The sequence below is a fragment of the Athene noctua genome, chromosome 17 (genome assembly GCF_965140245.1).
Source record: "Athene noctua chromosome 17, bAthNoc1.hap1.1, whole genome shotgun sequence".
Taxonomy (NCBI): Eukaryota; Metazoa; Chordata; class Aves; order Strigiformes; family Strigidae; genus Athene; species Athene noctua.
This window is the reverse complement of record NC_134053.1, coordinates 16,980,287-17,050,358: the sequence shown is the minus strand read 5'-3', so window position 1 is coordinate 17,050,358 and position 70,072 is coordinate 16,980,287. Positions and strand designations below refer to the sequence as shown.

The following is a 70,072-nucleotide window of genomic DNA, read 5'->3' as shown; positions in this document are numbered from 1 at the left end:
GGGATAAATAAATGATAAGAGATTGAAGCATGAATGGATGCTAATGGGGCAGGGAACAAGAAGAAAAGAAAATTAATTATTTGCTAGTTTTCCAGCTCGCTCATGGATTTTGTGAAGTGTATGAACAATTTCAGCACTGCAGAATATTGAAGATTCAAATTTAAAGAGTATTTCAAAAGGAAGCAGATAATCCTTGTCTGTGATCCTTGCCATATTGGACATCGTCCCCAAGAAAATGAAATAAGAACATGGATTTATGTTTAACTTGAAGTACTTCCATGCTGGGTAATAAAAATCTACAGCATCAGCATCATTATCAGGGTTTCAAACACTTTCTTATTAAACACACTTGGACCCAAGATCAAACTTTCTTGAGAAAAATAATTCTTGAATTAAGATGAGACAAAAGTAATATTTTCACCAAATCTGGAAATGTTTTTTACTGATTTTTTTTGCAAACCATCGAGAATTCTTTCTGCAAAATTGTCGGTCCAAAAGCAACCAGACATCTTTACTTACCTCTATGCAGGTATGTGCATGCGTACGTTTGGGGGTGTTGTGTCTGCAGACAACTGAAGTCAGTACCAATGAAGAAAGCAATTCTAAGCAATTCTTCTGACTTGACTTACATATCCTCTGTACAGGGTGAGTCAAGATACTTAATTCAAGTTCACACACTGAGTGAATAACAAGTGCTTTAGTTAAACGGGATAAAATCCCTGTGTGAAAGCTGTAATGAAAATGGAGCAGGGTTTAATACAGAGAGTGTAAACCACTTCCAAAGGAAATGAAACCAAAGCAAATTAAGGTCATGACAATTTTCTGTGAGACTGTCCAATCAGGGGCTCAACCCAGATTAAACACATCACTTCAATAATTGGATTCTAATCCAGAATGAATTTCCAAGTGTCCTTCCTTGTCCACACCAGCCCTTCGACTCAGTCAGTGACGCCGACCTCTGAGGGTGCCCAGGCCGGCAACCTGCCTGCACAGGCAGAACCGTCTCTGCCTGCCAGGGGCCCGTCACAGAGGGGGACGCACAGGAGGCAACGCTGTGCCGGCACCGTAACAAAGTTCCCTTAGGATGATGAAGGATAATTAGTGTGAGCCCTAGCATCCCAAGTTCACCTAGAGATCCCTCTCCAAACCCAGAGATCGCCTGCATAAAGACCTAAAAATTAAGCTAGAGAAGGCAGAAATGCCTTTATAATAGCGGAATTCTTTGAAATTCAGGTGTTCTGTTGGGAGGATTTTTCTGTGAATGAAAAAGTAATTGAGAAGCACTTCCACTGCGCTAAGACATGAACATTTATTTATTTATTTATTTATTAATGTCATGCTGGTTTATCCCTGCCTAAACGATGTTAAAAAGAAGAGAAGTTGCTGCCGTGGGAAAAAGGCCTTTTTTTTTTTTTTTTTTTTTTTTGACACACATTACATTTCTTCCTTGCTAGACAGTGGGAATACGGCCACTAACAGACGCACATTCATCACTCTCGCTGGGTAAAAAACTGTCTGGATAGTCGGGCCCAAAGAGTGGTGGTGAACAGAGTTAAACCCAGCTGGCGGCCGGTCACGAGTGGTGTCCCCCAGGGCTGGGTGTTGGGGCCGCTCCTGTTTAACATCTTTATTGATGATCTAGACGAGGGGATCGAGTGCCCCCTCAGTCAGTTTGCAGATGACACCCAGTTGGGTGGGAGTGTGGATCTGCTCGAGGGTGGGGAGGCTCTGCAGAGAGACCTGGCCAGGCTGGAGCCATGCGCTGAGCCCAGCTGGGGGAGTTTCACTAAGGGCAAATGCCGGGGGCTGCCCTTGGGCCACAACAACCCCCAGCAGGGCTACAGGCCTGGGGAGGAGTGGCTGGAGAGCTGCCAGTCAGAGAGGGACCTGGGGGGTGATTGACAGCCAGCTGAACAGGAGCCAGCAGTGTGCCCAGGGGGCCAAGAAGGCCAGTGGCATCCTGGCTTGTGTCAGCACTGGCGTGGCCAGCAGGGACAGGGAAGGGATCTGAGCCCTGGGCTCGGCACTGGTGAGGCCGCCCCTCGATGAGTGGGTTCAGTTTTGGGCCCCTCACCCCAAAAAGGCCATTGAATGACTCGAGCGTGGCCAGAGAAGGGCAACGGAGCTGGGGCAGGGTCTGGAGCACAGGTCTGCTGGGGAGCAGCTGGGGGAACTGGGGGGGTTCAGTCTGGAGAAGAGGAGGCTGAGGGGAGACCTCCTGGCCCTCTGCAACTCCCTGCCAGGAGGGTACAGAGAAGGGGGACAAGCCTCTTTAAGCAAATAGTAAGTGGTAGGACAAGAGGTACTGGCCTCAAATTGTGCCAGGGCAGGTTTAGACTAGATCTGAGGAAGGATTTCTTTGCAGAAGGGGTTGTTGGGCTTTGGAATGGGCTACCCAGTGCAGGGGGGGGAGTCCCCATCCCTGGAGGGGTTGAAGAGTCGGGTCAACACAGTGCTGAGGGATCTGGTGTCGTTGGGAACTGTCAATGATAGGTCAAGGTTTGGAGGACTGGATGATCTTCAAGGTCTTTTGCAACCTAGACGATTCTGTGTGATTCTGTGACCAGGGGGTGTCTGATTTCCTGACAGGCCAGGCAGTCAGAAGTCTCTGGGTGCAATGCAGGTCTATATCAATCCAACAGAGGTTGGAGTATCCGGGAGCCCAGCCCTGGGGCTCAGGCGGGGCCGTGGAGCTCCCGGTGCAAGCCAGGGCCGCCCTCGTGCTGTCCCGCTGCTCTGTCTGGGGCAGTTTAGGGGCCCCGGGAGCTCTGTCCTGCCAGGGGATTTGTGCTGTGCCCGCTGCAGGGGCTGCAGAGCCTGGGGCAGCGGCCGTGGCCCAAGGGGCGGGTGTCCCCGTGGGGCTCTGGCGCCTGTGACATCACAGAGGAGAAGTCCCCGAGGGTGTCACCAGGGTGCCAGGCAGCAGCACCCGCTGCAGTCCGGCTCGAGCCAGCGGTGAGTGAGGGTGGCGGGGGGAAGGCTGGGCCGGCCGAGGGCCGGGGCAGAAGCTCTGGCCCCCGAGGGGGGTTTCTCCAGCGGGTGCGTGGGCACAGCCGCTGCGGGGAGCGCCTGGGGCAGGGCAGGTGCCGCCCTCGGGGCTGGGCGCAGGGGTGCCGGGGCTGCCAGCCACGGCCAGTGCCCGGGGGCTGTGGGGAGATGTCCCCGTCCCTGCAGCACTCACCACCCTCCCCCTTACTGCCTCCCAGCTCCCTCTGGCCCTCTCCCACCCGTCCCCAGGCCCCTGCATGTTCTCCCCTGCTGCTCCAGCCGCCATCTCTCTCCCACCCACTACCACTGAGCCCCTTCTCTCCCTCCTCCTCCAGACCATGGCTGTGGGCATCACCCGCGTCCTGATGGTGCTGACCGTCCTGCATCACGTGCTGAGAATGGATGACCAGAGTGACCCGGCCACACAAGACCTCCTGCAGCAGCGTGAGAAGCAGCAGCAGCAGGAGATGACCTGGCTGATGGAGCAGATGGATCAGATGGAGCAGAGGAGCCAGAAGCTGTTTGGCCTCATTCCGGTAGGCGTGCTGCACGCTGTCTACCAGTACTGGTGCTTTTGGACCTCTGCCGAAACCCTGCTCCTGCTCCTTGAGCTCTACCAGCTGCGCAGGCGGAGGAGAGCTGTCTCTGACAGCGGCAGCCAGCAGGGAAGCTGCAAGCTGTGCCAAGAAGCAGAGAGAGGAGGGGGACTGGGAGGGCAAAGCAGAGCCCTGTGACTCCCTGGGTCGAGAAAAGCCTTCGCTGCATCTGCCAAGCCCTTCCCAAGAACTCGTCTCTGATGGGGCCGCATCCAGCCTTGGGATGGGACAGCGCCTGTGAACACCTGAGCACCTCCAAGAACAACATCACCAACCGCCTGCTGCTCGTGCCCCTGAGATCACCCCTCGGGCACGTCTTCCACCAGAGCTGGGCACTGTGGGGGACCTGCCGGCGAGGCGCTGCTGCATCCCCGTGGAGCACCTGATGAACTACGCGCTGTGCTTCCTCCTCTGCCCTGTGACGAGCTGAACACAAGCTGGGTCCCCGCTTCCCACGCAGCCTCTACGTCTGCTCCCTGTTGTGATGCTCCTCCCGCTTGGAGGCGCAGGAGGGATTTACCCGATGTAAATATCCAATAAACAGGCTTGTTTTAAGAAATCCTTGATTGTCTGGGCAAGTTCGTGGTGGAATGTTATCCCTTAAAGAGGTGAAGTTTGTTCTTGAATTTACGTTTGCAGTGGTTACACTTAAGAAGTTTAGTGTCTCCTTCTTCTTCTGGTGTTGTCCAGAGCCCCTCCTCCCCGCCTCTTTTCCCACGGCCTGGACCAGCTCTGGACTTGCTTCAGAGGCTTCCGCTGAAATCAGCTGTTCCATCCCTGGGTCTGGCTTTTTCTGGCTGCCGGGCATCTGGCCGAGATCAACCCACCACAAGTGGTTCCCTTCTTTTCCTCGGGGAAAGAGCACCGAAGGTACAAACAAAAGCAATCCTATTAGTAAGGAGCAGAGTACCAGTAGGCAAGGAACTCTGAAGTTCAGTGGTGTGCTGAAAATCTAGAAGATGTCTCTTTGTCCCCAAAATGCAAATTAATGCGTTGTGTGTGGTGATTCATGTACGTGTAGTGACTGGTGAGAAGATTTTGCCATCTCTTGGGTGCCCGCTTAAGCTCCATCTTAAGTAAGGGGAGGGTGCCCTGCAGGTCCCGAGCATCCGGGGGGAGGAGGGGGTGGCAAAGAGGGGGATTTGGAAAACACGCCCCTCCCCAAATTGCCAAATCCCCAGTCCCCCAGCTACTTACTGAGGCCAAGGCAGGAGCAGACCCCTTTGCACCCTGGCACTTGAGAGGAGCAGCTCCAGCTCTGCCGGACATGCAGCATCAGGGCTCTCCTGTGGTACTTCGGTGCTTGAGAACAGAGACGCTCCGGCCACCTGGGGCCAGGCAGGATCCGACATTGCGCACGATTGGAGCACAAAAACCATACAGCCGGCCCGGAGAACGCTGCTGACCGGTCATGCACCAGCCCCAAGGGCTGGCCCCTGTCGCCAGCACAGTGAAGTTGGTTGTTCACCCCATCTGCACCGGGAGATCCCACATTAAATGTCTTGGCACATGTCAGATCAGCTCTGAGAGCATCCGCTGCCTTCTGGTGATAGGTCACAATCTTTAGTCTCGTGCTAGGTTTCCACCTGCCAACGCTTCCGTGTACTTCTTGTCCTTACAAAACCGACAGCCGGTCTCTGGGTCTTGTGCTTTGTAGTCAATGATACTGTTTTGTAGTTCAGGTCATCTGCACGTCTCTCTTTCTCTCGGTCCCTCTCTGGTTTGAATAGCTGAATAATGTAACAACCTGTTCAAGACTAACCGTGTGCCTATTCCTGTACTAAAGAAGACAACGTAGGAGAGAAAGGCCGAAGCGTCTCATCAGGACACACGTAAAAATGCAGCGGGGTTGGCAGTTTCAGCTGTGTTTGGCTGTGGTGGTTGCTCTAGCCCTGGGCTAGCTCAGTGCTTCCGGCTCCAACACGCTGCACAGGTTGAGTTTCTTGCCGGGTTCCGTCCATGTGTGGCTGGCTGCAGTGTGGCTCCGCTCCTTACCCGATTCATCTGCTTTGGGAAGATTTTGAGCTGTTGCACAGGTGGGACTGAGCAGGGAAGGTGTCTGGCTTTGGGCTCTAGCATGATTTCATTAATGCAACAACACTGACTACTCTTTGGCTTATCCCTGTTGTTCAGTCCAGGCACATCAGCCTCCGAGAAGGCTTAGCCTACCTTGGCACCCTTTTGTTTTTACAGAACTGTTATGCAAGCTATTGAACGTGCTTGAATGTCCAGAAATGCACTTCTTCATGTTTCAGCTCTGGACTGAGGCCACAGACAGAGTTCTTAGCTATTTTAATGGGAAGGAAATCCTTGAGTTCTTAGTTCTATGCAGGACAGTTTCTTCTTGTCAGAGAAGAGAGGACCAGCTGGCAGGAGGCTGACCTGAGGCTGTTCCCAAGGTGGCCATGTTGCCTGAGAGCACACTCCACTTGAAGAAGGGACAGCTCGACTTTGCAAGGAAGATCAGTTTGCTTCCAGTAGTGGTTCTCCAGAGAAATCCTGATTCGTGGTGATGAGTTTTTCTCCACATTAAAGCCTGTTCATGAGTAACTGGGTATCTTACAAGGCCTTGCAGAAATTATTTCTAAAAAACGCTGCAAAACCCCTCCCAAATCTGCCCTCATCCAGAACTCAGTTTCCTGGGGGAGGATAAGGCCATTGTTTTAGTGATCAGAGCTCAGGTGTTGGAAGAACTATCAGATGCTGCCTTTTCTTGTCTTTGTAAAGCCGTTTAGCTGTGTCCTGGAAGTAACCGGCTTTTAGTGTTCTGGCTTCTTGGTTTACCCTGAACTAATTAACTCTCATCTCTTCAAACTATTCCCAGTGCAGCTGATTACCTGAAGGCCTCTCATGCCTGTGCAGCAATGGCTGCCCATCACTGATAAGGGGAAGCATTCTCCATCACGAGACGTCTGCCCAAACACAACTAGACCAAACTGCTAAGCAGTGCCGGCATATCGTACCCAATATTCTACCTTTTCTCTAGCTGCTTTTTCTTCCTTTCCGGGGGACACTGACTACAGCTCTGAATGCTGTTTTTCTATTGTATGGGCTGCAACATCTTCCCGAGAAACAAGACTCCGTGCAGGTGGCACAGCTCGGCTTGATGGCGCCCCTTTGCCCTTCAGTGGCTGATGATCCATGAGTGGCAGAAGATGACAGCCCTGCGTGGGTTCTAGGGTACAGAACACAACATCATTTTCCAAGCACGAACGGCGCCCCGGAGTTACACGTCACTGCGCTCCTCTGCACCTCTTAAGCAATGGCTTGGATGCAAAGAATGGTGAAATGAGGTGGGGTCGTAAGAGGAAGCCAAAGCCACACCCCACTATTACAGCACAGCATTTGTTGGTTCTGAGACCTTGAGAAATGCGAGGCACAAGCAAACACCAGTTACTTATTGCTAAAAGATGTAATGAAGTGGGATGTTCTTTAGAAACGAGAGAGCTGAGACCATCAAAGGAGTCTGAGTGCAGCGTGCTTACGAACACCATTCCCAGGGGTTACGTGTCTCCAGTGTCCTAGCCATGAATGTATCATCACCAGCAATTCCCCCCAAACATTCAAAAGAGTCACAGAGGAGCTATAGAAGTTCATTGTCCAGGAAGCTTTTGCTAATCTTTCTCTCTCTGATGCTAAAAGAGAAGCTGTCACCTGCCTGTGTGATGACTGGTGCCGGAATTCCAAGCCTGAGGCTCAACTTCATGTAAGAGAAGATGTTTGGCAAACACTGGCTGAAGCTGTTTGCTTGTCAGAGCAGCCTTGGGTGGTGTCCATCCAGGAGACTCAGTTCCTCTCTCCACCCAGATGGCCACAGAGAATCCCTTGCTAATCCTCTCACATTGCCCTTGGTTATTACCTGCGTGTCCAGCATTAGAGTTGTCAACACAGGCGTCTCCAGCAGCGGAATCGGTCCCTGCTAAAGCCTTGAGACGGAACCCCCAACTTGCAGAAGGGGCCCTTTCTCTGTGAACCATCCCAAAATGCAGATCTGGACAGCTGCTGCCACCAGAAGCGTGTGAAATTCATCTTTGGAGCTGAGTATTGCAGCACGGCCTGCGAATCTGCCCGTTGTTAACCTTCCACACAGCAAGCTGAGGAGACGTCCTCCAAAACGGGGGCGTACAGTGAAATTTGCGTTAAGATTCAGTGACCTTTAGGAGCAACACATCGCCATCTGTGTACTATGTCAGACATCACAGAGATCTTTGGAAACTGCTGGAGTGTTGGAAAATACTTTTTCTGAGGTGGGACATTTTTCTAATTAGATTTCGGCAATCTACTTCAGATTTGCAGTGTTGTTTACCTGCTTTGTTCTCAAGGATCTTAAACACCTCCTCAGACCTTCAGCAGACCACATCAGGGTGCTTGGGTGGTTCCCCGATGTGCATGGATCCGAGGCTCCAAACCTGTCCTCTAGCCTTACAGGACACCCATAAGAAGTCAATCGACTAATGAAGATTACACAGAGAGGAATCTGAGGGGAGAGACAAGCGGGAGGAAGTTTTTAATCTTACCTCTTCTTGCTCACATCCCGCCCTTTTGTGTCATCCAAAATTTCTGTCACAAAAGTTACTCCTCCTCTGCACTGAGCTGCGTGAAGCCGTTAGGTCTGAATGATGATCTCGCCAATACTCGACTGTTTCTGTATGCCTGTGTATCTTGGGTATGAGCACCAAATCCCTTTGCAGACAAAGTTAGTAAGCGACACCTTCGGCTCCTCTCCTGAAGATGTTTGTATCATTTTGTCACGATCTCTTGCCATTACCTGTCCAACGGAGGAGCAGTTCTGGGCTGCTTCTTGAGTCAGACTCCTAGTGACAGCCCAGGTGCCCAGGAAACTGCCACTGGTGTCTGTGCTAAATAAGTGGGTTGGCTCAAGGTCCTTGTTCAGCGGGGTTTAGCATTTTCATCCCGCTTGATGTGACCGGAGTGCGTCTCCTTGTTCTTGTGTGGGTGGGCATGAGATAGCTCGTCTGGTGTTCAGACCTGATTTTCCACGTGCATATTACCAGTTTCTTTGTAACTGAAAATATTTCTCTTTATTCCAAACAGGGAGCTGACCATACTCTAAAAGAAAGGAAGAGCATGGTGTTCCTCTGTGTACCCCTGAAGAGAATCACAGAACAGTGTTTCAACAACTTCACACTTCAGAGACAAGCAAAGCTTGTTATCCTATGTCAGGTAATGTCTGTAGTGTAACTGAAAGAAACAGTGACAGCAAAATGTTCTTTCACTCCAATTTTCCATCATACTTGTCTATAGATAAACTTCTGTGCTTAGGGTCTTCCTGATCCCACGTAAACTTCCTCTATAATTATGCACCCCGATCTACTTACACATTCCTGGATTTTCTGTAGGCAGATGAACTGCTTTGTCTGTTTCTAACCCCTGGGACAGATCATCTGGCAGGGATATCCCTGATTCCTGCGTTCCTTGCCGCATAAACAGATTCCTGAGCTGCGGGAGCTGCAGGCTTCCTACAACGACAGAGTGCGACGGTTCCTCTCCTCTTCCTGAGTGGAAGTGGCAGGGCCAGAAAATCCTGAACAACCTTCACCAGTGTGGCTGCAGATGTACAGCGTGGTGAGCTGGAAGAGCTGGGCACCATGAAGTCTTGTCTGTCAGATGGAACCTGAGGTCCTGGCACAAATACCCTTGAAGCCAAAGAGAAAGTTGCCTCGAAATATATGTGTTTGTCTCATGCAGTTTTAATTAGCAAGGATAACTATAACAGGTTACTAGGCGGTGGTTGGTTGCTTTTTAATGTTAAACCTTTGCTGTCAGCAGCCCATCAGAGATGTGCAAGATGGTCCTTATTAAGGAAGGGTGCACCTGTCAGGGGGAGGGGAGTGACCCATTGTGCCAGCTTCCCTGCATTTTTCCACCAAGCGGTTGTTAAGTCCTCTCTGCTTTATGGATTTGGAGGTCTCCTGCATCAGATTCAGAATTTCACGGAACTGCAGAAGCATCAGAGCGATAGCCAGGAGTTGTACAATGCCAGTGCTTTGCTTAGAGGCTTGGTCAGCAGCACCTCACAACAGCCGTTCCATGCGGTTTCTTCAGGCAGTCTCACACGTGCTCTCAGCACCAACAATTTTGCCATCATCAAAAGCCTTCATTAAATGAAGAGAAATAAACAAGCCAACCAAATGACAACAAGGACGTGGGTTTAAAACTGCTCCTTTGTAAACATGAGCTGACAATGCGTATAATGACTTGAAAAGAAAACATGATTTCTGGGAAATGTATGTCCATAACACAGAATATTCCAGCAGAGGGTGTAATAATCCTGTCCTGCCAATGTTTAGAGATTTAGGCACGTGTAGGCGTGCGCACGCGCGCACGCGCACGCACCACACCACACCCACCCCCAACAGCAAGTCTCTGGGAGAAAAGTGGGAATAGACTAAATGAGGACAGGAGAGTGAAGAATCCGGAAGGAGAAGAGAGCACGACATTGAGCCGTGAAAAGAATAAACGGCAGGAGAGCTTCCAGAAAGGGATAAATAAATGATAAGAGATTGAAGCATGAATGGATGCTAATGGGGCAGGGAACAAGAAGAAAAGAAAATTAATTATTTGCTAGTTTTCCAGCTCGCTCATGGATTTTGTGAAGTGTATGAACAATTTCAGCACTGCAGAATATTGAAGATTCAAATTTAAAGAGTATTTCAAAAGGAAGCAGATAATCCTTGTCTGTGATCCTTGCCATATTGGACATCGTCCCCAAGAAAATGAAATAAGAACATGGATTTATGTTTAACTTGAAGTACTTCCATGCTGGGTAATAAAAATCTACAGCATCAGCATCATTATCAGGGTTTCAAACACTTTCTTATTAAACACACTTGGACCCAAGATCAAACTTTCTTGAGAAAAATAATTCTTGAATTAAGATGAGACAAAAGTAATATTTTCACCAAATCTGGAAATGTTTTTTACTGATTTTTTTTGCAAACCATCGAGAATTCTTTCTGCAAAATTGTCGGTCCAAAAGCAACCAGACATCTTTACTTACCTCTATGCAGGTATGTGCATGCGTACGTTTGGGGGTGTTGTGTCTGCAGACAACTGAAGTCAGTACCAATGAAGAAAGCAATTCTAAGCAATTCTTCTGACTTGACTTACATATCCTCTGTACAGGGTGAGTCAAGATACTTAATTCAAGTTCACACACTGAGTGAATAACAAGTGCTTTAGTTAAACGGGATAAAATCCCTGTGTGAAAGCTGTAATGAAAATGGAGCAGGGTTTAATACAGAGAGTGTAAACCACTTCCAAAGGAAATGAAACCAAAGCAAATTAAGGTCATGACAATTTTCTGTGAGACTGTCCAATCAGGGGCTCAACCCAGATTAAACACATCACTTCAATAATTGGATTCTAATCCAGAATGAATTTCCAAGTGTCCTTCCTTGTCCACACCAGCCCTTCGACTCAGTCAGTGACGCCGACCTCTGAGGGTGCCCAGGCCGGCAACCTGCCTGCACAGGCAGAACCGTCTCTGCCTGCCAGGGGCCCGTCACAGAGGGGGACGCACAGGAGGCAACGCTGTGCCGGCACCGTAACGAAGTTCCCTTAGGATGATGAAGGATAATTAGTGTGAGCCCTAGCATCCCAAGTTCACCTAGAGATCCCTCTCCAAACCCAGAGATCGCCTGCATAAAGACCTAAAAATTAAGCTAGAGAAGGCAGAAATGCCTTTATAATAGCGGAATTCTTTGAAATTCAGGTGTTCTGTTGGGAGGATTTTTCTGTGAATGAAAAAGTAATTGAGAAGCACTTCCACTGCGCTAAGACATGAACATTTATTTATTTATTTATTTATTAATGTCATGCTGGTTTATCCCTGCCTAAACGATGTTAAAAAGAAGAGAAGTTGCTGCCGTGGGAAAAAGGCCTTTTTTTTTTTTTTTTTTTTTTTTTGACACACATTACATTTCTTCCTTGCTAGACAGTGGGAATACGGCCACTAACAGACGCACATTCATCACTCTCGCTGGGTAAAAAACTGTCTGGATAGTCGGGCCCAAAGAGTGGTGGTGAACAGAGTTAAACCCAGCTGGCGGCCGGTCACGAGTGGTGTCCCCCAGGGCTGGGTGTTGGGGCCGCTCCTGTTTAACATCTTTATTGATGATCTAGACGAGGGGATCGAGTGCCCCCTCAGTCAGTTTGCAGATGACACCCAGTTGGGTGGGAGTGTGGATCTGCTCGAGGGTGGGGAGGCTCTGCAGAGAGACCTGGTCAGGCTGGAGCCATGGGCTGAGCCCAGCTGGAGGAGTTTCACTAAGGGCAAATGCCGGGGGCTGCCCTTGGGCCACAACAACCCCCAGCAGGGCTACAGGCCTGGGGAGGAGTGGCTGGAGAGCTGCCAGTCAGAGAGGGACCTGGGGGGTGATTGACAGCCAGCTGAACAGGAGCCAGCAGTGTGCCCAGGGGGCCAAGAAGGCCAGTGGCATCCTGGCTTGTGTCAGCACTGGCGTGGCCAGCAGGGACAGGGAAGGGATCTGAGCCCTGGGCTCGGCACTGGTGAGGCCGCCCCTCGATGAGTGGGTTCAGTTTTGGGCCCCTCACCCCAAAAAGGCCATTGAATGACTCGAGCGTGGCCAGAGAAGGGCAACGGAGCTGGGGCAGGGTCTGGAGCACAGGTCTGCTGGGGAGCAGCTGGGGGAACTGGGGGGGTTCAGTCTGGAGAAGAGGAGGCTGAGGGGAGACCTCCTGGCCCTCTGCAACTCCCTGCCAGGAGGGTACAGAGAAGGGGGACAAGCCTCTTTAAGCAAATAGTAAGTGGTAGGACAAGAGGTACTGGCCTCAAATTGTGCCAGGGCAGGTTTAGACTAGATCTGAGGAAGGATTTCTTTGCAGAAGGGGTTGTTGGGCTTTGGAATGGGCTACCCAGTGCAGGGGGGGGAGTCCCCATCCCTGGAGGGGTTGAAGAGTCGGGTCAACACAGTGCTGAGGGATCTGGTGTCGTTGGGAACTGTCAATGATAGGTCAAGGTTTGGAGGACTGGATGATCTTCAAGGTCTTTTGCAACCTAGACGATTCTGTGTGATTCTGTGACCAGGGGGTGTCTGATTTCCTGACAGGCCAGGCAGTCAGAAGTCTCTGGGTGCAATGCAGGTCTATATCAATCCAACAGAGGTTGGAGTATCCGGGAGCCCAGCCCTGGGGCTCAGGCGGGGTCGTGGAGCTCCCGGTGCAAGCCAGGGCCGCCCTCGTGCTGTCCCGCTGCTCTGTCTGGGGCAGTTTAGGGGCCCCGGGAGCTCTGTCCTGCCAGGGGGTTTGTGCTGTGCCCGCTGCAGGGGCTGCAGAGCCTGGGGCAGCGGCCGTGGCCCAAGGGGCGGGTGTCCCCGTGGGGCTCTGGCGCCTGTGACATCACAGAGGAGAAGTCCCCGAGGGTGTCACCAGGGTGCCAGGCAGCAGCACCCGCTGCAGTCCGGCTCGAGCCAGCGGTGAGTGAGGGTGGCGGGGGGAAGGCTGGGCCGGCCGAGGGCCGGGGCAGAAGCTCTGGCCCCCGAGGGGGGTTTCTCCAGCGGGTGCGTGGGCACAGCCGCTGCAGGGAGCGCCTGGGGCAGGGCAGGTGCCGCCCTCGGGGCTGGGCGCAGGGGTGCCGGGGCTGCCAGCCACGGCCAGTGCCCGGGGGCTGTGGGGAGATGTCCCCGTCCCTGCAGCACTCACCACCCTCCCCCTTACTGCCTCCCAGCTCCCTCTGGCCCTCTCCCACCCGTCCCCAGGCCCCTGCATGTTCTCCCCTGCTGCTCCAGCCGCCATCTCTCTCCCACCCACTACCACTGAGCCCCTTCTCTCCCTCCTCCTCCAGACCATGGCTGTGGGCATCACCCGCGTCCTGATGGTGCTGACCGTCCTGCATCACGTACTGAGAATTGATGACCAGAGTGACCCGGCCACACAAGACCTCCTGCAGCAGCACGAGAAGCAGCAGCAGCAGGAGATGACCTGGCTGATGGAGCAGATGGAGCAAACGGATCAGATGGAGCAGAGGGAGCAGAGGAGCCAGGAGATGTGTGGCCTCACTCTGGTAGGCGTGCTCCACGCTGTCTGCCAGCACTGGTGGTTTTGGACCTCTGCCGAAACCCTGCTCCTGCTCCTTAAGCTCTACCAGCTGCGCAGGCGGAGGAGAGCTGTCTCCGACAGCGGCAGCCAGCAGGGAATCTGCAAGCTGTGCCAAGAAGCAGAGAGAGGAGGGGGGCTGGGAGGGCAAAGCAGAGCCCTGTGACTCCCTGGGTCGAGAAAAGCCTTCGCTGCATCTGCCAAGCCCTTCCCAAGAACTCGTCTCTGATGGGGCCGCATCCAGCCTTGGGATGGGACAGCGCCTGTGAACACCTGAGCACCTCCAAGAACAACATCACCAACCGCCTGCTGCTCGTGCCCCTGAGATCACCCCTCGGGCACGTCTTCCACCAGAGCTGGGCACTGTGGGGGACCTGCCGGCGAGGCGCTGCTGCATCCCCGTGGAGCACCTGATGAACTACGCGCTGTGCTTGCTCCTCTGCCCCGTGACGAGCTGAACACAAGCTGGGTCCCCGCTTCCCATGCAGCCTCTACGTCTGCTCCCTGTTGTGACGCTCCTCCCGCTTGGAGGCGCAGGAGGGATTTACCCGATGTAAATATCCAATAAACAGGCTTGTTTTAAGAAATCCTTGATTGTCTGGGCAAGTTCGTGGTGGAATGTTATCCCTTAAAGAGGTGAAGTTTGTTCTTGAATTTACGTTTGCAGTGGTTACACTTAAGAAGTTTAGTGTCTCCTTCTTCTTCTGGTGTTGTCCAGAGCCCCTCCTCCCCGCCTCTTTTCCCACGGCCTGGACCAGCTCTGGACTTGCTTCAGAGGCTTCCGCTGAAATCAGCTGTTCCATCCCTGGGTCTGGCTTTTTCTGGCTGCCGGGCATCTGGCCGAGATCAACCCACCACAAGTGGTTCCCTTCTTTTCCTCGGGGAAAGAGCACCGAAGGTACAAACAAAAGCAATCCTATTAGTAAGGAGCAGAGTACCAGTAGGCAAGGAACTCTGAAGTTCAGTGGTGTGCTGAAAATCTAGAAGATGTCTCTTTGTCCCCAAAATGCAAATTAATGCGTTGTGTGTGGTGATTCATGTACGTGTAGTGACTGGTGAGAAGATTTTGCCATCTCTTGGGTGCCCGCTTAAGCTCCATCTTAAGTAAGGGGAGGGTGCCCTGCAGGTCCCGAGCATCCGGGGGGAGGAGGGGGTGGCAAAGAGGGGGATTTGGAAAACACGCCCCTCCCCAAATTGCCAAATCCCCAGTCCCCCAGCTACTTACTGAGGCCAAGGCAGGAGCAGACCCCTTTGCACCCTGGCACTTGAGAGGAGCAGCTCCAGCTCTGCCGGACATGCAGCATCAGGGCTCTCCTGTGGTACTTCGGTGCTTGAGAACAGAGACGCTCCGGCCACCTGGGGCCAGGCAGGATCCGACATCGCGCACGATTGGAGCACAAAAACCATACAGCCGGCCCGGAGAACGCTGCTGACCGGTCATGCACCAGCCCCAAGGGCTGGCCCCTGTCGCCAGCACAGTGAAGTTGGTTGTTCACCCCATCTGCACCGGGAGATCCCACATTAAATGTCTTGGCACATGTCAGATCAGCTCTGAGAGCATCCGCTGCCTTCTGGTGATAGGTCACAATCTTTAGTCTCGTGCTAGGTTTCCACCTGCCAACGCTTCCGTGTACTTCTTGTCCTTACAAAACCGACAGCCGGTCTCTGGGTCTTGTGCTTTGTAGTCAATGATACTGTTTTGTAGTTCAGGTCATCTGCACGTCTCTCTTTCTCTCGGTCCCTCTCTGGTTTGAATAGCTGAATAATGTAACAACCTGTTCAAGACTAACCGTGTGCCTATTCCTGTACTAAAGAAGACAACGTAGGAGAGAAAGGCCGAAGCGTCTCATCAGGACACACGTAAAAATGCAGCGGGGTTGGCAGTTTCAGCTGTGTTTGGCTGTGGTGGTTGCTCTAGCCCTGGGCTAGCTCAGTGCTTCCGGCTCCAACACGCTGCACAGGTTGAGTTGCTTGCCGGGTTCCGTCCATGTGTGGCTGGCTGCAGTGTGGCTCCGCTCCTTACCCGATTCATCTGCTTTGGGAAGATTTTGAGCTGTTGCACAGGTGGGACTGAGCAGGGAAGGTGTCTGGCTTTGGGCTCTAGCATGATTTCATTAATGCAACAACACTGACTACTCTTTGGCTTATCCCTGTTGTTCAGTCCAGGCACATCAGCCTCCGAGAAGGCTTAGCCTACCTTGGCACCCTTTTGTTTTTACAGAACTGTTATGCAAGCTATTGAACGTGCTTGAATGTCCAGAAATGCACTTCTTCATGTTTCAGCTCTGGACTGAGGCCACAGACAGAGTTCTTAGCTATTTTAATGGGAAGGAAATCCTTGAGTTCTTAGTTCTATGCAGGACAGTTTCTTCTTGTCAGAGAAGAGAGGACCAGCTGGCAGGAGGCTGACCTGAGGCTGTTCCCAAGGTGGCCATGTTGCCTGAGAGCACACTCCACTTGAAGAAGGGACAGCTCGACTTTGCAAGGAAGATCAGTTTGCTTCCAGTAGTGGTTCTCCAGAGAAATCCTGATTCGTGGTGATGAGTTTTTCTCCACATTAAAGCCTGTTCATGAGTAACTGGGTATCTTACAAGGCCTTGCAGAAATTATTTCTAAAAAACGCTGCAAAACCCCTCCCAAATCTGCCCTCATCCAGAACTCAGTTTCCTGGGGGAGGATAAGGCCATTGTTTTAGTGATCAGAGCTCAGGTGTTGGAAGAACTATCAGATGCTGCCTTTTCTTGTCTTTGTAAAGCCGTTTAGCTGTGTCCTGGAAGTAACCGGCTTTTAGTGTTCTGGCTTCTTGGTTTACCCTGAACTAATTAACTCTCATCTCTTCAAACTATTCCCAGTGCAGCTGATTACCTGAAGGCCTCTCATGCCTGTGCAGCAATGGCTGCCCATCACTGATAAGGGGAAGCATTCTCCATCACGAGACGTCTGCCCAAACACAACTAGACCAAACTGCTAAGCAGTGCCGGCATATCGTACCCAATATTCTACCTTTTCTCTAGCTGCTTTTTCTTCCTTTCCGGGGGACACTGACTACAGCTCTGAATGCTGTTTTTCTATTGTATGGGCTGCAACATCTTCCCGAGAAACAAGACTCCGTGCAGGTGGCACAGCTCGGCTTGATGGCGCCCCTTTGCCCTTCAGTGGCTGATGATCCATGAGTGGCAGAAGATGACAGCCCTGCGTGGGTTCTAGGGTACAGAACACAACATCATTTTCCAAGCACGAACGGCGCCCCGGAGTTACACGTCACTGCGCTCCTCTGCACCTCTTAAGCAATGGCTTGGATGCAAAGAATGGTGAAATGAGGTGGGGTCGTAAGAGGAAGCCAAAGCCACACCCCACTATTACAGCACAGCATTTGTTGGTTCTGAGACCTTGAGAAATGCGAGGCACAAGCAAACACCAGTTACTTATTGCTAAAAGATGTAATGAAGTGGGATGTTCTTTAGAAACGAGAGAGCTGAGACCATCAAAGGAGTCTGAGTGCAGCGTGCTTACGAACACCATTCCCAGGGGTTACGTGTCTCCAGTGTCCTAGCCATGAATGTATCATCACCAGCAATTCCCCCCAAACATTCAAAAGAGTCACAGAGGAGCTATAGAAGTTCATTGTCCAGGAAGCTTTTGCTAATCTTTCTCTCTCTGATGCTAAAAGAGAAGCTGTCACCTGCCTGTGTGATGACTGGTGCCGGAATTCCAAGCCTGAGGCTCAACTTCATGTAAGAGAAGATGTTTGGCAAACACTGGCTGAAGCTGTTTGCTTGTCAGAGCAGCCTTGGGTGGTGTCCATCCAGGAGACTCAGTTCCTCTCTCCACCCAGATGGCCACAGAGAATCCCTTGCTAATCCTCTCACATTGCCCTTGGTTATTACCTGCGTGTCCAGCATTAGAGTTGTCAACACAGGCGTCTCCAGCAGCGGAATCGGTCCCTGCTAAAGCCTTGAGACGGAACCCCCAACTTGCAGAAGGGGCCCTTTCTCTGTGAACCATCCCAAAATGCAGATCTGGACAGCTGCTGCCACCAGAAGCGTGTGAAATTCATCTTTGGAGGTGAGTATTGCAGCACGGCCTGCGAATCTGCCCGTTGTTAACCTTCCACACAGCAAGCTGAGGAGACGTCCTCCAAAACGGGGGCGTACAGTGAAATTTGCGTTAAGATTCAGTGACCTTTAGGAGCAACACATCGCCATCTGTGTACTATGTCAGACATCACAGAGATCTTTGGAAACTGCTGGAGTGTTGGAAAATACTTTTTCTGAGGTGGGACATTTTTCTAATTAGATTTCGGCAATCTACTTCAGATTTGCAGTGTTGTTTACCTGCTTTGTTCTCAAGGATCTTAAACACCTCCTCAGACCTTCAGCAGACCACATCAGGGTGCTTGGGTGGTTCCCCGATGTGCATGGATCCGAGGCTCCAAACCTGTCCTCTAGCCTTACAGGACACCCATAAGAAGTCAATCGACTAATGAAGATTACACAGAGAGGAATCTGAGGGGAGAGACAAGCGGGAGGAAGTTTTTAATCTTACCTCTTCTTGCTCACATCCCGCCCTTTTGTGTCATCCAAAATTTCTGTCACAAAAGTTACTCCTCCTCTGCACTGAGCTGCGTGAAGCCGTTAGGTCTGAATGATGATCTCGCCAATACTCGACTGTTTCTGTATGCCTGTGTATCTTGGGTATGAGCACCAAATCCCTTTGCAGACAAAGTTAGTAAGCGACACCTTCGGCTCCTCTCCTGAAGATGTTTGTATCATTTTGTCACGATCTCTTGCCATTACCTGTCCAACGGAGGAGCAGTTCTGGGCTGCTTCTTGAGTCAGACTCCTAGTGACAGCCCAGGTGCCCAGGAAACTGCCACTGGTGTCTGTGCTAAATAAGTGGGTTGGCTCAAGGTCCTTGTTCAGCGGGGTTTAGCATTTTCATCCCGCTTGATGTGACCAGAGTGCGTCTCCTTGTTCTTGTGTGGGTGGGCATGAGATAGCTCGTCTGGTGTTCAGACCTGATTTTCCACGTGCATATTACCAGTTTCTTTGTAACTGAAAATATTTCTCTTTATTCCAAACAGGGAGCTGACCATACTCTAAAAGAAAGGAAGAGCATGGTGTTCCTCTGTGTACCCCTGAAGAGAATCACAGAACAGTGTTTCAACAACTTCACACTTCAGAGACAAGCAAAGCTTGTTATCCTATGTCAGGTAATGTCTGTAGTGTAACTGAAAGAAACAGTGACAGCAAAATGTTCTTTCACTCCAATTTTCCATCATACTTGTCTATAGATAAACTTCTGTGCTTAGGGTCTTCCTGATCCCACGTAAACTTCCTCTATAATTATGCACCCCGATCTACTTACACATTCCTGGATTTTCTGTAGGCAGATGAACTGCTTTGTCTGTTTCTAACCCCTGGGACAGATCATCTGGCAGGGATATCCCTGATCCCTGCGTTCCTTGCCGCATAAACAGATTCCTGAGCTGCGGGAGCTGCAGGCTTCCTACAACGACAGAGTGCGACGGTTCCTCTCCTCTTCCTGAGTGGAAGTGGCAGGGCCAGAAAATCCTGAACAACCTTCACCAGTGTGGCTGCAGATGTACAGCGTGGTGAGCTGGAAGAGCTGGGCACCATGAAGTCTTGTCTGTCAGATGGAACCTGAGGTCCTGGCACAAATACCCTTGAAGCCAAAGAGAAAGTTGCCTCGAAATATATGTGTTTGTCTCATGCAGTTTTAATTAGCAAGGATAACTATAACAGGTTACTAGGCGGTGGTTGGTTGCTTTTTAATGTTAAACCTTTGCTGTCAGCAGCCCATCAGAGATGTGCAAGATGGTCCTTATTAAGGAAGGGTGCACCTGTCAGGGGGAGGGGAGTGATCCATTGTGCCAGCTTCCCTGCATTTTTCCACCAAGCGGTTTTTAAGTCCTCTCTGCTTTATGGATTTGGAGGTCTCCTGCATCAGATTCAGAATTTCACGGAACTGCAGAAGCATCAGAGCGATAGCCAGGAGTTGTACAATGCCAGTGCTTTGCTTAGAGGCTTGGTCAGCAGCACCTCACAACAGCCGTTCCATGCGGTTTCTTCAGGCAGTCTCACACGTGCTCTCAGCACCAACAATTTTGCCATCATCAAAAGCCTTCATTAAATGAAGAGAAATAAACAAGCCAACCAAATGACAACAAGGACGTGGGTTTAAAACTGCTCCTTTGTAAACATGAGCTGACAATGCATATAATGACTTGAACAGAAAACATGATTTCTGGGAAATGTATGTCCATAACACAGAATATTCCAGCAGAGGGTGTAATAATCCTGTCCTGCCAATGTTTAGAGATTTAGGCACGTGTAGGCGTGCGCACGCGCGCACGCGCACGCACCACACCACACCCACCCCCAACAGCAAGTCTTTGGGAGAAAAGTGGGAATAGACTAAATGAGGACAGGAGAGTGAAGAATCCGGAAGGAGAAGAGAGCACGACATTGGGCCGTGAAAAGAATAAACGGCAGGAGAGCTTCCAGAAAGGGATAAATAAATGATAAGAGATTGAAGCATGAATGGATGCTAATGGGGCAGGGAACAAGAAGAAAAGAAAATTAATTATTTGCTAGTTTTAGTCTTTTACATTTCTGTAGGTAAATGCCCTGTCCTGGCAGGTGTGCTGTCTCTCATGCAGTGTTTGCAGAATGTCTCTAGGAAGATGTACCAGCTGTTACATCAAAGATAAATATATCTTCTGCAAACTTGATTATTTCAAGTATATCATACAGGAATATAATTTTATTAAACATGTTGCACTTGCTTATTGCTTTTCACTTAAGCCACAACCAGAGTGCACATTTCAGCTCTTTGGTTTAATTTGCCAGGTTTATTTTCAGTAGTCAAACTTGGGAAACCCCAAGTCAATCTGATGTAACTACTTACATTGCACCCCACTCCCCCCCCCCCCCCCCCCCCGCCTCACCCTGGTCCTCGGCCCCTTCCCTCACACCCCTCCTGGCTGACCCCTCACCTGCAAGCTCCATTGGCTGCCCCTTCTTCGTGCCCTGCAGACCCCTAGAGCACCCTCCCTCAGCTGACACCCCTGCCCTGCTCTATCTCCCCCACCCCTGCTCCCATCACCCCTCCGTGTGCCCTGTCACCCCCTGTGCTAACCCCAGACACCATCCCTGCCCTAGGCCACCTCTGCTCCCCACTCTACAGATATCTCTCCCTCCCAGGATCCCTTGACCCTGCTGCTCCACCCATGGCCATGGCACATGCCCAGGTGTTCATGGTGGTCATACCAGTGGGGGGTCGACCTGTTGGCATCTCCAATCTCCGCACATCTTCCTCACCCAAAATTCCTCTTCACCCGTCTAACACACAGGTGCAGCTTGGCAGGCACTGCCAAGCATGAGGTTTCAGATTTGGGAAGATATCGTTGTTTTGTTGGGAATAATTTGTCTCTTTCAAAGTGTACTCCTCCACAGTGACAGGATGCTGAGGCCAGGAAGTGGTAGTGGCCCAGCAGCAAAGTTGAGACATAGTCCAACACAGTCCCTTATAACTTAGTGACAAGCTACTGAGAATACCCGACAGTTTAAGGCGTAAAAAAAAGCCTTTGTGGTGAGACAACAATGTTTTGCCAGTGGCAACACTGTTGGACAGTTTGCTTTTCTCACAGATATTCAGTGTAATATTAGTTCTCTTTTTTTTTTTGATGTTGTGCACATCTTGGTTTTCCCTAAGTGCCACCTACCTTTTTTCACTTTGAAGTTAATTACTTCCTAGCAAGGGTTAGGAGAGCAGAAATTACCATGAGTAGCATTTCCAAAACCATAAAATTATCCATTTGGATGGTTTTGCGTCTTACCAAAACTCCACCTGCTCAGCCTACAGGCGTGCCCGTGTTTTGAAAGCACACAGCTGGCACGTCTGACAGCCACACCACCAGCAGCACAGCAGGGCTCTGAAGCGGAAACTGCCAAATTCAGCTCAATTCCGTGTCTGGTTCAAGTCCTCCAACCATTTTAGAAATCAGTTGCCTTACAGGAGCCAGACGTGAACAGCGCAGTGTCCCAGGCATGGGTCGGGCTCACGTCACCCTGCAGCCGCGCTGTGCCAAGCAGCTGCCCATGGCATTGCCAGTGTGTCAAAAACTGAGGAAAAAGGTGAATATGTGAGCGGGGGGAAACCATCTGGTACAGTGCAGAGTGAGCTGTCAGGATGGGGTACGGGTGGTTTCCTCGCTTGTATCCATCCTGTAAATGTGGCTGTCAGAAGGAAGCATGAGAGAACAAAGATTATTTCATCAGTACAGTATGAGCTCAGAAATTGTGGGGTGTTCTTGGGAGATCTGATCTTTTCATTTTTCCTATCTGTATATAGAACCAGAGTATCTGAAGTGTGGGTTTTTAGAGCAATACAAGAACTGGTATGAGTCTGCATGCTCCTAAGCAAAGGATTAATTTCCCTAATTGTTAAATTCTTATGCACAAGTGCCATTTATAAGTACTTTAGATAATGAATTGTCAGCTTTCCAGTTCCCTCCAACAACTACTGCACCGTTCATCTGGGCCTTGCCCGGTGCTCCAGGTGTCCTGCCGCCCGAGCGCCTCGGCAGATCGGCTGCCTCGTGGTTCCCCACTCGCCTGCTCTCCCCCAAGGCCGAGCGGCACTAGTGAAGCTGTCTGCTGCCGCTGCCAACCCACCCGCCCCCAGCGCCGGGGTTCTCTAAAGGCGGCTTCTACCCCCAAGGAAAGAGCCCTGGCCCCTGGGAGGGAAGGGCCGGGGCTCGGCTGCAGCCCCGGGGACATGGGATGGGGCCGCTTGGGGCTCCTGGGGGGCTGCGGCTCCCGGGCACAGCACGGAGCCCGGCTGGAGCCGGGACCCCGCTCCCGGTTTGCGGAGCGAGAGGATTGTCTGAGCGTGCGTGGAGAGGCCGTGCAGATGGCTCCAGCGCTGGCCTGCGCCGGGCGAATCAACCCTCCCGCCTCGAGCGTCTTCTCTCTGCGCTCAGTGAAGCCGCTCAGATGAGCCAGTGCGGCTCGGGACCTGCCCAAGCGCAGCCTCCGGTCTAATCCCGACCCTCCCGGGGACTCCCTGCCAAGGCAGAGCTCTGCGCTTCCCCCTCCGCCGCCGGTCACCCGTAGCCCCTGAACTGCATCACCCACGGGCGCCGGCCAATGGCTTCGGCACAGTCGCGCCCGCAAGCCAGAAGCATTTGCTTTGCAGGGGATCTGCGTGACACGGCTTCAGCAGCACAGATGGAAAGGCAGCCTATGAAATGGAGTTGTGGGTGAAGGGCACCTGGATTTGATGCAAGAAGAGCAACAGCTGTTTGAGAATTGTCTAAGTGTCAGAAAAAGATCAAGTGGAGTTGATGAGAATTGTTCAAACAAGTTGTTGAGGGCAGCATTTGTCAAAAGGCGTAGTAGTGGAGAGAGGGAGAGTTTGTAGAGAGAGAGTGAGAATTTCCAGCCAGAAAAATGGGGGAGGAGAAGCAAGGGGGGGGCGGGGGGGGGGAGGGGAAGCAAGGAAGGAAGGAAGCAGGGAAGGGGTGGGGGAAGCAAAGAGGGGGGGAAGGGGGCTCCAAAGCCTCATCCTACCTCTGATCTGCAACTCTGGACACACCATTCTTTGCAGCTGAATGCTCACAGACTCAATCTTTTGGACAAGTGGCACTACAATAGTCTCATTAATCCACTAGGAAAGAAAAAGGTGAAAATTCAAGAGGTCAGAAGCAAGAAAAATGTTTAAAAATCCCCAACCTTTAGCTTACATCCTACTAATCATCACTGTTACGATCACAAAGGAGCTTAACAACGGAAATGCTGAAGCCAACCAAGGAGAAAAGGAATTCAATTAGCATATCAAGTTAGGCGGAGTTTCAGTGACTCTCTAATACTTTCTAAAAGACCAGAAAATTCAGTACAGAAATGGACTAAAAGGTCTAAAAAAACCTAACAGGTCTAAAAGACCAGAAAATTCAAATAAAGGAGGCAGGAAAACACATCTCTAGAAAGTATCAAATAAAGCTTTTCTTTCTGCAGCTTTTCTGAACCGTGAGGAAAGGGGCATTAGGAACACAGCCCTCCAACCATAAAGGGAATTTATACTTTGATGAGGCCACTCTCTCTCACATTTGTCTGGGGAAATCAAGAAGCTGAAAAACACTCCGTGTGGGATTTGATAACTGAAGCGCGCTAGCCCTGGGTTTAGGAATAGATGCTCAGCAATCTGGCATGGATCTCATACCCATCTTTGCTTTTCACAACTCTTATTAAAAAACAAAAAAACACACAAAACACACAAGCAAAACTTTAGACCTGATAGATGGCTGTGAGTGAAGGGGCAATCCAAAGCCAGACCGACTCATTATTTTGCCACCGTGTGCAATTCACTCTGCCCTGCTCCAGCAAGGGCTGTTGCTAAGATTGAGGTTTTCCCTTTTGCTTTTATTACGCTGCTCGGGACAGTCAGAAAAAAAACAGCCTTTGGGTTGGAATTTGCCACGCTTTGAGCCCGGGGGAGTGAGTTAGAAATACTGCAGAAATACCAATTTAGCAGTCTGGGTTCCAGCAAGGAAAACCAAACCTTGTCACAGAGACGGGACGTCTCGGCCCCAGACGGGACTTACGTTTCTGAACTTCATGGTCCAGGAATCCATGGGACCAAGGAGGTGGCGCTGCATCGTCCCCCGTGCCCAGACCTATGGAAAGGTTCATTAAGTACGTGTAAGAACTTCCGAGAATACCAAGAGTTTTAGGGTCTGTGACAACTTCTGACACTAGCTGCATCATTCCAATCGCATTTTTCCCCAAATTCTTATACGCCTGCTGGCTGGATCACGGGACTCCTACAGCAGCTTCACGGAGGACACGCTGACTCTCCAGTCACGCTACAGCCACCCGCCACGAGGCCAAGTCAGTCTGAAGCTCTCTGCTCTACGAGGATAAAATTGCTCTGAACTGCAGGCTTGATGGAAGAGGTACCTGAATGGGCAGCTTCATTAAAGTAACGTAGGAAATAATCGATCCTATTTCAGTGAAGCCACGGGAATGGCATTCCTTGGCATCAGACTTCTTTCAGACGCCAGCGTAAAGGCTTTATGCTTTATATCCTTCAGCTGTTCCACGGGGTTAAACACAAATCCCTTCCAACTCCAGTTTTAGATCAGAAATTTACTGTATCCAGTGTGAGCCTTGCTCTCCAAGGGAAAACTACTTTTCCCACTACAATTCAGAGTTTGCAATGGCCATTTACAGTGACCAGGAGCCTCGCAAGCTGGATGAAGACAGCTCAGAGCCAGAGGATTTCTCTCTCCCACTTTTTTGACGCAGCTCAAATCCAAACGTCTGCCCAAAGCTGTGTACTTTACAGACCCGTTTCTCTCCCTTGACCACTTTTGCTGTGGAATTTACCTCTTCTGCAGCCCATATCGAGCGCAGGTCAGGTACATCCTTGTGTGGTGATGGGGCCCGGGGCCTGCAGGCCAGCTGGTACCGGAACTTTCTCAGCACCTGCACGCAGTCGGCGATGGAACGGCTGCAGTTCCCCAAAGCTGGGCTGCTGGAAGGAGAGCTGGAATCCGAACCCCCGGAAACGATTCCTTCATTAAACACTCACGTACAGTCATTGCATAGAAGTTCTCAATGCAACAGCACAGGCACAGCGGGTGGAGGCTTTGGCCAGACACATGGACACGAACTGCCGTGAATACAGACACTGAGGTCAGTCTACAGAAACACCGACTGCACCCCGACTGTCCCTATCCAGGACAAAAACTGCCTGCAGGTAATTCACCCCCCGCATCTGAAACGCCTTCTCCACAAGATATCCCTCTCATCACACGGCAACACAGCCCGGCAGCTTATCACGGGCCGCTACGGCCAACAAGTGCCACAGAGACGATCTTTCAGCACACATTCCCAGCTCATCCCCAGCAAAACTCTGGAGGAAAACATCCTGAGGGCCACGGAGACAGGTAGAAATGATGGTGTCCCACCTCACGTCCGAACCCCTCAGGAAAAGACTCCACTAGTCAGCAGCCACCTTTACCAAGGTCACAGGCGATCACCATAAACGAGTCAGGTCTATCTCCTAGTAGGCTGCACTGGAATCCTTTGGGACTTTTCTCATCCGTAAAAGCCAATCTCCAATAAACCCAGCCCCTTCTCCTGACCAAGCTTTTCCCATCAAATCAGTTTGTTTTTTACCGAGTTGAACTCTCTGTCGCCTCTGTTCCTCTCTCCGAAGGAGGGCGTGCAGTGCCTTGAGGTCTGTCACATCCTCCTCTGTGCCCGTAGAATTACACAGAGCGGGGGAAGAGCGGCAACGAGACCTTAACCCGCCGCTTTCCACTGGCCCAGCGCTACTGGGGGACGGTGACCTGCTGGGAGAGGAGCTGGGGCTGGAAACCTTGGGCAAAGGAAAACGGTTGTGTCATAGAAGGCAGACAGAATTCCACCTTGATTTCTAAACGACATGAACGTAAAAGACTCTTGTTTGGGGTCTGGGTTGCGTCTTTTTTTGGTCTCCTTTGCACTTACATTTTGATTGCTTGGTTTTGCCTTGTTCTGAAACAAACCAGCTGCTCTAAACGGAAGGAAGCGGCACGAGGGAAGAAGGACAAATCCCCATACGACAAATTTAGATCCGCTTTGCAAAAGGAGCAAACACACACATAGACAACTCTCCACTGGCTACCGCTCCCCTTCAGCAGCACAGGGCACCAAACAAAGACCCAAACTGCACCCTGGGGAGCTGTCCTGGTCCTTACCTGAGTGCAGCTGCTGCTCGGGGAAGAGGTTCCAGTAAGGCTGTAAGAAGCGCTGCCGCTTGGCAGAGCCCGTCCTTGGGGGCTGTACCCCGGGACACAACCGGTACCAAACTGTGGGTGGGTGCGAGGGCAGCGGGACGGGCTGTAACTCAGCACACTCTGGCCCCAGGGCGGAGGAGAAGGTGCCGGAAGGGAAAACCAGAATGAGCATTGCGGATGCAGCAGCCCCAAACTCTCCTCCCCGCTTTAGACGCACACACAACGCCAGCTTAAGGCGATTTAGAAAAGATGCTAGAAGGGATGCTAGAAAAATCTGGCCCCCACAGAACTCGGCAGTCAAGCCACTGACAGAAAAAAAAAAGAGAAGACTGAGACACAGGACCACAACTCAGCACGAATCCTGCAGCTTCAGATTTCAGTTCAGTGTTACCAGGCACCTTGCTTAACGCAGGAGGGTTCTCTATTCCATCACCTATTTCATCACGTCCTCTACCTGCCTCCTCTGTGCATCTTGAGCCGCTGAATGTCTCAAGTGATCTGTGCAAATAAACACGGGAGATGCTCAGACCTTGGTGTTACAGCGTTACAACCGTCTGCTCCCCATTTTCTAGGCCAGATGAGCAGAGCGCAATACTACCGTGCCAGCATTCCGCTTTTGGTATATTTGCCTTGTCAGGTTCTTTTTAGAACTTTGCTTTGATCTTCAAAAGCTTTCTGAGTGACCACTCTCGAGGCTCATTTCAGACTTCACAAGAAGGTCTGTCTGTCCCTCTCCTTCGGTTCTCCTTACCCAGCGTGACAGTAGTAAGACATCAAAATTAAATATGAACCTGCGCTCTCTGCCCAGATCCTAGTTCCATGGACAAGTCACAAATTCCTTGCCCGACCTCACAGGGTTCAAGTCCCTCCCTGTCCTGCAGCCGCCGCTCTCATCCTGCCCTTTCCCACCGTCTGTGTTTGTTTCCCCTCCAGTTCTCCCACAAACACTCATCAAATTATCACTTGATGCGGTGAATTTTAATACGCTGCGGGTAATTCAGTTTACGGCTCCTGTCAGAGGAGGCGATTCAGAACTTGCTTCGCTAGAGAATCCTGCCCTTAAGACAGACACCATCTTGAAACAAGCAAAAAAAAAAAAGAAGAATTGCCGGAGATATTGACTGCACCCAGCTGCATTCTGCAACCCCAGCAGGGTCTGCTGGCGAGGACTCGCGACCAGGCTGGTCGGTGCCACTGTGTATTTGAAGTACACCCAGAAATCAAAGGCAGCGTTCAGGATGAACAGAGATGCAAGTGGTGCGAGATCTAGAAGAAACAGAGAAGTTTTTACCGTAGCTTGAGCACAGGGAATAACCAAAGCGTCTCGTTTGCAAAAACGGGCATATGCCCATTAAAAACAGGTCTAATTATCAGTGCTGTCAGTAAGTACCAATTTGGGCAATAGCCAAGATTTCTTCACCTTTGCATGCCAGAACCCTTGGAGACAATTTTCCTTTCTATATTGACATTAACTGATACTGCTAAAATGGAATTTTTAAAGATGGACAGTCATTTTCAAATCCACTACGGTGAAGTTTCACAGTATTTCTCAAAAACCATCTTCTGTCAAATCATCTGTCATTCATCTCATGATTTTTCTCCTCCTCTTGCTTCATCCTCTAACCATATTTGATACAGCTGGCTTAGAGTCTGCTCCTCCAAACCAAAACTGAATTCTTGTGAAATGCCATCCACGCCCACGGGACAACAGAGCTGGAAAATCTGCCGTGTTCCCCAAAGCCTTCCTCTACACGGTCAACAGATTTAATGCACCAAGTAAGTTCTTCCTATCTAAGAAAGCTGTTAACACTCCTTACCTGTCACTAACACGGATGAAATTCCAAGTTTCAAGGGAGGCAGCAGAAAGCAAACTAAAGCTTTGGTTTAAATTTAAAACAAAAAAACCTTTTTTAAAAAAAAAAAAAAAAAAAAAAAAAAAAGCTTGTTTAAAGACTACTCTCCAGCAATCAAACTGACAAGTGAAAAAAAAGAAAAGAACCCCAAACACTAATTTAAATGCTGCAGCAACTCACCAAGATGCCAGATTGGCCAGCATGTGATGTTGTAATATGAGCTGATGAGATTTTCAGTCCTGAAAAGACACAAAAGAAGTTATCATTTTGCAACTACTCAGTCCCAGGAAATACTTAGGGAGATACGAAGGAGGAGGCTTTGCTTCTTTGACTCAGGTGTGACAATTAACGCACATTTCAGTACATCGCATGCCTGCGAGAGACACATTAAGGAGTGCCCAGGCCAAGAGCCCTTTCCGGGCTTCCATCTCCTTCCTCATCTTGACGGCCCTGTCGAGGATGGAAGTTGCTGTTTCTGCTGCCATGATCTGTAACAACAAACACAGAGAAATGCCAGAATTTGACAGCTTTTATACAGTAAGACCCTCAGTCAGCACAAGATTCAAGAAAAAAAAAGCAGTAATCCAAAACAGACTATGTGAATGGACTTGCCCTTTAGCCAGAGTCATGTTTAGCATCTTAAAAAAAACAAACTAACCAACCACAGATTCCTTTTACCAGTAAAAACAGGTAATACTGCTTTGATGAACACTCCTGTCAGCACTGCCACCTCATTACTGAGGAACAGCATCCACCTTCTCCAGTGAGGTGCAGATAAGAGGACAGAAACAGACTCCAACCTCAGTTTTGAAAAATAACATCCTTCAGCAGCCAGAGGCAAAGCTCCTGCCTCCTCCAGGCAAAGGGAGCCAGAGGCTGGACAGGCCTTGCACAGCTCTGCAGTTTTTCTACTGAAAAATCCCACTCGTTTCAGTTGGGAACAGAGGATTTTCAGACTGTACAGCCACATGCTGGGCGTTCGGTACATCTAAAAGTTAATACCAGATATGAAAGAAATAACCCTGGTGACTTTTTCTTCTAGTCCTGTCACCAAAATATGCTGCTGTTCCTTCCTGCCACTCACTTGAAAGCTTGTCACATAGTTCCTCACTAGAGGGGAACATAAATAATTTGCTTTCTGGGACAAATACTTCTCGTACACATCACTACCTCCTTACTGGTACAGGATTCAACGGTGAAATAGTGAATATCAGGGTTACTGGGAGAATTCTATCAGAACACGTTGTCTGGCAGTTTTCTTGACAGGTTTTTCACACGGTTTCTTTCAGCCCCAAGACCTCCCTTCCCACACTGACAAAAGGAGCGACCCCAAGCAGAGACCCTCTCCCCATCCTCACGCTCCCCACCTCTCTCCCTGAACCACGTCCTCCTGCAGAAGCTGCACTCTCGGGGCACGGAACTCAAAGGCACGCTGGATCCTGTTCTACCGGCAGGGGAGGGCTGCCGGGGGGGTTTCCCCTCCAGACTGAACGGTGTCCTCCCACGTCCCTGCCCTCTGCTGCTAAGGAATGAGGGGAGGCTTCGCCCTGACAGCCCGGCAGGCGCTGACCCCGGGGCCACACAGGGAGGTGCCCCACACCTCCCCTTGCCCCAAGCCCCCCGGCTTCCCCCCACGCCCCCCCTCTGCCACACACAGCCCCAGCTTCCCCCGCCCCGCGGCACCTCCCCCCAGAGCTGCCACACACACACACGCAACTGCCCCAGCTTCCCCCGCCACGCACAGGGACCCTCGGAGCTGCCCCTGCACGTCCCCGCTGTCACGCACCGGCAGCCCCACAGCTCGCACCCCCCTCGCACAGGAGAGGCTCCCCATCCCCCGTCCCGACCCCTGTCACACACGGGTGCCCCCACACCCCCCAGCCCCGACCCCCCCGCACAGGCCCCCCGCCTCTCCCTCAGACCCCGGCCCTGCGCAGGCCCCGGGCCCCAGGCGGTGCGGGGCGGGGGCAGCCACAGTACCTGCGGCAGAGCTGGGGCTCCGCAGAGGCGAGGAGGCTCCCCCCGCCCTCAGGCGGCGCAGGGGCTCCCCCTCCTCCAGCCGGCAGCGGGCGGGGGTGCCCGGCAGCCGCGGCCCCCCCACACCCGGGAGCCAACGGCCGCGCCGCGCGGGGGGGGCGCCTGTTGCCGCGGCGGCAGGCGGGGCCGGGCAGGGGGGGCGCGGGCGGGAAGGGCCGCCCCGGGTAGACCCGGCCTCCCCGCGCTGCGCCGGGCGGACCCGCCTGCCGGGGCACCGGGCAGGGGCGCCGCCGCCGCCGGGACCCCCTCTGCCGCCGGCACGGAGCCCGCGGGGACGCCGCTGGGTCCTAAAGGCTCCCGCCTGCCTCCCGCGGGGGGCAAAAAGCTTGCCAGCTCTGATCTGGGGCTCAGCGGGGCTGCTGCACCATCGGGTGCTGTTTCCCGGCGCCCCCTGCGCTGCCTCCCCCTCCCACACTGACAGGAAGTTTTTCTAGAAAACAAATTTTAATGAAAAAAACAATAGAGAAGGTCCTGTCCAAACTATTCTAATCCCACTCCCCCCCCCCAAACACCAACATTCCCCCCTCCCCCGCAAATACACCACCCTCAACACCCCACCCACAAAAGAAAACAATAGTCCCCCCCCAAAATACCCCACCCTCCTTGCCCACCGCCCCGCTCCCCTCATCACTCCCCCCGGCGCCCCCGGCCTGGCTGCGAGCGCCCTGCGCTTGCTGGGGGGCGGTGACAGGGTGCTCTGGCCCCGCTTCCAGTCCCTCTCCTCTGGCACGGCCGGCTGGGACGGGGGCGGCTCCATCCCCGCATTCCCCCACGGCTCCCGGGCCTCCAGCCCCATCCCAAAGTCCTCCAGGCCCAGGATGGCGTCGGCGGTCTCGAGGACGCTGCAGTCGGGGCTGAGCAGCTCCTCGGGCAGCGAGAGCCAGGCCAAGTCACGGCTTCAGTCCAGGCTCCGCCCCACAGCTGATGAGGTCACAATGGCCACAGTGGGGGCTCTGTTGCTGGGGCGCACTGGGGGCCACTTGAGCTCCACTCGCTGAGAGCTGCACTGGTGTCCTGGGGGAATCTGACCCCCGATTGCTCTGGAGGGTCGACTGACCCCAAAACCAGTGACCAACGTGAGGATGAACCCGAGTGGGGGCTACAACACGTCCCTTCTGGAAGAGTTACAGGTACCAGAGCCGGGGCTCTGCCGAGGGGCTGAGCATCCCCCAGCCAGGGGGAAAACTCTCCCCAAAATCCCACTGGCATTTCCCCGGTGCGCAGGAGGGAGATGCTTTGCGCCAGGGAGGGCTGCTGGGGCAGGTTTAGTGTCGCTGGTTGGAGCACAGAGGAAAAGTGGTTTCTAAGAGAGAAGGAGACTTTCCCCGTGTTGCGCAGGGGCGTTTGAAAGCGGCGACTCCCAAATCGCTCCGTTTCTGCCCACTCCAAAACCCATGAGCTTGTGATTTTATTTAAATTGCTTTTTTAATTTAAATTGTGATTTAAAGCAATTTTATTAAGCCCTTTCATCCCGTGATTTTTCCAAGGTCGGGGTTTGGGGTTTTCTTGACAAATCCAGAGGGGAGCAGGATGCGTTGCTCGGAAGGGACGGAGGGTGGTGGGGGCTGTCATCGGAGAGAGGGCACGGTAATCTGGGTGCCGGGAAACATGGGCACGTCCCGGGAGCTGGCAGGGAGGTAGCAACAAGTTGGCTCTGAAATTAGTACTCAGGGACCAGCAAACTCATCACCAGACAGGAGCGTTTGTTCCTGTTGCCCATCAGGTTAACCGGTGCCACCAAGTGCTTCCAGGAGGCCCTTTCACAGTCACAGTTGTGACCTGAGTGTGAGACCCAGTGGCTGGGATTTTCTTGCTTTGAATACGATAATCCTGGCAATGCCCTTCCCCAGCCCCGGTGGCAAGGGGAAAGAGAAGCCAAAGGACTTATTTCTGTTTGCCCCTGTAGTTCTCCTTCAGCTTTTAAGGCGCAACTGCTCTTCATGCAGCACCAGCAGTGGTACTTCAGGCGAGGAGGGCGTCAGCTCTCAGCCCCTGGCTTTTGCAAGGATAAAATCGGTGTGTTTGGTGGGAAGCGCCCCTGCAGCAAGGGAAGCTGGAGCCTCGTAGGGCTGAAGATGCAGCTTTGCCCTTACAGGCTCTTGAGAGCCTTTGAGGGTTGTTGGTGGCCATGTCCTGTGGCCAAGGGCCAGCTAGTGAGTCCCGCAGGTATCGCCTTTGGAGACTGTAACCTGCTGTGATAAAAGGTGCAGGGTTTGGGGTTTTTTTCCCCCAGTTTGGAAATCCCTCTTTGTTTGTTTTTAGAAAGGAATGACAGGAAGGAAGCAGGAGGTTTGTTTTCCTGGTCTGAAACCCTCGGCTCTCCTCCCCTGTAGTAAATACTTCCCGACTCACGTTGTGTACAACGGAGGTGATGTTATGAGCTGTTTTATTTCAGTATGGGAAGAAAAAGCTCCTACAAGTCCGTGTTTTTAGGGCTGTGCCTGGAGGAGGAGGAGGCACGCAGAGGCCTCGTGGACTTGCGTGGAGGCCAGGGTGGATGATGGGTGGGAGGATGTAAGGGAGCTCCACACACCCAGCCCCAACTTTGTACCTTCTTCTCATTGCTCTCCAGAGACACGACGAGGAGGCAGTGATTGACCAGGGAAGGGTGAGCAACCTTGCCAATATTCACTATGAGAGGGAGGATTTGGAAGGTGAGTCTCTGCAAGTGCTGTGCTTCTGAATAAAGCAGCACAGTTCTTTTCACAGAATTTACTATTATGGCTTTTTTAACAAAGGGAAAAAAGCCCCTGCAGAGGCGATGGTGTGAGTTTTAAATGACCCAGAGCCATCGCTTGTTGCTCAGTTGTTGCAAAGCTCGGGTAAAATAAACCTCAATAAAAGGGCAGGTCTGTGACATTCAGGGATCCAGTGAAAATCACAAAATTAAGAGAAGTTGGTGTTTCCTCCTGGGATAGCTGCACTGTTTTAACTGTGATGTCTGCGTCAACCATCCCACAATAGTGAGAACGCTGCAAATGCTGCTTTTTCTCAGGCCACTGGACCCTGGACATGTGGATGCCACCGGTGAGGCAGAGCCACCGGCGTCACCGCCGCCACAGCCAGAAGCATCGGAAACGGGAGCGGGAGAAGGACTCTGCCCCAACGGAGCCAGGCTACCACTGTGAGTCCCGCCGCGGCCTTCATTAAACTCCTCAGGGCTATGGGGGTGCTGGGGTCCATGTGGCTAGCTGGAGTGACTTGTTGTTCTTCCGAGGGAAAGGGGCATTATTTAGCAAGACTCCCTTTTTCCAAACTTTTCTCAGATTTTTTCTCTTTAAGGCAGTTAAATGCATAATGGAATTAGGGTCACCTTCCTTAGAGGGATCCTGGCTTTAAGAATGGAAATGTGGGGAAGGAAAACTGCCCATCCCTATGCAGAGGTGGAATCGAAGCTTCTCCTTCTCCGAGGCTCTGTGCAAGCCTGGCCAGAGCCAGGGGAGAGGGCCCAGCCCAATATTTGTGGCTGAACTGGTGCTGATCCGATGACCACTTTGCATGTGAGCATGACGCGCCGTATTCAAGTGCGGTAACGGGACGGGCCTTTGTCTTCTAGCCCCAGACACCCCGTCCCAGCGGGTGCAGTTCATCCTGGGGACCGAGGAGGACAAGCAGCACGTCCCCCATGACTTGTTCACCGAGCTGGACGAGATCTGCGCGAAAGAGGGTGAAGGTGCCGAGTGGAAGGAAACAGCAAGGTAAGTCTCTGCTGCTGGCTGCGGTAGGAGAGGAGTCCCCGTGCCGACAGCGCCCGCGGGCTCTGCTTTCTGCTCTGTGGGAGGCAAGGCTTTGCAGCTGCAGGTGATGCTGTGAGGAGCCTTCTGCTCTCGGCACCCCACAGCTCGATCCCGGGGGCTGCAGGGCTGGGGCTTTTTTCTTGCAATGGGGCTGACGGTGCTCGATGTCTGCAGGTGGCTGAAGTTTGAGGAGGACGTGGAAGATGGTGGCGAGCGCTGGAGCAAGCCCTACGTGGGAACGGTGTCCTTGCAGAGCCTCTTTGCACTGAGGAGCTACATCCGCAACGGCACGGTGCTGCTGGACATTTGTGCCAACAGCATCGAAGAGATCGCAGGTACCGTGGGCGCGGCGAGTTGCAGTCGATCGGCCAAGGCAACTCTGGCAAAGACTGTGCCGTAGGTTGCTTATAAGTTGGTTAAATGTGTAGAGTCAGACAGAACGGCCAGACGGGACAAGAGAATTGCATTCTTTAGAATGGGAAATAATTACCTTAGTGGAGTAACGAATAAGCATTTTGATGATGTTTTTTAGCAAAAGAAAATTCTTGCTGTGGCTGCAAAGGGTGAACTGTGTTAAAACGTCTTGCTAAGCAAGGCTGAGTCCGCGTTAGGGTATCCTGCATGGCATGGGCCTCCCCGGGGTCTTTGGGGGTCAGGACTTGTGGGGGTTTCTGCTCTGATGGCTTCATTTCCCTCTGCCATCCCCAGATGTGATCCTGTGCCAGCAAGAGCCGTCCACGGAGTTTGACGAACACATGCGGGCGAAGGTTCGAGAAGTTCTTTTGAAGAAGCATCACCATCAGGACAAGAACAAAGGAAACAAGTTTTCTGACATTGTCCACTTCTTTGCTGACGAGAGCAAGAAGCCGCCAGACCTGCATGTCCTCGACAAGACCGGTGAGGGTTCCTGCAGGGCTTCGGCCCCATTACATTGTTCCTGGCAAAGGGGAAGCATCCCAGTTGTGCTGTGTCTGTCTTTCTGACTGTTTTTCTTTTTCCTACCAGCCCAAACACTCACCCCTCTTCCTTCTGCCACAGCTGCAGAAGCTAAAAATGGGGTGAACCAAGAGACCAGCACAATGGCTTTAAGCAAGGTGAGACACTTGTAACTTTCTTATGCTTTTGGGGCCAGATTTGCTCTTGCAAACTTGGCTGCAGAGTTCTGTGGGCTTTGTTTTGGGGGTAATTGCCTGAAAATTGCTTGTTGTGCCCAGGCGGAGCTGCACTTCCTGAAGAAGATTCCTGTTGGCACTGAAGTGTCCAACGTGCTTGTAGGAGAGCTGGATTCCCTTCAGCAGCCCATTGTGGCATTTGTCCGCCTGACCCCGGCTGTCCTCCTCTCTGGCGTGACGGAAGTTCCCATCCCGACAAGGTCTGAATGAGAAGCTGAGAATTTTATGAAAAAAAACCCCAGCAAAACAGTATCAGATTGCATGCATCAGTTTGGTGTCCCAAGGGAACAAGGCCAGCGGGAGCAAGCACGTTTCTCCCCTGCACATCTCCTCACCATTGTTTCTCCCTTCCCTGCTGTATCTTTTAAACCCACTGGCCAATTTTAATGACAGTTGGCCGAAAAGTTAGATTTGGGATTGGTTTTGGTGAATTTCAAATTCACCACAGAGTCGGTGAGCCTATGAGTCCCCTTTCAAACTGTGCTCTGGGCTGGGAGCTCCCAGGGGTTTTCTTGGGTGGCCTTTGACCAAGGGCACGTTCGTCTCTCTCACGTTGTTTTTCTTGCCCAGGTTCCTGTTTGTTTTGCTCGGACCAGAAGGAAACAGCCATCAGTACCATGAGATCGGCAGGTCCATGGCTACCCTCATGACTGACAAGGTGCGATAAGAGAGATCTCCGGGTCACTTTTGGCTTTCTTCCCCTCTCCCTGTCTCTGTAGTAGTGAGGAAGAGGATTTGCTGTCCCGCAGCTCTCCAAATAGCCCACCCCTCGTTCTCAGCCCAAAGCAAACACGCACATTTGCTGGAGGCTGAAATCCCACCCGGGGTGCATCCTGCACCTCGTCCTTCTGCCCGGGGGTTCCCAGCATGCTGTCCCCAGTGCTAGCATTGCGAGGGCCAGGAAAACTTGCCTTGCTCCTGAAGGAAAAGGCTGTGGTGTGCCGTGGGGGACGGGGCCTCATGCAGATACCTGGATGCACAGATTTTTCCTTTGTGGGGAATATTTCCCGCCATTTGCAGGGGAAAATGACCTTGCGTTTATCCAAGAGCTGATTGCACTGCTCAGGCTGTCCGGGATGGGTTGTCCTCTCACCAGGTTGTCTCCTCTTGGCAGGTTTTCCAGGACGTGGCCTATAAAGCCCAGAACCGGGCTGACCTCGTGGCCGGCATCGACGAGTTCCTGGATCAGGTCACGGTCTTGCCACCAGGAGAGTGGGATCCATCGATCCGAATCGAGCCCCCCAAAAACGTCCCTTCGCAGGTGGGTGCTGCGGCGCAGGGAGGCACGAGGGGGCCGGGCAGGACGGCAGCCTGGCTGGGGATGCTGCTCAGGGCCCGAATTCCCAGGGTCCAGTTTGACACAGTCACATTCCCAGAGCAGAAGCAAGGCAAGCCAGGGCTTGCAAATCCATCCCTTTACCCTACTCCCATTTCAACAGCAAAAAAGGATGATGTCAGGAGCTCCCGATGACAGTGCTCACAGCAAGCTGGAGAAACACAGCGGTCCTGAACTGGAGCGAACGGGAAGGTGTGAGCTTTATTTGGTTTTTTTTTTCTGTTTGCCTCTCAAACGTGAGCAGGTACCTTCCCTTCTAGCAGGTTCCTGGGGTTAGATGGCTGAGTGAAGGGGCTCCACGTTACCAGCGTGGTCCCCTGGGCGGGGCAGGTGGGAGATCTGGGCAGCTGGGCTCAGCCACAGCATCACTGCACACAGGTTTTCCTGATTTGGGGTGGAAGCAGATGTGTAAGTGCCTCCAGGTCGAGCTCTGCTGCTTCCCAAAGCAAGGGACTGTTGCAGTAAGAGGGGAGAGGCTCTCAGGTTGGGTCCTTTGTCTTTTGGTCGGAGGGGTGTGTTCGTGGGCCTGTTTCTACTGGGTATGAAATGGGAGGAGGCAAGCGCTTCTGTGGATCAGCGCCTGTGAGGGCCCTTCTGCAGCAGAGCAAACTCCCGTGTGTTCTTCCACAAGAACAGTCTATATTTTTATTTTCCGTTCCTCCAGGCTCTTTGGAGGTTTGATCCGGGATGTGAAGAGGAAAGCCCCATGGTTCTGGAGCGACTTTCGGGATGGGCTGAGGCTGCAGTGTCTGGCGTCCTTCCTCTTCCTCTACTGTGCCTGCATGTCCCCCATCATCACCTTCGGGGGGCTGCTGGGGGAGGCAACTGACGACCACATCGTGAGCACCTCTCTCTGTTGGGTGGCACGGGGGAGGGTAACACTCGTGCAAAAGACCTTGCTGCAGTGAATTTGCTCTGGTTTTGGTTTTTTTCCCCCTCATGATTTATTCCCTGACTGCTGCCTCTCTTCCCTGGACAGAGTGCCATGGAGTCGCTGCTGGGCGCATCCATGACCGGCGTGGCGTATTCCCTCTTTGCTGGCCAACCTCTCACCATCCTCGGCAGCACCGGACCCGTCCTTGTCTTCGAGAAGATCCTCTACAAATTCTGCAAGTAAGGCTGCCTGCTGCTGCTGGGTGCTGCCAGAGTCTTCAGAAGGCAGCAGTGATGGAGAAACAATGTTTTTCTTCTTTTTTTCGGTGGTAGTTGTTAGATTTGTCTTCTGTGTCCAAGACATTGCCTGCTGCTGCTGCTTTAGTATGTGATGGTGCAAGAGCCCTCAGCCTCTGAGGGATGGATGGGGGCGTTTGGGGTTTCAAGGGTTGAAGTACAGCAGTGGCAGGAGGAGAAGCCACAAGAATGTGGATGCCCAAGATGGGCTGCACAAGGAAGATGAGACAAATCAGTCTGGTTTGGGAAGGAGGGAAGACTTGCTTTTCTCAGAGTTCAAAAGCAGGCACTTCCTAGCCCGGATTTTGCAGGGAGAAGAAAGACATTTTTCCCAAATATCCAAATAGTTTTTCTGTGTTTGTCCATCAGGGAGATGGGGGAGAACACCGTCTTGCACACCAGCTGCAATTAGCCTCAATTAGATGAGTGCTAAATGATGATAATGAAATAACTGGCCTCTCCTCCTGCAGCCCCCTACCCTGCACTGCAGCACCAAGGCAGTCTGTGGTAGTACGTGGAAACTGCATTTACCCTCCACAGCCTTGATGGGCTCCTAAATTGTTTCCCCCTTCACGGGAAGGCCTGGCTCGGAGCCTCGTTGCTGGCCTTCCCACCCTTGGTGTCATTTTGGTTTCCCAGGGACTACGCGCTCTCCTATCTCTCTCTGCGGGCGTGCATCGGGCTGTGGACCGCCTTCTTCTGCATAGCGCTGGTGGCCACCGATGCCAGCTCTCTGGTGTGCTACATCACCCGCTTCACCGAAGAAGCCTTCGCCTCCCTCATCTGCTTCATCTTCATCTACGAGGCTCTGGAGAAGCTGAGTCACCTGTGGGAGATCTACCCTGTGCACATGCACAGCAAGCTTGACTTGCTCACCACCTACTAGTGGGTTTTTCCTCCTAAAACATGGCTGCCCCTTGGCAGGAGCCCAGGGCTACACCTTCACTGCCTTCCCCTGACCCCTCTCTTGGCCTGTTTCCTCCCAGCTGTAAGTGTGAGGCACCGACCCATCCCAGCAACGAAACCCTGCGCTTCTGGGAGAGCAACAACATCACTGGGTCTGGCATCGCCTGGGAAAACCTCACGGTGACTGTAAGTGCTCTGAGCCACTGCTGGGGGAAGGGACGACTTGTCTCTTACCCTTTCCTGCCATGGCTCTCTTACACCTCCTTCCCCGTTCCCTCTTTCTCTATCCCCAAGAGTTTCCAGCGTTTCCTTCCCCTCTGGTGTCTTCTTCAGCCACGGCTACCTGCCATTCTGGGGGAGGATGTGCCGTGGCTCTGTGTTATGGTGTCCCATCACCTCCCATCTCTCCGCTCTCCTCTGTGCAGTTCCCTGTGTCACTCGTTCAGCTGCTGCTGCTCATTAACTATAAATCTCCAGCAGCAGCAGCAGCAGTCACAGGACCTTTGACCACGATCCTCCAATCCCGCTTGTTATCCCAGGTTTCCTGGCCGCACGTGCACTGCGTGTCCTGACGCTCTGTTTCTCCAGGAATGTCGGTATTTGCATGGAGAGTTTCAAGGACCTGCCTGTGGACACAACGGCCCCTACGCACCCGATGTCCTCTTCTGGTGCTGCATCCTCTTCTTCTCCACCTTTGCGCTGTCGAGCTTCTTGAAGAAGTTTAAAACCAGCCGTTACTTCTCAACCAGAGTAAGCAGAAGATGGTGGCCTGCAGCGGTTTCCATGCTCATTCCCCAAAATGGCTTTCCTGGAGCACTGAGCAGTGTTTGCCAGCACTTGGTCAAGCTGGGAAACACCGACCTTGGAGACCGAGCTCTCCATCAGCTGCCATGTCCCTCGCTCATTTCCATGAGTGCAAAGCCATTGTAGCATTTCCCACCTGCCTTGCGACCTGTCCCGGAGTGATTTTTTGATCAGGCAGTGGGAAATCAGGTCTTCCAAAGTGTTGGGTTTTTTCCCACCTTCTGTGCATCATGTGCTCAAGGGGAAAGTTGGTTCAAATGAGGAACAAATGGTGCCTCGGTGCCTTATTCCCACTGTAGCAGAGAGCGTGGCTGTAGTGGCAGACATCCATTTCCTTATTTCTTGATTATTTTTTTTTAAAGGTCTGAATTCAAACAACGCTTTTCCACCCAATTAAGCACCAGATCTCCCAGGGACAAACGCAGCAGCAGCAGCACCTAACCAAGGGAACTGGCTGCATGTCTGCAGAGGGCGGGGGGGGGGGGGGGGGGGGGGGGCGCGTTTTTAACCAACCTTCATGTTGTTGATGTCCCCAACTCTTCCACCTCGTGTTAGGGCCCCGTTTGCGATGCCCCTCTCAGCTCTGGTTCTTGCTCCAGGTACGGTCCACAGTAAGTGACTTTGCTGTTCTCCTCACCATCGTCATCATGGTGCTCATGGACTTCATGGTTGGGATCCCATCCCCGAAGCTCCACGTCCCCCATATGTTCAAGGTAACGGAGGGGTTTGGCTTGGAGCTGGTTTCAGCTCTTGGGGATGCCCCAAGGGGATGTCGGGGCAGGGCAGGTCTGAGTCTGGAGGAGGTGCTGGTGGTGTGACCATCTTTTCTTCCACCTCTGAACGCATCGTTTCCTTCTGGAAAAGAGAAGGCAGCCCCAAAGTAGATACCTACAGGAGAAGTATCTGTAGGTGCTTGCACGGAGGACGCTGGCACTCTGAACCCCACGGGAGAGGGCGACATGAAGCCAGGGCTGGGAGATGCTCTGACACAGGCAGGGAGGGAAAATCAAAACCAGTGAAGGGGCTGGGCTGGGAGGTGATGCTGAGGTATGAGCTTTGTTTGCAGCCTACCAGAGACGACCGCGGGTGGTTCATCAACCCCATAGGACCCAACCCTCGGTGGACGGTGTTGGCTGCGCTCATCCCAGCTCTGCTCTGCACCATCTTGATCTTCATGGACCAGCAGATCACTGCCGTTATTGTGAACAGGAAGGAGCACAGGCTGAAGGTACGGGGCTGCAAGAGAGGGGCTTGTGCTCAAGTAGGGTTTGAGCCGGACTTGTGACGTTGTTCTTGCTCTTGTGCCGCGGGGTGCTGTATCTCATGTTTTGCTCCCTGCAGAAAGGATGCGGGTACCACCTGGACCTTTTCATCGTGGCCGTGATGCTCGGGGTCTGCTCCGTGATGGGGCTGCCCTGGTTTGTGGCTGCGACCGTCCTGTCCATCACCCACGTGAACAGCCTCAAAGTAGAGTCCGAGTGCTCAGCTCCAGGAGAACAACCCCATTTTCTGGGGATACGAGAGCAGAGGGTCACTGGCTTGATGATCTTTGTGCTCATGGGCTGCTCCGTCTTCTTCACTTCTCTGTTAAAGGTGAGAGGAAAATGCAAAACACCCAATCACCGTGAGCTTTTTGGGGGTTATGCACAAGAAGTCCCCTCTCTGCAGGGCTGAGTGGTTGTGGAGCAGAGGAGGAGGTGATCCCAGACCTTGGGGCTTGACCTGCAGTAGGAACCAGCCTCGGCCACGCTTTCCAGCCCTTCAGAGCCCCGTTTGCTGTGCTCGAGGCAAGCGAGCAATGCAGCGGCTTTAACTTTCGGGCATCTTTCAGGCCCACCCGTGTTTATGGGTTGCAACTAAGGGTATTCAGAGCAGGACATCTGCTTTCTTTCAAACAGGCAGCACTTCACTGATTGCAGTTTGCTGCTCCCAGTGCCCCAAAACTGCTGTTGCCAGTAGCTGAACACACTGACATCGTCCCCATGGGCTTCCTCACACAAAGTGATCTCATCTCTAGGCTGAAAGCAGGCACGTCACCTTTGCACGTTGCCACAAGAATATGTAGAAACAGAACATGGCATAGGGTAGCATGGGTGAAGTCACCTCTTTTCCTCCAACCTTTCGGGAAAAGAGGATTATTCTCATGAAAGAACTCCAAGGTTCAGCCTAAAGCAGAGCATTAGCTCACTTGCACACACAGAATCTCTGAGGGGGAGAATCCGACACACCTCTAACCCCGTGGAAAGTGGAAACCTTTAGGCAATTTTCGGCAGTGCCTGTAGAAGAGAGAGATAATACTGAAATTGCAATTCAACGCCCCAAATGATTGCATTCTTCGTTTTCAGTTTATACCAATGCCGGTGCTTTATGGCGTCTTTCTCTACATGGGCGTGTCGTCGCTGAGTAGCATTCAGGTATGGACTCTTGTGCAGCATGTCGGCTCCCTGGTATTTCACCTCTGTAGAAGCAGGAAAAAAGCAGCAGTGTGGGAAAAAACCTCTCCAAAAGCGAGCAATGACAATGTTTGGTGTAAGGGAAAGATTGGTGGAGGCACAGCAGGTATAGAGGGCTGGGAGGGGCAGGCGGGTTCAGTGCTCTCTGTTACACAGTTTAGAGCAGGTCGGTGTTTGGTTCTGTGAAAATGGGGGAATTCAGGGCAAATGGGCGGTTTCTCCCACTGGTGGAAATCCTTGCTGGGGGATTCAGTGGGCCACAAAAGGCTGTTAATAGACCAGTGTGGAATAACAGCAATTTGGTGGGCAGCCCTCATGGGCAAGCTGGTTTATAGATGGAGCGAAGGGAAAATGAGTGCTGCTCCCAGGAGGAACATAGTGGGATCCAGGATTTCTCACTGCAGGTGAGGTCCTGAAAACTCCTCCCACATCTCAACAGGGCCGGAAACTTCCCGCAGTCCCAAGGTGGCCACTTGTCCCTTTTATTTTGCAGTTCTTTGACCGCCTGAAGCTGTTCTGGATGCCGGCAAAACACCAACCGGATTTCCTCTACCTGCGGCACGTCCCCTTGAGAAAGGTGCATCTCTTCACCGTGATCCAGCTGATCTGCCTCGTCCTGCTCTGGGCCATCAAGGTGTCCCGTGTCGCCTTCATCTTCCCCATGATGGTAAGAGCCGGTGCCGCTGGGCAGCGGGATGTTTGCAGCGCTGGAGGGAGATGTAGCCTCATCTCTGGCCTCACCGCTTCTTCCCTCTGACTCGTGAAGGTTTTGGCTCTCATTTTTGTCCGGAAGATGATGGATTTCTGCTTCTCCAAGCGAGAGCTCAGCTTTCTGGATGACCTTATGCCAGAAATCAAATTGTTGGATGGTGCCAAGAATGAAGCCGAAGGAGAAGAGGTAACACTTGCTGGGTGCTGGGGCTGGACATCACCCTCAGGCTGTGAGATCGCCTGTTTCTGTCACAGCTTGTCTTGAAATGTTGGGGGAAGGTCAGGACTCAGCAGAAATAGATCCTAATAGCCTGGACCCCACATTGCAACCTTTCTTCCTAAATTAGGAGGGAGCTTAACCCTTGAATTGAGGTATAATCTTTAAAATGAATTATTTATAACAAAGATGGTTATTATGGAAAGCTTTGCCCATAATGGTGTTTTTAACCTCCAGTCTTTGGAGTGAAAAGACTTTACCCTGCTGCACTCACAGCTAAAGCTGCCAAGGGTCAGCAGGAGAGGGCAGCAGGCACTGGTTTTGCTGGGTGTTTAGTTTACGCCCACTTGGGTCAAAGACAGAGAACTTGATTTGTCCCTCTTACACCAGGAGCCCCAGAAGATGATGGAAGCTGCTGCTACAAAGTCAGTTCAGCTAAAGCTGGGGAAGACAAGCGACTCAGTTACCCCAGAGCAGAGCAGTGACAGGTAAAGCCCCGCCTGGCGCCAGGACCCACAGCAAGATTGGTCGGAGGGCGTTTGGAGAGATTTCCCCCCTTGTATCTTTATGGAGCATCCCATGGAAAGCAGCAGTCAGCCTGGTGGGAAATGCCAGTTTAGGGGCAGGGCTGCAGGAGGTGATCGCAGGGCTCTGACCCCAAGCAGAGTGGCTGATCAAGTCACGTTTGACCCCAAAACTGGCCTCATCAGTGACTTGACAGTGGCTGGAGATCCTCACGCTTAGCAATGAGGAGTTGCAGGCACGATCCGTACCAGCGGTGGCGGCTTAGGAGCCCACTGCAGGGCCAAACACCAGCAAGAGCCTTTGCTGGAGCTGTTGCTCTGCAGCTCTCCGGTTTGCCTCCCCTAACTCCTCAGCCAGCACAACCTCCTGTGCTTACGCTGAGCTTTGGTTCTCTGCCCCCCCTGTGCCTCATGCTGCTGCGCTTGATGGCATAAGTTCCTGTCCTCACGGGTTGCTGTGTGAAATACTTCTTGCAGGGCGGCTCCTGGCACATTTGATATCTGGGATGACACGTACGAACCCACCGTTCGTGGGGCAGGACCCTGACCTGCCGGGGGAGCAGGACGCGGACGATGGGGATGCACCCATGGACATGGCACCGATAATAAAACAGTTGATGCTGCACCTTGTTGTAGGGTCTGTGGTGTGCAGCGGGCCCTGGAGGAGTGAGATCCCCCACACACTTCCCGGGGGCCCCCAGGCTGCCGGGCCCCTGCCGGCCCCACTGGTGGGAGCTGCCCGACGCTTCCCTAGGGGGGCAGAACGTGAGGTGGGAGAGACGGTTTGTCAGGGCTGGGGCTGGTGCCCAGAAAGCGGGTTCGTCGCCACTGGGCAACAGGTCAATAATCCCACCCTTATTTATTGTAGGCTTGCACAAGCCTGGGGGCTCGGCACTTTCCCACAAATCAAGCACCCCACGGGTCTTTTCCTGCTAGATTTATACACAGAACTTGCAGAGTTAGTAATCTCCCAAGCCCATCCTCTCTAGGAGGATGGGTTAGTAATTTACATACACTTATAACACTGCTGGCACAAGACTTCTACTCTACGCATGCTCAGGGGAAGGGTCTTCACCTGGCCAAGGGTCTGCTTGACCTACAGGCAGGATTTTTAGTATTCTAATGAGGGCAGTTCAGTGAAGGATACCCGGACCTTGAGTTTGCTTGCCCAGTTGGCAATGTACCCCCTTCAAGGTCAAATGGCTCCAGTCTGTCCTGGCTCAAAGGCAGCTGTGGACTTGTTCTGCTGATGAGGGATGACTTTGGCTTTAACACAGCCAAAGGACATCTTGCTTGACCTAAGCATGGCTACGCCGTGCTAAAAGTTTAACCTTCAAGACCACTGCTTTAAAAACAGGGAAAAGATCACGTCTCCATTATAAAATAGTTTGCTGAGAACCAGACAGAATCTGGGCAGTGATACTGCTTGGTGGGTGCTGGAGTATCTGCCGTACATCTCTGAGTGCACAGGGGACTGTCGACAGGTTCTGTAAGAAACAACTGTTTTCAAAAAGACTTCTTCATGGAAAAAGTTGGCTCAGTGCTTAAAGGGGAAATTCCCATAGTACGTTTCTTCTGTCGTTCTGATAGATTTGACTGTTTCCAAGAAGAGATGGCTCCTTCCTCTGAAAGGGAAAAGATCCATAATGCTACTGTTTGACTCCAATGGATAAAACAATTTGCCAGCCTACAGTTTCAATTCATTGCAACTCCATCACTTTCTCCATCTTAAAATGCAAAGCCTCTAAGTGGAAAGGGTTGGGATTGCCATCTCAATCCCCAGGGGAAGGACACTGGCGATTGACACTTCATGATTAACCGAGAACAGATAAGGAAGACCTAATGCCTGCAGGCCACTGACCCACCCTCCTGCCATTTTCTGGGAAAGGAAAAGGTAAAGGGGAGAGTTGCAGGAAAGCCCAGAACAGACAGGCAGGCAGAGACTAAGGCTCTGAACAGCTCCTGACAGAGCCTCTTGGGCCTTTCTCATCTAGAAATTAAGGACTCACAGGCAGGATAAACAGACTGTTACGTGGGTTGAAAATTTTCTGGACGACCAGGCTCAAAAAATGACTGACAGCAGGACACCTGGCCAGCGGCTATAACACGCGGAGCACCCCGAGGACAGGTGCTGGGGCCCACACGGCTCAGCATTTTCACTAGTTGGTGGCTTGGTGACACCCAGCACAGCCGGAGCAAACTGACAGGTGACTGGCTCTTAAAAGAAACTGCAGGACCTTAACGGAGACCTCTGTGACCTGGAGGGTGAGGCAGGATCCAGTTCATGGGGCTCAACAAGGAGATGCACCACGTTCTGCAGCAAGGCTAAAACAAACCCAGGCACTGGTACTGTTACCTGAAAAGCAGCTTCGTGCCCGGCGTGCAGTAACCGGATCTGAGCACGCTCAGCAGGGATGGTGTGATTATTCAGGCCTGGGTGCTGGGTGGACTTTTCCACAAATCAAGCTCACCAACTGCACTTTTTCACGCTCCTTTTATACACAACGATCAGAAGCTAGTACTTTTCCATAACACGCCTACTAGGTACTGATTGGATAGTCATTGTCATACTATTACAATAAAGCTCACCTAACACTTCTAATACTACTAACACTCAGGGGAAGGGTCTTAACGCCGGCACGGGTCTTTTTGACCCGTGGGTGTGGTTTTTAGTATTATAATGAAGGTAGTTCACTTTCAGGACACTCCAGAGTTGGTTTCATTGCCAAGTTAACTGATCAATTAATGACTTTGTCAGGCTGTCAAACAACTCCTTCTCAGCACAATTCTATACATTGTCCTTATGGCCCAGGACCTTCTGGTTGTTTTCCAGGGTATGGAGAACAAAGCCTATTCTTTACAAATTTCAGTGTCTCGCCCGACCGATCTTACTGTTATCCCCAGGTGTGCAATAGCTACAGCTACTACCATAATCATCGGCCATGGAATTTAGTAAATATGAAGTACACTGTATCACCAGCAGAACAGGCACAGGGAAATACTTGATGCCCAGGAAACCAACAGCTGCCCATGGTTTTGCCATGAAAGGCTGGAACCACTAAACCACTGAAAGTCAGACTGAGGATTTTTCTTGCCTTTTGATGTTTGAGGCTCTTTTAAAGAGCACCCCAGAATGACACACACCCCACACACCCCCAGCCCCGTGCCCTTCTCCCGTGCCCGCCGCAGCCGGGCCGTGGCTCAGGGAGTCCTCCGCTGCCGGGAGCTGCCCAGCCACGGCGGGAGACACCTGAGCCCCCTCCGCGCCCCGGGGCCGGGCAGACAGCGGGGGGCGGCGCTGGGCCCCGGCACTGCCCCGCTCGGCACCCCCGGGGCTGGAGGCGCCTCAGCCCGGCCGCGCGGGGCAAGCCGAGCCCAGACAGGGCCGGGAGACACCGAGCCCCCGCCCAGCGCCCCCCGCCTGCGGCCCGGCCACCGCTGCGAACCCCGGGCAGTGGTGCCAGGATCTCTGTGATCGTGTGTGTCTGGGATATACCCACGGTGAAGCGACGCTCCAGACCCTGGGTTTCTGCTCTTGATAACACATGACCACCTACACACGTCCCCATAGCAGCCAAGGGTTGCTTTTACGGTGGACTGAGCTTTTTGGATTGCTGGTTGACTTTGTATAATATGCATTAAGTGCAGATTGGAAGGGTTTTGCTTCAGAGACGAGAGCCTGGAGCCTTTGCTGTGAGTTGGCAGCGCTGTGATTTCTCGTGTCCCTGGGCAGACCCTGGGGTTGAGAAGAGCCCCGCTGCTGTGTGAGGCTGCAGGAGGGCACACAGGGGACAAGGTTCCAGAAACACGGTTTCAGTTGGTGGTGCTGGGTTTACTTGTAAAGGCCAAACCCGAGGTTTTTCCCCATTAATGTTTTTTTTTGTTTGTTTGCTTATTTTGTTTGTTTGTGTGTTTTGGTGTACTTAACCTATTTTGAAAACAAATTACTTGTGTTTTAATATGTAAGTCTGCGTCCTAGAGGTTGACCTGTGTCAGGTGCACACTTGAATCGGTAGCTATTCACGCCTCGCCACTGAGGGATGAAGAGAAACTCCTCAGTCTGCAGCTGCTGGGAGAGCAGCAACCTTCACAGTGGTGTGAGCACCGAGGCACACGCAGCACTGCCCTGCATCTTTAAAGCTACTTCTGTGCTAGCCACAAACTGAAACAAAAATTTTGGAGATGGTAAAACCGGCTTCACACTGCAAAAAGATTGCATAAAGCAGTGGATTAAAAAAGGGGAGTTGACTGGCAGTTCTGAGGTCAGGTGGTTATGCCAGCTTCTGCATCTTAAGGGTTTGCACAGTAAAACAATTGGCACGACTCTAATTGGGTCATTTAAGTTTCAATTAATGTTATTTCTCCCATCTTATGCAATATATGTAATTAAGATATATAAGTGCACATTTTATAACACACTGGAAGGCTGTATTACAATCTGTTTATGGTAGGGCTTTTCTGGCTGTCTTTAGCACTTGCAATATTATGCATTAATGGGTAATTCAGGTTCATTTGCTGGTTTAAAACAAAGAAGTGGAGTGAAAATTAGGGCAAGATACAATGCAATAAGATTATTTTCCCCCCCAGATTGCTTAGCAGACTACTCTAGCTGTCAGAGATGTGAAATATGTGGCCTAACTGAAATTTCTGGTGAAATGTTTGTCCTGTTGGTGGCACTGGCACGTGTAGACACGCGCTGCTGCATCTCCCCTGTGAGACAGGTGGGTGCCAGTGGAAGCTCTGCAGTTCTATTGCCCTGGGCTGTGTAGGGCAGCCGGCCTGTTGGAGCACAGCGCTGTGTTCTGCCCCCTCACACGCTGGTGTTTATGTCTCAAGAAAACAAGAATTTGCCCTAGAGAGAAGTGATGCTGCGTGTTGTGCTCTTGTCCCAGCACTGAGCGGAGTGGAGACCAGAGCTGGGACTTAAGGACAGACTTAACCTGTTGCAGGGAACCCTTTATTTGCAGGACGAGGTTGTGAGACAAGACACACACCAATATGGTTAACAGTCAAGCTCCGATCTTTATTAGAAAAACAAGTCCTTAGATACTCTTGTGACAGCAAACCCGTGTGTTGCTCTGGCGCATGCTCATTTCAAAAACTCGTTCCTCTCAGCACTTTCAACAAGCGCTACTAAGCGTGCACAGCCGGTAGATACATTTCTGCTTTGTTACTCTAGGGATTCCCTTCTTATCTGTTTCTTCCCTAATGAGCAAAAGTACTTTCGCTTTTAGCCGTCGTTAATCTAGACGCCGTTAATCTTCTAACACAAGTGCGTCATTAATTTAGACATCGTTAATCTTCTAACTTGAATGCTGATGACACTTTTACATTGTCAGTGACACAGACGGTTCGTGACCCGGCATACGCACCCACAATTCCCCCTTTTCTTTTTATTAAGGCCTCCATCCTATTTACCACACAAGACAGACGACATCGCATTAAAACAGGAAGACAGCATGTCAGTAATCCCACAATGCACATTGTCTTGCAGTTACCATCAATGCCTAGACATAAATTGAGAGTGATCAGAAAGATTCACACAGCACATACCCTCAAATTCTTCACATCCATGTCCTGGTGCCAGTAACAAAAATCTATAATTGCTTTATTCTGCAAAACAGCATGCCTTACACTATCTTCATCTGTCAACAAATTACTTACTATATTAGATGTTAAGTTAAATTGTTTTTCACTCCAACAGGCTATTTTGTTCAAGGTGGATAGAGCTTTTACAACCCCTACTCCTGGGGGCTAAGAGAGATGCAGTGACAATCTCTCCAGGCCTCCACAATGCCATTTTATTAAAGGACACACCGCAATCTATAGACCACCATAAAGCACACGCGCAGCTACCTGATTGCTCATAGGCTAAAGCTACTTGTCCACGCGCCCTTTTACCCTCTACGATTGGTCCCGGTGTGGTGTCCACGAGCTGTTCTCCTGCCAGGCAAACATCTTGTTTTCCACAGTCCAGCTTCCTTATCTTTTTGCTGCGCACGCGGTTTCTCAGCCCCTTGGCCTTGCAGGTGTTCTTCACACCAGCTACAGCCCGTTGTTACAGTGAGGCCACTCGGTCTGGATCGCTCATAGTGTGCCCGTTGTTTTCCAGCCATTCAACAAATCCCTCTTTTTGTTTTTGAGCGATCCAGGCCCCTTTTATTGCTCGGTCCATCGTTCTCAAAACACTTCCACACACAGTTTAACATCATTAAAAGGATTATAATGACAATTTAAACTGTTATTCCATGTAAAACCAAATCTTTTAACTATCCAGTATTTGGTAACCTTTTAGCCGAATCATTATTAAATATTCTTCCTTCTTTAAGATGTAAACCAAACTATATCCGTCCCCAGGCCTGATCTTGCACGCTATTCCCAGCTACTGGGGGAAGAGAGCCTCTCAGCTCTAACTCCAATCAAACAGCTCTGAGATGGGTCGGCAGCAGTTGCTAAACCCAGCAATATGCCTGCTGTGCTGATTGATTTTTCCCTGCCACCTTGGCACAACTCAGCAGTTTCTTATCTATCCTACGAGGCCTGTTCTTCATCAAAGCTTAGCTGTTTGTCAGGGGCTGTGTAAGGCCGATGCCTCTCAGATCTCCCCTTTCTTGGTTTTGCAACGGCACCTGCAAGACTTGTTTGAGAGCTGTATCAGTTAAGGGTTCGACAAACTTCAAAAACATAGTGTACTTGGAATAGTTCCACAGGAGGCTAAAACAATACAGCAGTTACAATTACTAGTTAAAAGAGTAGGCTAATTTCCCTACCTCGAAATAAGGGATATGACTAAATACCACAAAATAAACAGTAAGGAAAATACGGAGTAGCACACTTACTTAATGGGGTACTAACATTCAGATCCGCAGTCGCTGGGGAACCCTGGCTGCGGCGAGGATTTAGAGTGGCCTTCCTCGCAAATCCTATGCGATGCGTCCATCCGTAGGGGAGGCATCCAAAGTCTCTGCAAGCAGGTCCGGCCTCTAAATCAACAGGCCAAAATAACCGGCACTTTTCTGTGAGCAGAAACATCTGGTCTCATCCTCCTGTTGGGTTCCGCCCAGAGCCTGGCCAGCACTCCAGGGGGAAAACCAAGGGATTTTCTGATAAGGTTAAACACTTGAGTTCTTAATTCTTAATATTGCTAAACAAAGAAAGTTGAATACACACATTCTTGCAGCATTTCATCCTTATTAATAACTACATTTTGTCTAATCTACATCCTTCACTAGTGACTAGTAAACCTATATATCTCATTAAGGAGTTGCAATTACTGTCAGCATTTTCTCTTAAAAGAATTGGTAACTGTAGTGTAGTTTGTCCTGTTTCAGTAGCAAACATTACCCAGACATTCTGCTTAAATGATCAGTCGAAGAGATCGCAAACTGTCGGCACAGGGGCACCCACAGCACCCACAGCTGGATCCTGAGTGCTGGCTGCCTCTCACCCTCAGGTGGGGTTGCACACACCCTGCCCGTGACCATTGGAGACTGAGACCTGTGCAGACACCAGCATCACCTCTTCCCCAGGTTATGAAAGGAAATGGTCCTTCCCAGTTACTACTTTCCAGGTTTTTTGCTAACACCTGAGCCTTGCCCTGGACTTCTTGTTGATCTGGTATCTGTGATGAGAAGTGACGCAATATTGGTGGAACCTGTGAGACAGGGGGAATGTTTAAAAGGTTCATGACATTATTTAGCCTTATTCAGCCTTTTGTGAGGTGTAGATTGATACCTTGCATCTTCCCCCTCCCCCCCCTTTTTTTTTTTTTTTTGTTATTGTTGCAATAGATGCTTTAGCTTGATAGATGTGTGCTCCACAGTGGCCTGACCGGCCGGTGAGTGCAGAATGCCAGTCAGATGCTTGACTCCCCACTGCATGGGCCAGGATGCAAACACTGCTCCAGAAAAGGTATTAACAGACACATGTACATATTTTAACATTTCAAATGGAGCTAAGTGATTGACATCAGTTTGGCATAATTCTGAGGAGGTGAGCCCCCAAGGGTCGACACCACTTCCCTGTTGAAGAGAGGGAGTCTGTCTGGTATTCAGGGCAAGTGGCAATGATGTCTTTAGCCTGATGCCTTGATAAAGAAAACTGTTTTTGTATTGCTCTGGCATTCTGGTGGGAAAAATGCATGTGTTTTTCATCCCACTGAAAGAGCAGAGCATATGGCTGACCTGGAGCCAAGACCTCTCCCCCTTTTGTTTTTGCAAAAGCGCTTTCAAGGTTTGGCGTGCTCTTTCTACGATGTCTTGTCCCATGGGGGAATGCAGTGTACCTGCGATGCTTGTCTGTTTGAGATGGTGCTAGCTGTACGGTGGAGATCTTGTTTTGCTTTCTCTGTAAGTACTCTGGGTGATGTCAGTGAAGGATCTTTTCATAAAATATCAAATAAGCTATGCAGATCATCATGAGTTAGGCCCACAACGGCTGTATCCAATTTATGGTTCCTAACAGTGTCTGTAAATCTTTTAAAGTCTTAATACCAGTTTTACGTTTAACCTGTTGCAGGACAGTGGTCTGTTCACAAATTCTTCAGCCCAGGTACTGCCTGGTGATGATATCTGTACCTTTTCAAGTGCTATTTGCAACCCCATTTGAGTGCTTGGTTAAAGCAAGAGCCTTTTCCATGATCTCCTGTGTTTCTGCTGCAATAAGGATGTCATCCATATAATGATGTACAACAGCTTGGGGGACCTGGTGGGACTTGCTAAAATAACGCAGTGGTATTGTTTTGCAGGTTGTGCAGGTTCAGCTCCTGCCGGGATCGGAGAGCACGTTGCCGTTGCCCCTCCCCCACCCGCGGCCGGTCGGGCTGGAAGTTAGGCACAGACCCGGGCTAAAGTAACAAGGAATTTAATGCAACAGAGTGATAGAACAATCTGAACAACAGTAGCAATGATAATAACAATGAGCAGCAATAACAGTGAACAAGATAAAAGATATACAGAGAAATACCGCTAGATGGTCAAGGAGCAAGCCCGCCGCGTGTATGGCAACCCCCAAAACCAGAAGCGAAAGTAAAAGTGCTCCACCCCTGGACCTGACGTCAGCATGGTATGAATAACCCAGCTGGAGATTCCTTCCCCATCTCTCTCTGCTGAAAAAAAAAACCTTGACTCTATTTTAGCTAAACTAGGACACAGGTTCAGTAATATTAATAGTGGGAATAGAAAAGGCAATTTTAGGTGCATCATTCGGATGCAAGGGAATGATAAAAGAAATCAATCCTTTAGATCAATTACTACAAGATGCCAGTTTCGGGTAATCGTTGTTGGGGAGGGCATTCATGGTTGTAAAGTATTTTTATCCTCCATGGTATCATTAATGTGTCGGAGATCATGTAAAAGTCACTATTTATCACTTTTCTTTAAAATAAGAAACTTAATTGTCCCTGAATGAAATCATTAAGGTGGCACGACTTTTTCCTTGGCAAGGGCCACCGAGCCACCCACACAGGTGATTCTGTTTCCCGAGTGGGTTTCAGGGTGCGTCGTGCTACCGTGGTGATTAAGACAAATTTGATCCAATTTGAGTTCCCCATTGAGCCATACAGTCACGACCCCAAAATGTCACAGGGGTTTCCAATATAAATGGGTGAATATTTGCTACCCAGGTTTTTTGGCCCCTTACATGAATGAGATCCTTGCTTTGAATTGCTACAGCATGACACCAACCCTGACAAGCATCTGAGTTACCGGAGCTAACAGCCAGTCTGCTCACGGATATTACGGTCACATCCACACCAGTATCTAAAATGCCTGCCAGCTCAACAGATTCTTTAGCTTTAGTGAGAGTACATTTTACCAGAAGGTTGACCTTGTGTCACTGTCTGAGCCCAGAATATTTAAGGGGTACCTGCCGATCCAAACCCTGAGTCATCACGGCTGCTCGGCATACTATTAGGGGGAGCCGCAGTAAAATAAGCAAACTGAGCAGTTTTTTGACCTTTTTGTTACTGAACATGGGGGTACAAGGGTCCAGGCCATAATTCTTATTTCCCCTTCTTAATCGGCATCTACGACCCCTGATAAATCAAACAACTCCCGTAAGATTGTAGATGATCTTTTGACAATATTTCCGTCAGGCAGATGGTGCAGAGGTGCCCTCCCCCCGCAGAGTATGCACCTAAATTCAAGACAACCATTAACACAGAATTTCTGCCTCCCACCAGAGGAGTATTTCACTTGAGACACTTAAAACCCTGAGCCCCAACAAACCGCAGCGCTGATGACCCAGCGGGCAGGCACTAGCACCCTGTCGTTCCTCCCCGGGCGCTTCCCCGGCGGGTCAGAGAACTCCGCCCTGCGCAGCTGCAGCTGGGCCGCATCTCACACCCGCAGAACAACCACACAGAGGAGCCCTTACACTGGTTACTGACACAACAGAAAATGACAAACATTACAAATACGAACGCACCGTTAAGAACATATAAAGCCATTGCTGCATGACAGCGTCAGCACCTTCTTGTGACAGAACTGCCGCTGTTGGCGGGGGGGGGGGTGCTGAGAGCGCAGTGCCGGGCTCGGCCGCAGGCGGTCACTCCGTGGCAGGGGGGGCTCGGGGAGGCCCCGGGCCGCCGCCGCCAGCTCCGCGCCTGCAGGTGGGGGGGGCGCGAATGCTGAGCACAGAGATCCACAAGCTCGGTTTTCCAGATAGAGCACTGTGCCGGCGTGAATGCCCTTTTTAAAAGTGCTGGCCAATTCCATGGGACCAACTGATACCCCTGAGCCTCAGTACAGCTGTTGTAAATGAGTTTTGCAGCCCGTCCTCATCAACGGTTTTCTGTAAATCTTTAATAACAGAAAAATGCCGTCCTTCCCAACGTGGCAGATGTCCCGGCTCATAGCTTACAGGAGCAACAATCTTTCTCGCCATGGCCATTATCCCCTTGTGCCAAGGTTTCTCGCCTCACTTTTACCCATGGATCATCCCCAGCTAAGGGAGGACACAGGCCAGATTCTTTTTCAGGATTTACAGCGTCAGGGTCTAAAAGATTATCACAGTCAAAAGACCCAGCACATCAATCTTGCTCCCGGGGTTCAAAATATGCATCCTCGCCCTGTGTGTTCTCATTCTCTGTGTTAACAGCCTGGCCGCGTTCATTATTTTGTCTTTTTCTTATCTCAAAAAAAAGTTCTCCATGCGCTCACTCAGTGAGCGTTTTAAGATTTCTAAGAGCAGTTTCTTCGCCTCTCATAGAGAGGATACTTAACATCAGTTTTAGGGCTGCGTCTTTTTACATACCTGCAGGATCTCCATGCTCCGGCGTTTCCTCCTGTGCCCTTCTACTTCCCTGCCTGCAAGCTCCCAGTATCACCTTCGGTGATGCTGTGGAGTCTTCCGCAATTAAGTGATAAAGAGGAGGTCCCTGTTTGGGCGCCAGTTGTTGCAGGAACCCCCTTATTTGCAGGACGAGGCTGTGAGACAAGACACACACCAATATGGTTAACAGTCAAGCTCCAACGTTTATTAGAAAAACAAGTCCTTAGATATTCTTGTGACAGAAAATCCGTGTTGTGTTGGTTTAAGCCCTGCCAGGACCGGTGAACACGTTGCCGTTGTCCCTCCCCCACCCTCGGACACAAGTAGGTCACAAACCCCGGGTTGAGATAAGAAGAAATTTAATACAACAGTGTAATAAGCAATCTGAACAACAACAGTAGCAATGATAACAACAGTAAACAGTAATAACAGTGAACAAGACAAAAGATATACAGAGAAATACCGCAATGGATACAGACAGCCCTGTGCTCCCCGCCACCAAAGCCACAAAGGAAAAAATTCCTGCGCTCCCGCGCCCAGACCTGATGTCAGCATGGTGTGAATAACCCGGCTGGAGATCCCTTCCCCCTCACTGCTGGGGAAACTTAACCCTATCCTAGCTGAACCAGGACACATGTGTTGCTCTGGTGCATGCTCATTTCAAAAACTCGTTCCTCTCAGCACTTTCAACAAGCGCTACTAAGCGTGCACAGCCGGTAGATACATTTCTGCTTTGTTACTCTAGGGATTCCCTTCTTATCTGTTTCTTCCCTAATGAGCAAAAGTACTTTCGCTTTTAGCCGTCGTTAATCTAGACGCCGTTAATCTTCTAACACAAGTGCGTCATTAATTTAGACATCGTTAATCTTCCAACTTGAATGCTGATGACACGTTTACATTGTCAGTGACACAGACGGTTCGCAACCCGGCATATGCACCCACGAGTTTTGAGTTGAATTAAGGTTATTTTCAGTCTTCTGATCAAGCATACTTCTTGACCCGGGATTTTTAATTTATTGACCTGCCGTTAGACTTAAAATATGGGAAAAAGTTTATCCGAAAGTACTGATCATAAATCTATCCTATAACTTGCTTGTATGTTTGAAGTGTACTTCTCCAGACTTCATGATTATTGAAGAGTCAGAATCACCATGCAGCCCTTTAAAAACAGCATTATTTGCTGGATCAGCACTGAATTTTCTGCAGTTATTTGAGACTTTCACCTGGTTTTCGATGTAGGAAATTCCCATATTGCTATATGAGAGTGTCAGTGTGGGAGCCTAAGAAATTATTTCAGTCATAAAACTTAGTTTAGGAAGCACTAGCAATTTAAAAAGACTAAATTTTATTTCAGATGTACCATATTTACAGGGGTTTTAAGTTGTTGTAATGAACTAAAGAAATGTATTTTTTCTGAGACATCAAAAGTTCCCAGCGTATGAGGTTATCAGCAAATTTCAGAACTCCTCTGAGAGCAATTTTGTAATTTTCCTTCTTTCTGCAATCTCCCTCCATTTTCTAGTTGTTTGGAGATGGAATTGCAATAAACCCTTTTTGTTTTCATTCTTTTAATCAAAGTGCTTTCTTTTTAATGCTAAATTTTTATAAAGAAGTTTTTCTTTGGTGGCATACTCCCATAATTTTTGTCTGTTCATTTTTCTCTCTAGGCCTCGTAGTCCTCATAGGAGACATTCTAACCGTGCACTAGGAATCCAACAAGTTTGTTGACTTCTGTTGGTAAGAAGTGATTATTCATTTAAACTAGGATTTTTTCTTAGAAAATGTGACAAGCAATAAAGATAATAAACGTAGATATAGACTGTATAAATATAGAAATATAAATACACACTCTGACTGTACGGACGGCAGCTTTTTGCTTGTGCACACTGTAGTGCGTGCATAGGGAATACTGCTAGCATCTGGGGTTGGGATCATGAGTTTATGATCATAAGTGGATTGCATGCAACTGGATCCAGGGAAATACACATATTGTTGGTTTCATAAAGCTGTTAATTAGTGTGTGAGCTTAACATTTTTAGAGGGCTGGAGATATACATACTTAAATTCTTGTTGTATGTGAAATACTGGCTTTGTCACTTTTGAACAACTGGATTTTTTTTTAGCAAGGAATTTAACCGTCACTTAAGTCTCAAGTTACTTACTTTGATTATCATATCAATTAGATTTTAAATTAAAGCAAGCAATACAAGAGAAGACTTTCTTCATTTCTTCACTTTCTAATGAGTCTCTTACTAAATGGGCAGTGGGATCAAGTGCCCCCTGAGCAAGTTTGCTGACAACACCGAGCTGTGTGGTGCAGTGACACGCTGGAGGGAAGGGTGTGCCATCCAGAGGGACCTGGACAGGCTGGAGAAGTAGGCCCATGCAAACCTCATGAAGGTCAACAAGGCCAAGTGCAAGGTCCTGCACGTGGGTTGGGGCAATCCCAAAATCAAATTGGAGGAGACTAATTAATACATGCTTGAGGGCAGTGCTGCAATTCAGAGACATCTAGACAGGCTGGAGGACTGAGCCAGTAGGAACCTTATGAAATTCAGCAAAGACAAACTCAGAATCCTACATCTGGGAAGGAATAACCCCTTGCAGTAGGTACGGGCTGGGGGCTGGCTGGCTGGAAAGCCACTCTGCTAACTTACTATTAATCAAAGACTAATCTGTAAATTAGTCTGCCTAACGTTAGGCAAAGCTTCCACTGTTTGCTTTCATGAATACTATTAGACACACTGATTTATTTCATTTTTAAAATCATGACACTTATCCGGATCCCCCAGAAGGGTTTTTATTGCTCAGTCCTGTTCACTGTGAGGATGTCAGGTGGGCCATGGCCCCTCTGTCGCAGCGCTCTGTGTTCAGCAGTGTCTCTGAGCAGACAGTTAGGGAGAAGCAGGAATGGAGCACGGGTATATGGATCTTCAGAGCTGCATGACTGATTTGTTAGGGTTTTATCAATTTTCATTATGATCCATTAAGGGATTTTGTACTTGGTCAGCATAAAAAAAGGTGCTAACAAAATCCTGCTTCATCCACTTCAGTTGGGAGTCCCTGTACTAGGAGTGATTAGATCGTACACGTCCAAGTGTGGCTTTTGCAAGAGTTAGAGAAGAATTACAGGTGGGGTTACTGAGGCTTGTAGGTTTGAAAGGCCAAACAGTTTAAATCAGCGTGATTCACTTCAGTGGAGCCCCATGAGTTCACAGCAGATGAGGATTTGGTCCGTGTTAACGCAGTTAAGGTCACACGTTCTGCCGGTGACAGAGGGGATCAGTGACCCCAGCCCTTGTTGTCACCGTGGTTGCCACATACACATCAGAAACAGGCAGCACTGGAGACTGAAGAGCAGCCGGGCTGGAAAATGTGCAGGAAGCTTTAGCATAAAAAATAAATGGTTGACGACCCTGAAGCTGTGATTCTGGAAGAGGAATAGACCCAGGGGAGCACAGGACAAGTATTGGCAGCCTCTTTGTTTTCTCAGGCAATTAAATACATGACTTTATTTCTGAGATTAATTTGCATTTTGTAACATCTTGTTCCAGACCAGTGTGAAAGGAAACTATTTCGATATGATCAACTTTTAAAATTGCTAATAAGAGGGAAGATGTTTTGTTTGCACTTTGCCTGTTTCTCGTTTGCATTGATTTCAGCACAGGAGCTCAGAAACTGAGCTGTGGCCAAGCTCTTGAGGAAGAGCAGGTCCTGAAATATTCCACCATTACTCTGGCTACAAGTAAATGCTTTCAAAATAGTTTACTTACTTTCCTTCAGTACATCAAACTCTGTCTTGTGTAATGCCAGATGAAAAAATGTGCATCAAAAATCCATTCCATAAAAAACAAAATCTGAACATCTGTCTAATGCAGCATTGAGAGAACACTTGAGTTTCAGCAATAACTGGAGTTTAGAATTGGAAAGTATTACAAAGTGGTGTATATTTGTATATTTGACCAAGATCCAGATATCTGTACAGAATACTGTGTAGACTAGTTTTTGACTGTTCACATTATATGATAATGATGCAAATTGTATTTCTCCTAAACAAGGAGCCTGATGTAATTGAAAGCCTTCTCAGACTCTCACTTTTCCTTGATCCTTCTTCTTTACTTGACTTCTTGTTAGTACTCTTAAAACCTCATCATTTTAAGTCACAAAGGGCTTTTTCTTAGGTCCTAGACTGGCTGTAGGATCAGAGTTGTTGTCCAGTTTGATCTGGAAAGGGTCATCCCGAATGGCATAATACCATTGCAGAGGTGTCTGCTGTTTCCTTTTTCCTCTGTTGCAGCTTTGGAGATGATGCCACTAGGGATGAGGGTGTTGGATACAGAAAATGAGTGGTTTCGTAGAGGATATGTGAGGAAGTGAATTTCACTCCTTAAGGGCCACTGCTATAAAGTGGTAAGCAGAAATAATCATGTTAAATGTGAAGACTGAAAGGAAACACCTTCTATGTTGCTCATAATAGGACACGTATGGCAGTTTATATTCCCTCTGCAATGTGTGAAAAAAAATTGTGAAAGATCTTATTAATTTTTGAGGGTATTTATATCTTGAAATATATATATTATTTTTCCCTATGTTGCCAGCAGAATTGCCACTTGAAGTGCTAAACTTTGGCACTTTCACACTGCAAAATGTGCATATATATAAAATAAACTGTATATGCAAATAATATTCAATATATTAATAAAATATGGACAATATTCAAATTATTTAAACTGTCTATGCACATAAATATTCACATATGCGTGCATGCATGTATGTGTCCATGGATGTGTGTGTTTTTGGAAATGTCCTCTGACAGCTATTGCAGACCTAGAAAGAGCAGTATATTATAACCGGCTCCTGTTGTATGGCTGGGGAGTTCTGCTGCTTGGACAGGAGGAGAAATGTTGACAGTTTATTTGTGCCCTTCCTCCAAGAGGCAAGGAAGGAAGAATGGCTGAATAAATGCCATTTTGTTATCTGAGTTAGAGGCAATGTCTTCTGTTAAAGCTTGTCACCACCAGGAAAGCCAAGGCCGCATATGTTCAGTTATTAGGAATAATCTCTGTTATTATTTAGACACAGCCTTTGTATTTCCAGTGAGAGTTCCAATATGTGCTTTTTTCTCAGTTTTCTGCTTCCTTCTGCTCTCAGCTCGGAGAAACCTGTAATTGTAAAGCAGGATGGTTTGTTCTCCAGGGAGCTGACAGTTAAGGCGTGGGTAGGTGTGGGTGCGTATGCCGGGTCGCGAACCATCTGTGTCACTGACAATGTAAAAGTGTCATCAGCATTCAAGTTAGAAGATTAACGATGTCTAAATTAATGACGCACTTGTCTTAGAAGACTAACGGCGTCTAGACTAACGACATCTAAAAGTGAAAGTATTTTTACTCATTAGGGAAGGAACACATAAGGAAGGAATCTGTAGAATAACAAAGCTGAAATTTAGCTACCAGTTGTGCACGCTTAGTAGCGCTTGTTGAAAGTGCTGAGAGGAACGAGTTTTTGAAATGAGCATGCGCCAGAGCAACACACGGGTTTGCTGTCACAAGAGTATCTAAGGACTTGTTTTTCTAATAAAGATCGGAGCTTGACTGTTAACCATATTGGTGTGTGTCTTGTCTCACAACCTCGCCCTGCAGCTAAGGGCGTTCCTGCTACAGGTAGGAAGGGGCGTAATGGGAGCAAATGTTTTGTATGAGTGTAAAATGCCTGTAGTAATTTAATGTATTTCCAGCGTACTTTGCTCACCTCCTGCAGCTGTAACACTGCATTCTGAAGTCTGTTTTCCAGCAGTTACGGTGTCTCCTTCAGACACAAGGAGAAGCCCTCCCGGTCTGTGCCTGCCCAGGCCGGGGGTGTGCGTGTCCGTACCCATTGCACGCCTGCAGCTCTGTGCTCACAACAGCAAAAACCCGACACAGCAGGTCCGGAAGTGGCCCAGGAACCAGGAGTGGTTTCTTTATTTATTTATTAATGTCATGCTGGTTTATCCCTGCCTAAACGATGTTAAAAAGAAGAGAAGTTGCTGCCGTGGGAAAAAGGCCTTTTTTTTTTTTTTTTTTTTTTTGACACACATTACATTTCTTCCTTGCTAGACAGTGGGAATACGGCCACTAACAGACGCACATTCATCACTCTCGCTGGGTAAAAAACTGTCTGGATAGTCGGGCCCAAAGAGTGGTGGTGAACAGAGTTAAACCCAGCTGGCGGCCGGTCACGAGTGGTGTCCCCCAGGGCTGGGTGTTGGGGCCGCTCCTGTTTAACATCTTTATTGATGATCTAGACGAGGGGATCGAGTGCCCCCTCGGTCAGTTTGCAGATGACACCCAGTTGGGTGGGAGTGTTGATCTGCTCGAGGGTGGGGAGGCTCTGCAGAGAGACCTGGTCAGGCTGGAGCCATGGGCTGAGCCCACCTGGGGGAGTTTCACTGAGGGCAAATGCCGGGGGCTGCCCTTGGGCCACAACAACCCCCAGCAGGGCTACAGGCCTGGGGAGGAGTGGCTGGAGAGCTGCCAGTCAGAGAGGGACCTGGGGGGTGATTGACAGCCAGCTGAACAGGAGCCAGCAGTGTGCCCAGGGGGCCAAGAAGGCCAGTGGCATCCTGGCTTGTGTCAGCACTGGCGTGGCCAGCAGGGACAGGGAAGGGATCTGAGCCCTGTGCTCGGCACTGGTGAAGCCGCCCCTTGCTGAGTGGGTTCAGTTTTGGGCCCCTCACCCCAAAAAGGCCATTGAATGACTCAAATGTGTCCAGAGAAGGGCGACGCAGCTGGGGCAGGGTCTGGAGCACAGGTCTGCTGGGGAGCAGCTGGGGGAACTGGGGGGGTTCAGTCTGGAGAAGAGGAGGCTGAGGGGAGACCTCCTGGCCCTCTGCAACTCCCTGCCAGGAGGGGGCAGAGAAGGGGGACAAGCCTCTTTAAGCAAATAGTAAGTGGTAGGACAAGAGGTACTGGCCTCAAATTGTGCCAGGGCAGGTTTAGACTAGATCTGAGGAAGGATTTCTTTGCAGAAGGGGTTGTTGGGCTTTGGAATGGGCTACCCAGTGCAGGGGGGGGAGTCCCCATCCCTGGAGGGGTTGAAGAGTCGGGTCAACACAGTGCTGAGGGATCTGGTGTCGTTGGGAACTGTCAATGATAGGTCAAGGTTTGGAGGACTGGATGATCTTCAAGGTCTTTTGCAACCTAGACGATTCTGTGTGATTCTGTGACCAGGGGGTGTCTGATTTCCTGACAGGCCAGGCAGTCAGAAGTCTCTGGGTGCAATGCAGGTCTATATCAATCCAACAGAGGTTGGAGTATCCGGGAGCCCAGCCCTGGGGCTCAGGCGGGGTCGTGGAGCTCCCGGTGCAAGCCAGGGCCGCCCTCGTGCTGTCCCGCTGCTCTGTCTGGGGCAGTTTAGGGGCCCCGGGAGCTCTGTCCTGCCAGGGGGTTTGTGCTGTGCCCGCTGCAGGGGCTGCAGAGCCTGGGGCAGCGGCCGTGGCCCAAGGGGCGGGTGTCCCCGTGGGGCTCTGGCGCCTGTGACATCACAGAGGAGAAGTCCCCGAGGGTGTCACCAGGGTGCCAGGCAGCAGCACCCGCTGCAGTCCGGCTCGAGCCAGCGGTGAGTGAGGGTGGCGGGGGGAAGGCTGGGCCGGCCGAGGGCCGGGGCAGAAGCTCTGGCCCCCGAGGGGGGTTTCTCCAGCGGGTGCGTGGGCACAGCCGCTGCGGGGAGCGCCTGGGGCAGGGCAGGTGCCGCCCTCGGGGCTGGGCGCAGGGGTGCCGGGGCTGCCAGCCACGGCCAGTGCCCGGGGGCTGTGGGGAGATGTCCCCGTCCCTGCAGCACTCACCACCCTCCCCCTTACTGCCTCCCAGCTCCCTCTGGCCCTCTCCCACCCGTCCCCAGGCCCCTGCATGTTCTCCCCTGCTGCTCCAGCCGCCATCTCTCTCCCACCCACTACCACTGAGCCCCTTCTCTCCCTCCTCCTCCAGACCATGGCTGTGGGCATCACCCGCGTCCTGATGGTGCTGACCGTCCTGCATCACGTGCTGAGAATGGATGACCAGAGTGACCCGGCCACACAAGACCTCCTGCAGCAGCGTGAGAAGCAGCAGCAGCAGGAGATGACCTGGCTGATGGAGCAGATGGATCAGATGGAGCAGAGGAGCCAGAAGCTGTTTGGCCTCATTCCGGTAGGCGTGCTCCACGCTGTCTACCAGTACTGGTGCTTTTGGACCTCTGCCGAAACCCTGCTCCTGCTCCTTGAGCTCTACCAGCTGCGCAGGCGGAGGAGAGCTGTCTCCGACAGCGGCAGCCAGCAGGGAAGCTGCAAGCTGTGCCAAGAAGCAGAGAGAGGAGGGGGACTGGGAGGGCAAAGCAGAGCCCTGTGACTCCCTGGGTCGAGAAAAGCCTTCGCTGCATCTGCCAAGCCCTTCCCAAGAACTCGTCTCTGATGGGGCCGCATCCAGCCTTGGGATGGGACAGCGCCTGTGAACACCTGAGCACCTCCAAGAACAACATCACCAACCGCCTGCTGCTCGTGCCCCTGAGATCACCCCTCGGGCACGTCTTCCACCAGAGCTGGGCACTGTGGGGGACCTGCCGGCGAGGCGCTGCTGCATCCCCGTGGAGCACCTGATGAACTACGCGCTGTGCTTCCTCCTCTGCCCTGTGACGAGCTGAACACAAGCTGGGTCCCCGCTTCCCACGCAGCCTCTACGTCTGCTCCCTGTTGTGATGCTCCTCCCGCTTGGAGGCGCAGGAGGGATTTACCCGATGTAAATATCCAATAAACAGGCTTGTTTTAAGAAATCCTTGATTGTCTGGGCAAGTTCGTGGTGGAATGTTATCCCTTAAAGAGGTGAAGTTTGTTCTTGAATTTACGTTTGCAGTGGTTACACTTAAGAAGTTTAGTGTCTCCTTCTTCTTCTGGTGTTGTCCAGAGCCCCTCCTCCCCGCCTCTTTTCCCACGGCCTGGACCAGCTCTGGACTTGCTTCAGAGGCTTCCGCTGAAATCAGCTGTTCCATCCCTGGGTCTGGCTTTTTCTGGCTGCCGGGCATCTGGCCGAGATCAACCCACCACAAGTGGTTCCCTTCTTTTCCTCGGGGAAAGAGCACCGAAGGTACAAACAAAAGCAATCCTATTAGTAAGGAGCAGAGTACCAGTAGGCAAGGAACTCTGAAGTTCAGTGGTGTGCTGAAAATCTAGAAGATGTCTCTTTGTCCCCAAAATGCAAATTAATGCGTTGTGTGTGGTGATTCATGTACGTGTAGTGACTGGTGAGAAGATTTTGCCATCTCTTGGGTGCCCGCTTAAGCTCCATCTTAAGTAAGGGGAGGGTGCCCTGCAGGTCCCGAGCATCCGGGGGGAGGAGGGGGTGGCAAAGAGGCATCAGGGGGATTTGGAAAACACGCCCCTCCCCAAATTGCCAAATCCCCAGTCCCCCAGCTACTTACTGAGGCCAAGGCAGGAGCAGACCCCTTTGCACCCTGGCACTTGAGAGGAGCAGCTCCAGCTCTGCCGGACATGCAGCATCAGGGCTCTCCTGTGGTACTTCGGTGCTTGAGAACAGAGACGCTCCGGCCACCTGGGGCCAGGCAGGATCCGACATCGCGCACGATTGGAGCACAAAAACCATACAGCCGGCCCGGAGAACGCTGCTGACCGGTCATGCACCAGCCCCAAGGGCTGGCCCCTGTCGCCAGCACAGTGAAGTTGGTTGTTCACCCCATCTGCACCGGGAGATCCCACATTAAATGTCTTGGCACATGTCAGATCAGCTCTGAGAGCATCCGCTGCCTTCTGGTGATAGGTCACAATCTTTAGTCTCGTGCTAGGTTTCCACCTGCCAACGCTTCCGTGTACTTCTTGTCCTTACAAAACCGACAGCCGGTCTCTGGGTCTTGTGCTTTGTAGTCAATGATACTGTTTTGTAGTTCAGGTCATCTGCACGTCTCTCTTTCTCTCGGTCCCTCTCTGGTTTGAATAGCTGAATAATGTAACAACCTGTTCAAGACTAACCGTGTGCCTATTCCTGTACTAAAGAAGACAACGTAGGAGAGAAAGGCCGAAGCGTCTCATCAGGACACACGTAAAAATGCAGCGGGGTTGGCAGTTTCAGCTGTGTTTGGCTGTGGTGGTTGCTCTAGCCCTGGGCTAGCTCAGTGCTTCCGGCTCCAACACGCTGCACAGGTTGAGTTGCTTGCCGGGTTCCGTCCATGTGTGGCTGGCTGCAGTGTGGCTCCGCTCCTTACCCGATTCATCTGCTTTGGGAAGATTTTGAGCTGTTGCACAGGTGGGACTGAGCAGGGAAGGTATCTGGCTTTGGGCTCTAGCATGATTTCATTAATGCAACAACACTGACTACTCTTTGGCTTATCCCTGTTGTTCAGTCCAGGCACATCAGCCTCCGAGAAGGCTTAGCCTACCTTGGCACCCTTTTGTTTTTACAGAACTGTTATGCAAGCTATTGAACGTGCTTGAATGTCCAGAAATGCACTTCTTCATGTTTCAGCTCTGGACTGAGGCCACAGACAGAGTTCTTAGCTATTTTAATGGGAAGGAAATCCTTGAGTTCTTAGTTCTATGCAGGACAGTTTCTTCTTGTCAGAGAAGAGAGGACCAGCTGGCAGGAGGCTGACCTGAGGCTGTTCCCAAGGTGGCCATGTTGCCTGAGAGCACACTCCACTTGAAGAAGGGACAGCTCGACTTTGCAAGGAAGATCAGTTTGCTTCCAGTAGTGGTTCTCCAGAGAAATCCTGATTCGTGGTGATGAGTTTTTCTCCACATTAAAGCCTGTTCATGAGTAACTGGGTATCTTACAAGGCCTTGCAGAAATTATTTCTAAAAAACGCTGCAAAACCCCTCCCAAATCTGCCCTCATCCAGAACTCAGTTTCCTGGGGGAGGATAAGGCCATTGTTTTAGTGATCAGAGCTCAGGTGTTGGAAGAACTATCAGATGCTGCCTTTTCTTGTCTTTGTAAAGCCGTTTAGCTGTGTCCTGGAAGTAACCGGCTTTTAGTGTTCTGGCTTCTTGGTTTACCCTGAACTAATTAACTCTCATCTCTTCAAACTATTCCCAGTGCAGCTGATTACCTGAAGGCCTCTCATGCCTGTGCAGCAATGGCTGCCCATCACTGATAAGGGGAAGCATTCTCCATCACGAGACGTCTGCCCAAACACAACTAGACCAAACTGCTAAGCAGTGCCGGCATATCGTACCCAATATTCTACCTTTTCTCTAGCTGCTTTTTCTTCCTTTCCGGGGGACACTGACTACAGCTCTGAATGCTGTTTTTCTATTGTATGGGCTGCAACATCTTCCCGAGAAACAAGACTCCGTGCAGGTGGCACAGCTCGGCTTGATGGCGCCCCTTTGCCCTTCAGTGGCTGATGATCCATGAGTGGCAGAAGATGACAGCCCTGCGTGGGTTCTAGGGTACAGAACACAACATCATTTTCCAAGCACGAACGGCGCCCCGGAGTTACACGTCACTGCGCTCCTCTGCACCTCTTAAGCAATGGCTTGGATGCAAAGAATGGTGAAATGAGGTGGGGTCGTAAGAGGAAGCCAAAGCCACACCCCACTATTACAGCACAGCATTTGTTGGTTCTGAGACCTTGAGAAATGCGAGGCACAAGCAAACACCAGTTACTTATTGCTAAAAGATGTAATGAAGTGGGATGTTCTTTAGAAACGAGAGAGCTGAGACCATCAAAGGAGTCTGAGTGCAGCGTGCTTACGAACACCATTCCCAGGGGTTACGTGTCTCCAGTGTCCTAGCCATGAATGTATCATCAACAGCAATTCCCCCCAAACATTCAAAAGAGTCACAGAGGAGCTATAGAAGTTCATTGTCCAGGAAGCTTTTGCTAATCTTTCTCTCTCTGATGCTAAAAGAGAAGCTGTCACCTGCCTGTGTGATGACTGGTGCCGGAATTCCAAGCCTGAGGCTCAACTTCATGTAAGAGAAGATGTTTGGCAAACACTGGCTGAAGCTGTTTGCTTGTCAGAGCAGCCTTGGGTGGTGTCCATCCAGGAGACTCAGTTCCTCTCTCCACCCAGATGGCCACAGAGAATCCCTTGCTAATCCTCTCACATTGCCCTTGGTTATTACCTGCGTGTCCAGCATTAGAGTTGTCAACACAGGCGTCTCCAGCAGCGGAATCGGTCCCTGCTAAAGCCTTGAGACGGAACCCCCAACTTGCAGAAGGGGCCCTTTCTCTGTGAACCATCCCAAAATGCAGATCTGGACAGCTGCTGCCACCAGAAGCGTGTGAAATTCATCTTTGGAGCTGAGTATTGCAGCACGGCCTGCGAATCTGCCCGTTGTTAACCTTCCACACAGCAAGCTGAGGAGACGTCCTCCAAAACGGGGGCGTACAGTGAAATTTGCGTTAAGATTCAGTGACCTTTAGGAGCAACACATCGCCATCTGTGTACTATGTCAGACATCACAGAGATCTTTGGAAACTGCTGGAGTGTTGGAAAATACTTTTTCTGAGGTGGGACATTTTTCTAATTAGATTTCGGCAATCTACTTCAGATTTGCAGTGTTGTTTACCTGCTTTGTTCTCAAGGATCTTAAACACCTCCTCAGACCTTCAGCAGACCACATCAGGGTGCTTGGGTGGTTCCCCGATGTGCATGGATCCGAGGCTCCAAACCTGTCCTCTAGCCTTACAGGACACCCATAAGAAGTCAATCGACTAATGAAGATTACACAGAGAGGAATCTGAGGGGAGAGACAAGCGGGAGGAAGTTTTTAATCTTACCTCTTCTTGCTCACATCCCGCCCTTTTGTGTCATCCAAAATTTCTGTCACAAAAGTTACTCCTCCTCTGCACTGAGCTGCGTGAAGCCGTTAGGTCTGAATGATGATCTCGCCAATACTCGACTGTTTCTGTATGCCTGTGTATCTTGGGTATGAGCACCAAATCCCTTTGCAGACAAAGTTAGTAAGCGACACCTTCGGCTCCTCTCCTGAAGATGTTTGTATCATTTTGTCACGATCTCTTGCCATTACCTGTCCAACGGAGGAGCAGTTCTGGGCTGCTTCTTGAGTCAGACTCCTAGTGACAGCCCAGGTGCCCAGGAAACTGCCACTGGTGTCTGTGCTAAATAAGTGGGTTGGCTCAAGGTCCTTGTTCAGCGGGGTTTAGCATTTTCATCCCGCTTGATGTGACCGGAGTGCGTCTCCTTGTTCTTGTGTGGGTGGGCATGAGATAGCTCGTCTGGTGTTCAGACCTGATTTTCCACGTGCATATTACCAGTTTCTTTGTAACTGAAAATATTTCTCTTTATTCCAAACAGGGAGCTGACCATACTCTAAAAGAAAGGAAGAGCATGGTGTTCCTCTGTGTACCCCTGAAGAGAATCACAGAACAGTGTTTCAACAACTTCACACTTCAGAGACAAGCAAAGCTTGTTATCCTATGTCAGGTAATGTCTGTAGTGTAACTGAAAGAAACAGTGACAGCAAAATGTTCTTTAACTCCAATTTTCCATCATACTTGTCTATAGATAAACTTCTGTGCTTAGGGTCTTCCTGATCCCACGTAAACTTCCTCTATAATTATGCACCCCGATCTACTTACACATTCCTGGATTTTCTGTAGGCAGATGAACTGCTTTGTCTGTTTCTAACCCCTGGGACAGATCATCTGGCAGGGATATCCCTGATCCCTGCGTTCCTTGCCGCATAAACAGATTCCTGAGCTGCGGGAGCTGCAGGCTTCCTACAACGACAGAGTGCGACGGTTCCTCTCCTCTTCCTGAGTGGAAGTGGCAGGGCCAGAAAATCCTGAACAACCTTCACCAGTGTGGCTGCAGATGTACAGCGTGGTGAGCTGGAAGAGCTGGGCACCATGAAGTCTTGTCTGTCAGATGGAACCTGAGGTCCTGGCACAAATACCCTTGAAGCCAAAGAGAAAGTTGCCTCGAAATATATGTGTTTGTCTCATGCAGTTTTAATTAGCAAGGATAACTATAACAGGTTACTAGGCGGTGGTTGGTTGCTTTTTAATGTTAAACCTTTGCTGTCAGCAGCTCATCAGAGATGTGCAAGATGGTCCTTATTAAGGAAGGGTGCACCTGTCAGGGGGAGGGGAGTGACCCATTGTGCCAGCTTCCCTGCATTTTTCCACCAAGCGGTTGTTAAGTCCTCTCTGCTTTATGGATTTGGAGGTCTCCTGCATCAGATTCAGAATTTCACGGAACTGCAGAAGCATCAGAGCGATAGCCAGGAGTTGTACAATGCCAGTGCTTTGCTTAGAGGCTTGGTCAGCAGCACCTCACAACAGCCGTTCCATGCGGTTTCTTCAGGCAGTCTCACACGTGCTCTCAGCACCAACAATTTTGCCATCATCAAAAGCCTTCATTAAATGAAGAGAAATAAACAAGCCAACCAAATGACAACAAGGACGTGGGTTTAAAACTGCTCCTTTGTAAACATGAGCTGACAATGCGTATAATGACTTGAAAAGAAAACATGATTTCTGGGAAATGTATGTCCATAACACAGAATATTCCAGCAGAGGGTGTAATAATCCTGTCCTGCCAATGTTTAGAGATTTAGGCACGTGTAGGCGTGCGCACGCGCGCACGCACCACACCACACCCACCCCCAACAGCAAGTCTTTGGGAGAAAAGTGGGAATAGACTAAATGAGGACAGGAGAGTGAAGAATCCGGAAGGAGAAGAGAGCACGACATTGAGCCGTGAAAAGAATAAACGGCAGGAGAGCTTCCAGAAAGGGATAAATAAATGATAAGAGATTGAAGCATGAATGGATGCTAATGGGGCAGGGAACAAGAAGAAAAGAAAATTAATTATTTGCTAGTTTTCCAGCTCGCTCATGGATTTTGTGAAGTGTATGAACAATTTCAGCACTGCAGAATATTGAAGATTCAAATTTAAAGAGTATTTCAAAAGGAAGCAGATAATCCTTGTCTGTGATCCTTGCCATATTGGACATCGTCCCCAAGAAAATGAAATAAGAACATGGATTTATGTTTAACTTGAAGTACTTCCATGCTGGGTAATAAAAATCTACAGCATCAGCATCATTATCAGGGTTTCAAACACTTTCTTATTAAACACACTTGGACCCAAGATCAAACTTTCTTGAGAAAAATAATTCTTGAATTAAGATGAGACAAAAGTAATATTTTCACCAAATCTGGAAATGTTTTTTACTGATTTTTTTTGCAAACCATCGAGAATTCTTTCTGCAAAATTGTCGGTCCAAAAGCAACCAGACATCTTTACTTACCTCTATGCAGGTATGTGCATGCGTACGTTTGGGGGTGTTGTGTCTGCAGACAACTGAAGTCAGTACCAATGAAGAAAGCAATTCTAAGCAATTCTTCTGACTTGACTTACATATCCTCTGTACAGGGTGAGTCAAGATACTTAATTCAAGTTCACACACTGAGTG

General features: G+C 50.5%; 2 protein-coding genes across 2 annotated transcripts; one reads left to right on the top strand and one right to left on the bottom strand.

Moving 5' to 3' along the window:
* Positions 1-22,791: 22,791 nt before the first annotated feature.
* On the bottom strand, positions 22,792-31,116 carry LOC141967606 (transmembrane protein 209-like). The gene is made up of 9 exons (XM_074921564.1): positions 30,971-31,116; positions 28,503-28,561; positions 27,597-27,735; positions 26,431-26,674; positions 25,868-26,069; positions 25,073-25,260; positions 24,289-24,360; positions 23,258-23,354; positions 22,792-22,928 (listed from the first exon to the last, which is right to left on the bottom strand). The coding sequence occupies exons 1-9, from the start codon at positions 31,114-31,116 to the stop codon at positions 22,792-22,794; spliced, it is 1,284 nt and encodes a 427-aa protein (XP_074777665.1).
* Positions 31,117-31,441: 325 nt separating this feature from the next.
* Positions 31,442-62,899, top strand: LOC141967605 (electroneutral sodium bicarbonate exchanger 1-like). The gene is made up of 26 exons (XM_074921563.1): positions 31,442-31,489; positions 32,932-33,013; positions 33,355-33,483; positions 33,922-34,057; positions 34,271-34,431; positions 34,805-34,993; positions 35,102-35,190; positions 35,311-35,468; positions 35,839-35,926; positions 36,383-36,529; positions 36,708-36,796; positions 37,269-37,443; positions 37,584-37,717; positions 38,414-38,659; positions 38,761-38,866; positions 39,269-39,430; positions 40,084-40,197; positions 40,551-40,712; positions 40,826-41,077; positions 41,830-41,898; positions 42,431-42,604; positions 42,704-42,835; positions 43,256-43,353; positions 59,812-59,878; positions 62,625-62,733; positions 62,853-62,899. The coding sequence occupies exons 1-26, from the start codon at positions 31,442-31,444 to the stop codon at positions 62,897-62,899; spliced, it is 3,363 nt and encodes a 1,120-aa protein (XP_074777664.1).
* Positions 62,900-70,072: the final 7,173 nt, after the last annotated feature.

Coding starts and splice junctions, on each gene's coding strand:
- LOC141967606 (XM_074921564.1), bottom strand. CDS start 31,116: ATGGAGCCGCCCCCGTCCCAGCCGGCCGTGCCAGAGGAGAGGGACTGG. Junction 27,736..28,502: donor CTGGCCAATCTGGCATCTTG/GTGAGTTGCTGC, acceptor TGTTTCTTCTAG/ATCTCGCACCACTTGCATCT. Junction 25,261..25,867: donor GCGACAGAGAGTTCAACTCG/GTAAAAAACAAA, acceptor TGTTTAATGAAG/GAATCGTTTCCGGGGGTTCG.
- LOC141967605 (XM_074921563.1), top strand. CDS start 31,442: ATGAACCCGAGTGGGGGCTACAACACGTCCCTTCTGGAAGAGTTACAG. Junction 33,014..33,354: donor TGAGAGGGAGGATTTGGAAG/GTGAGTCTCTGC, acceptor GCTTTTTCTCAG/GCCACTGGACCCTGGACATG. Junction 59,879..62,624: donor AGCTGACAGTTAAGGCGTGG/GTAGGTGTGGGT, acceptor CTCCTCCTCCAG/ACCATGGCTGTGGGCATCAC.